This window comes from Aquarana catesbeiana, linkage group LG13, assembly GCF_042186555.1.
Source record: "Aquarana catesbeiana isolate 2022-GZ linkage group LG13, ASM4218655v1, whole genome shotgun sequence".
Taxonomy (NCBI): domain Eukaryota; kingdom Metazoa; phylum Chordata; class Amphibia; order Anura; family Ranidae; genus Aquarana; species Aquarana catesbeiana.
The window spans coordinates 84,148,678-84,209,625 of record NC_133336.1 but is presented as its reverse complement, the minus strand read 5'-3'; the positions used below and the strand labels follow the sequence as shown (position 1 = coordinate 84,209,625).

At 44.9% G+C, this 60,948-nt stretch overlaps 1 protein-coding gene across 1 annotated transcript; it reads right to left on the bottom strand.

Moving 5' to 3' along the window:
* Positions 1-918: 918 nt before the first annotated feature.
* On the bottom strand, positions 919-41,731 carry MED6 (mediator complex subunit 6). The gene is made up of 8 exons (XM_073610431.1): positions 41,580-41,731; positions 41,205-41,364; positions 36,767-36,858; positions 35,182-35,264; positions 33,075-33,183; positions 26,035-26,150; positions 5,590-5,617; positions 919-1,437 (listed from the first exon to the last, which is right to left on the bottom strand). The coding sequence occupies exons 1-8, from the start codon at positions 41,599-41,601 to the stop codon at positions 1,307-1,309; spliced, it is 741 nt and encodes a 246-aa protein (XP_073466532.1). The 5' UTR covers positions 41,602-41,731; the 3' UTR covers positions 919-1,306.
* Positions 41,732-60,948: the final 19,217 nt, after the last annotated feature.

Sequence of the window (60,948 nt, the reverse complement as noted above, 5' to 3'; positions counted from 1 at the left end):
CAGCTCCAGGAAGGGTTCTGGTCGTCCCTAACGTCTTCCATTTAAGGATTATGGAGGCCACTGTGCTCTTAGGAACCTTAAGTGCAGCAGAAATGTAACCTTGGCCAGATCTGCCTTTCCATATATTTGTCTCTGAGCTCTTCAGGCAGTTGCTTTGACCTCATGATTCTTATTTGCTCTGACATGCACTGTGAGCTGTAAGGTCTTTATATAGACAGGTGTATGGCTTTCCTAATCAAGTCCAATCAGTATAATCAAACACATCTGGACTCAGATGAAGGTTTAGAACCATCTCAAGGATGATCAGAAGAAATGGACAGCACCTGAGTTATAATATATGAGTGTCACAGCAAAGGGTCTAAATACTTAGGACCATGTGATATTTCAGTTTTTCTTTTTTAATAAATCTGCAAAAATGTCAACAATTCTGTGTTTTTCTGTCAATATGGTGTGCTATGTGTACATTAATGAGGAAAAAAAAAGAACTTAAATGATTTTAGCATATGGTTGCAATATAACAAAGTGAAAAATTTAAGGGGGTCTGAATACTCTGTCCACACTGTATAGATTACCCTTATCTGAGAATATAAAATAAGGACAATTCTAGATACTGTATATTCCAGGTAACTTAGAAAGCATTTTTAAGACATCTGGTTGGTTTGTTGTTCCCCCTCATCTATCCCTCCCACAGTCCCTGGGTCAGACATCGGGCAGTGTTCACTGTTGGGCATTATGTGTTTTTAACAAATGGTGGCTTTTTACAAATGTTGATCGATGTAAGTACTTGTATCTGTAAAATCACATATAGCTGTATTTGTACTTGCAAGGCTCACAATACTCTGCTTATATAATTGTAGATACAACATACCTCTTTTGTTCTCCCGAAGACGTGGACTAATATCGCGATTCAAAAGAAAATGCCACAAAATAAAATAACTTTACTATGGTATTATTAAGCAACGTATAAAGTTATAAATGACTTATTTATAGTTTGCCACATACAAAAACAAAACTCATTTGATTAACTCTGACCCCCACCCCCTCAAAAAATTATGCATAAGGAACACAGACAATATACAGATCTATTTACATTTTTCAGATTTTCTCGCATTCTGCTGCAGCTGATCCCATAGGATATATAAAAAGGTCTTCCTTGAGAGAATGTGGTCAGTCCATAAGTCACTGATGTGGTTGCTTGTAATATGTCATCAGCCAGTTTCTTCAGAACGCCCTTGTGGCCCTTTAAAATATTCTTGATATGCCCATGAAGACAACCTATATACAAGGGGAGCTCTGAAGTCAGCTTCTATTGTAACCTCATTCTCTTCTCTGGTGGACCTTTGGGGGTTGCTCCTTGAGCAGGCTTAACTGGTTCTTTTTCTTCTTGTTTTACCACAACCTCAGCTGGTGGCTCTTGTTCTTTCTTTATCTGTTCAACTAGAAACAACAAAAATACTAGTATAAAATATCTTTATGTAGAAGTATGTGAAAAACTTACAAAGTACTAGTCTAGTTCACAATAGTACAAGTGTTTTAACTTTATTATGTAAAATATACATCAGTTAGAACATAGAGAGGATGTTTGTGACCAGCAGCATAGTTACATAGTCAGGTTGAAAAAAAAAAAAAAAAAAAGACACAAGTCCATCTAGTTGAACCAATAAAAGAGAAAAAAAAAAAAAAAACCATACAATCCCATATACCCACAGTTGATCCAGAGGAAGTCGAAAAACCCCAGCAAATCATGATCCAATTTGCTCCAGCAGGAGAAAAAAATTCCTTCCTGATCCCCCAAGAGGGGGATTTTCCCTGGCTCAACTTTACTTACAAATGTTAGTACCCAGATATATTATGTACATTTAGGAAAGAATCCAGGCCTTTTTTTTAATCGCTTGCCGACCGCCTGCCGTCGGCAGAATGGCTCCCCTGCGTGAATCACCATAGCTGTACGGCGGCCGCTTTCGCGATCGCTCCTGACAGAGCCAGATCGTGTGTTCCTAGTATATAGGAACACCAATCGCTCTCCTCCCCCAGGCAGTCCCATCCCCCTACAGTTAGAACATGCTGAGGAAACACAGTTAACCCCTGATCGCCCCCCAGTGTTAACCCCTTCCCTGCCAGTGGAGGGGGAAAAAAAAATAAAAAATAAAAAAAAATAAATAAAAATCGCAGATCACCGCCATTACAAGTAAAAATAAATAAATAAAAATGCCATAAATCTATCCCCTATTATGTAGATGCTATAACTTTTGCGCAAACTAATCAATATACACTTATTGTGATTTTTTTATTGTGATGTAGATTATATAATCGGCCTAAACTGAGCAAGAAATGTTTTTTTTTTTTTTTTCAAAATTGTCGCTCTTTTTTTTGTTTATAGTGCAAAAAATAAAAACCGCAGAAGTGATAAAATACCAAAGGAAAGCTCTATTTGTGGGGGAAAAAGAAGGTCAATTTTGTTTGGGTACAGCATCGCATGACTGCGCAATTGTCAGTTAAAGCAACGCAGTGCCGTATCGCAAAAAAATTGCCCGGTCAGGAAGGGGGTAAATCCTTCCGGGCTGAAGTGGTTAAAGCAATCTACTGAGTTGGCCAGAATCAGTTCTGGAGGGAGTCTATTCCACATTTTCACAGCTCTTACTGTGAAGAAACCTTTCCGTATTTGGAGATTAAATCCCCTTTCCTCCAGACGTAAAAAGGAGTGCCCCTTCTCCTCTGTGATGACCTTAAAGAGAATAACTCAACACCAAGTTCACTATATGGACCATTTATTTATACATGTTGATCATATCTTCCCTTAATCTCCTCTTCTCAAGAGAGAATAAATTCAGTTCCTTCAATCTTTCCTCATAACTGAGTTCCTCTATGCCTCTTATCGTTTTGGTTGCCTTTATCTGCACTTTCTCCAGTTCCCCGATTATCCTTTTTGAAAACTGGTGCCCAAAACTGAACTGCATATTCCAGATGAGGTCTTTCTAATGATTTGTATGGGGGCAAAATGATCTCTCTCTCTGGAGTCCATACCTCTCTTACTACAAGAAAGGATTTTGCTTGCTTTGGAAACAGCAGCTTGGCATTAATATTAAGCTTATGATCTACCAAAACCCCCAGATTCTTCTCCACCATTGATTCCCCTAGTTGTACCCCCCCTAGTAAGTATGATGCATGCATATTCTTAGCCCCCCCCCCCCCCAAGTTCATAACTTTTCATTTAGCAATATTAAACCACATTTGCCACCTAGCAGCCCAGCAGAGGACTAGAAGCTTCTCCTGCCACTGTTTCCCTGCAGACAGGCTGGGAAAGAGCTGGGTCATGTGACAGCAGTATATTGATTAGGAAAAAAGGTACTAGATTTTTTTTTCAGAAAGCAAAACTGTACTTCAGCATCCTGCAGAAAATCATAATCCCAGATCTGTCTCCATTAGTACAGACATTATAAAAACATATTAGTGAAGTTTGATGTTGGTGCTATAGATATTTCAGACATTTTTCGGCCTCTTAACAGTCTCATTCTTGGGAGAATTTTATGTTCATTTCTTTGAGATCCCAGAACTGTCACAGATCACATCCTGTCCGAGTAAATACAGTGCCTTGAAAAAGTATTCACACCCCTTGAAAATTTTCCACATTTTGTCATATTAAAACCAAAACCGTAAATGTATTTTATTGGGATTTTATATGATAGACCAACACAAAGTGGCACATAATTGTGAAGTGGAAGGAAAAAGATAAACAGTTTTCAAAATTCTTTACAAATAAATATCTGAAAAAAGTGTGGCGTGCATTTGTATTCAGCCCCCGAGTCAATACTTTGTAGAACCACCTTTCACTGCAATTATCGCTGCAAGTCTTTTGGGTAGGTCTCTACCAGCTTTGCACATCTAGAGAGTGACATTTTTGCAAAATAGCTCGAGCTCTGTGAAATTGGATGGCGAGAATCTGAACAGCAATTCTCAAGTCTTGCCAGAGATTCTCAATTGGATTTAGATCTGCACTTTGACTGGGCCATTCTAACACATGAATATGCTTTGATCTAAACCATTCCATTGTAGCTCTGGCTGTATGTTTAGGGCCGTTGTCCTGCTGGAAGCTGAACCTCCGCCCCAGTCTCAAGTCTTTTGCAGACTCGAACAGGTTTTCTTCTAAGATTGCCCTGTATTTGGCTCCATCCATCTTCCCATCAACACTGACCAGCTTCCCTGTCCCTGCTGAAGAAAAGCATCCCCACAACATGATGCTGCCACCACCATGTTTCACTGTGGGGATGGTGTGTTCAGGGTGGTGTGCAGGGTTAGTTTTCCGTCACACATGGCGTTTTGCTTTGAGCCCTTGCACACTGGGGCGGTTTGCAGGCGCTATTGCGCTAAAAATAGCGCCTGCAAACCGCCCCGAAAGTGCAGCTGCTTTCACTCCAGTGTGCAAGCCCCGAGGGCTTGCACACTGGAGCGATGCGCTGCCAGGACGGTAAAAAAAGTCCTGCCAGCAGCATCTTCGGAGCGGTGAAGGAGCGGTGTGTATACCGCTCCTTTACCGCTCCTGCCCATTGAAATCAATGGGACGGCGCGGCTATACCGCCAGCAAAGCGCCTCTGCAGAGGCGCTTTGCGGTGGTATTTAACCCTTTCTCGGCCGCTAGCAGGGGGTAAAACCGCCCCGCTAGTGGCCGCATACCGACGGTAAAACGCCGCTAATAATAGCGGCGTTTTACCGCCGACACCGCCCCCCCGCCCCAGTGTGCAAGGGCTCTTAGGCCAAAAGTTACATTTTGGTTTCTTTCAACAATATATATCTTTCTTTTTGTCACTCTTCCATAAAGGCCAGATTTGTGGAGTGCATGACTAATAGTTGTCCTGTGGAAAGATTCTCCCACCTCAGCTGTGGATCTCTGCAGCTCTTCCAGAGTTACCATGGGCCTCTTTGGCTGCTTCTCTGATTAATGCTCTCCTTGCCCGACCTGTCAGTTTAAGTGGACGGCCAGGTCTTAGTAGGTTTGCAGTTCTGCCATACTCTTTACATTTTTGGATGCTGGCTTGAACAGTGCTCTGTGAGATGTTCAAAGCTTGGGCTATTTTTTTTTTTTACCCTAACCCTGCTTTAAAACTTCTCCACAACTTTATCCCTGACCTGTCTGGTGTGTTCCTTGACCTTCATAATGCGGTTTGTTCACCAAGGTTCTCTAACAAACCTCTGAGGGCTTCACGGAACAACTATATTTATACTGAGATTAAATTACACACAGGTGGGCTCTATTTACTACAATTACGCAAATGCACACCACACTATTCAGATATTTATTTGTAAAAAAAAATTCAAAATCATTTTCCTTCCACTTCACAATTATGTGCCACTTTGTATTGGTCTATCACATAAAATCCCAATAAAATACATTTACGCTTTTGGTTGTAATATGACAAAATGTGGAACATTTCAAGGGGTATGAATACATTTTCAAGGCACTGTAAACTTTCGCAACAGTGCTGGCACACCTCAACTAATTCTCCTACTTGCAGATCTTAGTACCAATTGGACAGAGTCTATGTACTCAGATTTGAGAAGCCCCATGATCTGCTATGTTATGTTTTCACTTACCTGGGACTGGTTTCTCGCCAGGTTTTTGCTGCAATATGGAAAGAGAAAAATTAATCAGAAAGTTAAGAATAATCAGTACCGTCTAAGTTGTTCCTTGCAATACTCAGATAATAAAACTCCTGTCTTCACTGTTCATCATTCTGCTTTTTTAGGCTTCTTAATCTTCACAAATAGTTATTCAAAACATCATTTAAATAAAGAAGAGCATGAAGTTACCTGCCAGAGTAACTTAAAAAGTAGACAATCGTCATCCTTAAAGGGCAACTCCACTTTCTTTGGGAAAAAATAGCAAGTAAAAAATATAGTGTATACAATTGTGACTCAAGTCCTATTATAACCAAATTTTATTAAAAATGACATTTCCTTTTCAATCTGCAGCACCCTAATCTTCTGTAAAATGCAATGTCTATCCGGAGGCCTTCTGTACACAGATGGTGTACAAAGCTCCTCCCAGAAAAGTTATTTCCTGCTTGTGTGATTGACGTACTGATTCTCCCAGAAGTCTGCACTAAGATACAAATTTGATTTTGAGCATCCCCTGCAACAAAAATGTAATTTTTGGTGAGATACTCCCAAAGGGAAATCACGGCTAAAGGGATGCAGAGCTTGCAGCTTTCCTTATTAGAGCCCTGCAGGTGCAGCGGCTGATTGATAATTATAAAACCACTCCCATACAGATTCACTCCACACAAGGACACAGTGTATCCGGAAAGTATTCACAACACTCCTTTTTTTTCCCACATTTTGTTATGTTACAGCCTTATTCCAAAATTGATTCAATTCATCATTTTCCTCAAAATTCTACAAACAATACCCCACAATGACAACGTGAAAGAAGTTTGTTTGAAATCTTTGCAAATTCATAAAAAAAAAAAAAAATCATCTTTCCCCCAATCCTGGCTAGTCTCCCAGCTCCTGCCGCTGAAAAACATACCCACAGAATGCTTCACTGTAGGGATGGTATTGGCCAGGTGATGAGCGGTGCCTGGTTTACTCCAGACATGACGCTTGCCATTTAGGCCAAAAAGAGTTCAATCTTTGATTCATTAGACCAGAGAATTTGGTTTCTCATGGTCAGAGTCCTTCAGGTGCATTTTGGCAAACTCCAGGCGGGCTGTCATGTGCCTTTTAGGGGTGGCTTTCGTCTGGCCACTCTACCATACAGGCCTGATTGGTGGAGTGCTGCAGAAGTGGTTGTTCTTCTGGAAGGTTCTCCTCTCTCCACAGAGAAACGCTGGAGCTCTGTCAGAGTGATCATTGGGTTCTTTGTCACTTCCCTGACTGAGGCCCTTCTCCCCCGACCGGGCAGCCCGCTCTAGGAAGAGTCCTGGTGATTCAAAACGTCTTCCATTTACAGGTGATGGAGGCCACTGTGCTCATTGGGACCTTCAATGCTGCAGAGATTTTTTTGTACCCTTCCCCATATCTGTGCCTCAATACAATCCTGTCTCGGAGGTCTACAGGCAATTCCTTAGACTTCATGGCTTGGTTTGTGCTCTGACATGCATGGTTAACTGTGGGACCTTATATAGACAGGTGTGTGCCTTTCCAAATCATGTCCAATCAACTGAATTTACCACAGATGGACTCCAATCAAGTTGTAGAAACATCTCAAGGATAATCAATGGAAACAGGATGCACCTGAGCTCAATTTTTGAGTATCATGACGAAGGCTGTGAAATACTTATGTATATGGGATTTTTATTAGTTTTTTTATTTTTAAGAAATTTGCAAAGGTTTCAAACAAACTTCTTTCACGTTGTCATTATGGAGTATTGTTTGTAGAAAATAATGAATTTAATCCATTTTGGAATAAGGCTGCAACATAACAAAATGTGGAAGAGTGAAGCGCTGTGAATACTTTCCGAATGCACTGTAGCTATTTCTTCAGAACAACAATAGGTAGGTCACTGCAACAAAGTTTGTTAAAATCCTTGCAATGTACATAGATCAACCAGAGGGGAAGGCTTTTCTCAACAAAAGTGGAGTTTCTCTTTAAATTATTTTTTATTAAGAAGGGGAAAAGTATTAAGCAGATTTTTTTTTTCTTCATAGAACACATCATGAGGATGCATTTAAAAAATGCATAGCAATTCATCCAGTAAAAGTGGATGTACACTTGTTTTGTGCGAGTACATGCAATTATTCTCTGAGGAAAAAAAAAAACCCTGATTGTAATCATCTGAATATAACCTGGTATCAGCCTCTTGCAGGCCCTGTATATCAGGGCTGGAGTGTGAGAGGAAGAAGCAGTACAAAAAGCCAATCAGTTCATTTGCTGACAAGAAGCATGCTGAAAGGACAGAGCAGAGTGACAGAGATGAGCTCATCATTGTGCTGCTTCTTCCTGCACTGTCCAGTCTCAGGCTTGGCAGGTCCAAGACAACCTGGGCTCAGATTTAGTAGGTTAAATATCAATGGCTGAGGACATCTAGCAGCAGAAAAAAAAAAAAAAAAAAAAAAAAGGTACTGTGAGGAAGATCTCTGGATTGAAGATGCATAGTGCAGAAAAGTTGGATTTTTATAACAGCTTACCTGTAAAATCCTTTTCTTTGAAGTACATCACGAGACACAGAGCCATAGTAGTTACTATGTGGGTTACAGGCCACCTTCAGGTGATGGACACTGTCACACCCTAAGACAGCTAGTCCACTCCCTATATAACCCCTCCCACTACTGGGAGTACCTCAGTTTTTGTAGCAAAGCAATACACATGTATACCAGAAAGAAGGGAGGGACCTCTGTGTCCCATGATGTACTTCAAAGAAAATGATTTTACAGGTAAGCTGTTATAAAAATCCTATTTTCTTATTGTACATCACAGGACACAGAGCCATAGTAGTTACTATGTAGGATATCCCATAGCAATGCCAACTAAAGGGAGGGAGACACAACAAAAGTAGGGCATCATGAGACCAGAGGACTTATACTGCTGCCCGCAGCACACTGCGCCCAAAGGCGATATCCTCATGACCTTTTACATCTACTTGATAGAATCTGGTAAACAAATGGACTGAAGACCGAAGTTGCGGCCTTGCAGATTTGAGCCATGGAGGCTTGGTGATGCACTGCCCAGGAAGTACTAACAGCCCTGGTGGAGTGCGCTTTAATATGAAAAGGTGGAACTTTTCCTCTTTAAACCATAAGCTTGAACAATCACTTGTCCAATCCATTTAGAAATAGTAGATTTTGATGCTGCCTGTCCTCTTTTAGGACCTTCAGGCAACACAAACAAAACATCCGTTTTGAGGCCTTTAAGAAGACCTTGACTGCTCTCACCACACCAAGAGAATGTAGTGACTTTTCTTCCGCAGAACAGGGTTCTGGGAAAAAAAGAAGGTAGAACAATATCCTGGTTTAAATGAAAACCTGACACTACCTTTGGTGGAAAATTAGGACGGGAACGCAATACAACCTTATGCTTGTGAATAATTAAATATGGCTCTTTAGAAGAAAGAGCAGCCAACTCGGATACCCTTCTTGTAGAAGATATGGCTAGAAAAACTAGTTTCCTTGACAAAAAGGACCAAGGGAATATGTTGTATTGGCTCAAAAGGCTGCTTCTGTAATGCCGACAGGACTAAATTCAAGTCCCAAGGGTTCAGGGGTACCACCTAACCGGAGGATTAAGCCGCGTTACCCCCTGAATAAAGCTACGAACCAAAGAGTGTGAAGCAAGTGGTCGCTGAAATAATACTGATAAGGACGAAACCTGGCCCTTGATAGTACTCAAGACCAGTTTTATTTCTAATCCCATCTGTAGAAAGTCAAGGATTCTACCTATGACATATTTCCTGGGGTGCCAACCCGTGGATTCACACCAGAAGACATATGCCTTCCAGACTCTATAATATATGACTCTGGAGGCCGGGTTCCTTGCATTAACCAGAGTAGACACCACTGAACCTGACAGCCCACGCTTCTTCAGAATGTGGGTCTCAATAGCCAACCCGTAAATTTAGTGTTTGTAAAGTAGGGTGGAATGCCGGACCTTGCGAGAGAAGGTCTGGCCCTGGCGGTAGGGTCCATGGGTCCCCTACCGCCATCTTTACGATCTCTGCACACCAAGTTTTCCTGAGCCACAAGAATCACCAACTTCCCTTCCTGCTTGATCCTGCGAATAAGTCATGGACGCAGGCAGAATAGGAGGGATTGCATAAATCGGTGAGAACAGATTCTACGGGAATAGCAAGGCATCTGTTCCGCATGGTAGCGGATCCTTTGTTCTTGACACAAAGTGGTCTATTTCTTTGTTGAACCTGGACGCAAACATATCTACGTCTGGGATCCCCCATCTTTGACATATTGACAGGAAGATATCAGGGTGAAGGAGCATCTCCTGGGAACAACTGCTGGCGACTCAAGTAGTCCACCTGCCAATTCTCTATTCCTAGAATGAAGACTGCCGATAGGCAAAGCACATCATTTTCTGCCCAAGATAGGATATGATTCACCTCTCTCTGGGCCGCACAACTTCTTGTGCCCACTGGGGGATTTATATAGGCCATTGCTGTGGCATTGTCGGATTGAATCCTGGCAGGACAATTCCGTAAACTGAACGTTCAGGCCCTCAGGACCAAGTACTCTGCCTGAATTTCTAGAATGTTAATGGGCAAGGCCATTTCTGATCTGGGCCACTTCTCTTGGACAGTTGCCTCTGCTAGGACTGCTCCCCAACCCAAAAAAGGTTGGCATATGTTGTTACCACTTCCCAGATAACTGAAGGAAGGATTTTTCCCTTTGCAGATTTTTGATTATTAACCATAAACTGAGGCTCCGGCACATCTTTGGAGTCAGACACATTGGGAAATCTAGAGCTTGAACCCTTTTGTTCCAAGCCGATAGGATACTGTTTGCAGCAGTCTCGAATGAAACTGAGCATAAGGAACGGCGTCAAACGAAGCCACCATCTTTCCCAACAACCTCATGCAAAGCTGAATAGAAGAATTCATCTTGCTTCAACCACCTGAATCAGTTCCTTTATGGTGCTGATCTGGGTGTATATTATCAGACCCTAGTATTTTAGCCTTCTTCATGGTTTTAAGGAAGGTTTCTTCTAGGTTGAGAATCCAACCAAGGTATTCCAGATAGTTGAATGTGGTGACCATACATTGGTCTAAGCGGGCTACCGACTGGTCTATCAAGAACAGATCGTCTAGGTAAACTGTAATTGTTATACCTTGGGCCCTTAATCTGGCTAGAGGAGGGGCCAGAACCTTTGTAAACACTCAAGGTGCAGTAGCTAGACCAAAAAGCAGAGCTACACACTGAAAACGAAGATTTTCTACCTTGAAAAAGTAGACATTACTGGTGAGCGAGGAAATAGGCACATGGAGGTATGCATCTTTGATGTCGATTAGAGCCAGAAGTTCTTCTCCTTGTAGGATGGAAACAACTGATTGGATTGACTCCATGCGAAAATAAAACCTTAGTTAGATTTACCGGTAACGGTATTTCTACGAGTCTTTCAGGACAGCACCTGGAGAGAGTGCAGCTCCACCCACTTTCCCAGGAAACACTGCAGTCAGGTTTCTTTAAATACCGGACGCTTCCACCATGGTCTCAGTTGTTCATAGAGTACCTCCAGCCATGCTGAAATTAGATAAGCAGAACACAGCAATAACATCCACATTTTGTAATACCATTAGGGCGGGTCATCGGCGCTGTCCTGAAAGACTCGTAGAAATACCGTTACCGGTAAGTCTAACTAAGGTTTTCTCCCTTCGTCTTTCAGGACAGCACCTGGAGATGAGAGAGTACTTACTCTAGGGTGGGACCACCGCCTGCAGGACTTTCCTGCCGAACTATTGTTCCGATGCTGATATCAAGTCCAACCTGTAGTGGTGGGTGAAGGTGGAGAAACTTGTCCACATGGCCGCTTTACAGATCCGACCTGGAGAAGCCCCTGTTCTTTCCGCCCAGGACGTTGCTACTGCCCTTGTTGAGTGGGCCACTACCCCTGAAGCTCTATAGGCTTCACTGATGGCCATTCTCAGCCATCTACCTATAGTGTTTTTGGAAGCACTATACCCTTTACGTGGTCCAGAGAATAGAACAAAGAGAGAATTTGATTTGTTGAAATCTTTCGTTATTTCTATATAGTGTAGTAAACACCTTCTCACGTCCAGGGTATGGAAAGACTTCTCTTTAGAACTGGATGGTGTAGGGCAAAAGGTAGGGAGAATTATTCTTGTGCCCTATGAAATGCTGTTGGAACTTTTCGCAGAAAATCCGGATCAGTTTTTAGCACTACCCGGTCTGGAAATATATAACAGAAAGGTTCTTTTATAGATAGAGCTTGAAACTCGCTTACCCTTCTAGCTGATGTAACTGCTACTAAAAGAACTAGTTTTAGCGACCATAATTTGATTGTCGCTTCCTCTAGCGGTTCAAAAGGTCTTTTGATCAAACCTTGTAGAACCGATAAGTCCCATTTTGGAAAAAATTTAAAAAGGTATTGGCCTAGCTCTGGCCAATGCCTTAAAAAATCTAATAATAAGCAGCTCCTGAGATAGCTGTCCCTCAAGGAAAACCGATAAAGCGGCTACTTGGACCTTCAGGGTATTAGCTGCCAACCCCAACTACATGCCTTCATGGAGGAACTCTAATGCCCCATACACACGGTCGGATTTTCCGACGGAAAATGTGTGATAGGACCTTGTTGTCGGAAATTCCGAACATGTGTAGGCTCCATCACACATTTTCCATCGGATTTTCCGACACACAAAGTTTGAGAGCAGGATATAAAATTTTCCGACAACAAAATCAGTTGGCGGAAATTTCGATCGTGTGTACACAAATCCGACGGACAAAGTGCCACGTATGCTTAGAGTAAATAAAGAGATGAAAGCTATTGGCCACTGCCCCGTTTAGAGTCCCGACGTACGCATTTTACGTCACTGCGTTCAGAATGATCGGATTTTCCGACAACTTTGTGTGACCGTGTGTATGCAAGACAAGTTTGAGCCAACATCCGTCGGAAAAAATCCTAGGATTTTCTTGTCGGAATGTCCGAACAAAGTCCGACCGTGTGTACGGGGCATAAGACTGAAAGCATTTCCTGAGGTGAGAACTTTTTAGTCGTGCACTAGGAAATAAACCGCTTCCATGTCTTAAAATAAATTGCTCTGGTAACCTTTTTTTCGGCTACGTAAAAGGGTTGAGACCAGTCTATCTGAAAAACCTTTTCTTTTTAGGATCTGCTCCTTAGTAACCACCCTGTCAGTCTGAGGTGCTTGATATTTGGATGATGAAGGGGTCCCTGGGTTAGGAGATCTTTCCACAGTGGAAGAACCCAGTAAGGTTCCACCACCATCCTCTGTACAGTTGCAAACCAAGCCCTTTGGGCCAAAAAGGAGCCACTAGAATCATACTCGTGGCCTATTTTTGTAGTTTCTTTAATACTAAAGGGATCATTTGAAAGGGGGGAAAGGCGTAGCACAAGTGGAAGTTCCATGGTTGTGCCAGCGCATCCAATCCTCTTGCTTGATCTTGCCCGTTTAGTGAAAAATAGGCCTTCACCTTTGTATTTTTATGGGATGCGAATAGATCTATTTGAGGAGCTCCCCATTTTTCTATTAATCTTTGGAATACTTCTGTGTTCAGACTCCACTCTGCTTCTAGTATCCTTTCTCTGCTCAGAAAGTCTGCTACTAGATTCAGATCTCCCTTCAGGTGCACTGCTGTTAGGGACCTCAGGTTGTTTTCTGCCCAGGATAGAATCTGGAGGGCTGAGGATAGTAACACCCTGCTTCTTGTGCCTCCTTGTCTTGTTATATATGCCACTGCTGTGGCGTTGTCTGACAAAACTTGGACATGGTGACCCTGGACTAGTTTTTCGAAGGCCCATAGTCCTTGGAGAATAGCCCCTAGTTCCCTCCAATTGGAGGATCTCCTGGCTTCCCTCTCTGTCCAATTCCCCTGAGCCATCTGTCCTTCCAGGTGGGTGTCCCAACCCCAAGAACTTGCATCCGTTGTTAACCTCCTCTCCAAGGGAAAACACCAAAGCAGGCCCCTGTCCAGGTTTGAGTAGCTCCTCCACCACCAGAGTTTCCTCTGAACTTGAGGGGGCATTTTTATCAATTTTTCTGGGGATTCTCCATAGGACCAATTTCTTAGGTTTGCCTGCTGGAGATCCCTTGCGTGGAAACGTGCCCACTGTAACGCTGGTATTGATGCAGTGAGGAGTCCCAAGACTGACATAGCTGCTCTGATGGAAATTGACAGGTTTGTCTGGGTCTTTTTTACGGCATTCTGAACCTTCTCTATCTTTTCCTCGGGGAGAAAGAGTCTCTCCTGTATGGAATCGATGGTATATCCCAGGAATTTTATTGTCTGAGATGGAATCATATTTGATCTTTCCTTGTTTATTATCCAGCCAAGACCCTCCAAGTGTCTCTCTGTCCTTTCCAGATCCTTCTCTAATAGATCCTTTGTTTTGGCAAAAATTAGAATATCGTCTAAGTATGGAACAATCGATATTCCTTCTACTCTTAGGGGGGCTAAGGCCTCTGCTATGATCTTTGTGAATATCCTCGGAGAGGATGACAGCCCGAAAGGAAGAGCTCTGAATTGAAGATGTAAGATTGAGTCTCCCATCTTGACCGCAAACCTTAGGTGTTTTTGGGATGCTGGTGCTATAGGCACATGGAGATATGCATCCCTCAGATCTATGTATGCCATAAAACAGTTTGGGGTCAGGAGACCCTTTACTGAGAAGATCGTGTCCATTTTGAATTTCTTGTACCTGATAGATCTGTTGATCTATCAGGTTCAGAATTAATCTGAATTTGCCTGAAGGCTTCTTTACCAGGAATGTGAGTGAATAGCACCCCTGTTCTACTTCTTTCGGAGGAACATTTATGATTACCCTCTGTTGAATCAATTCCTGTAGGATTGATGTAATTGCTACAGATTTCTCTGGGTCTCAGGGAGCCTGGGTTGCGTAAAAACGCACAGATGGGGGTTGAGAGAATTCCAGTCTGTAACCCTCCATTATTGTTTTGAGGATAAACGGACTGTCTGCTATCGTCTTCCACTGTGAAAAGAAGGTTTGTAACCTTGCTCCCACAGTCGGAGGACAGTCACTGGCTTTTTGTATTTGTGGTAGGGGGGCGAAATAGTACTCCTGACTTGCCCCTCCCTCTCCGAGACCTCCATGGTTTTTTGTAACCTGTCTCTTTCGTGTCCGGGATTTTCCGAAAAGCACGAAAATTTTTATTGCCTTGAAGGATCACCTTTTTCTTTATAGGGAATGCCTTTTTCTTGACAGCCGTTCTATCAAGTATGGCTTCAAGACCCGGGCCAAATACCAAATCTCCCTCAAAGGGTAGACCGCATAATTTGGTTTTGAGGCTGTATCCCCGGTCCATGTTTTGACCCATAAAGCTCTACGAGTTGAGTTTATTAAAGCTGAGGATCTGGCTGACATTCTAACTGATTCAACCGAAGCATCTGCTATGTACCCCACTGTTTTTAGTAGTACCGGCAGTGTATCCAACAGATCCTTATGGGCTTTCAACTGTTCCAGCCAGTGCTCCAAGTTCCTATAGGGAGTCTGCCCTCTTATCCATGGTATCTTTTAGGATACCCATATCCTCAAACGCAAGGTCAGTGTTGCTTGATACTTGAGAAAAAGCTGCGTCAAGCTTTGGTTTTTTGTTCCGTTTGAGGGATCCGTTTGAGGGATCTTGAAAAGAAAGGGGCTCTCTCCGGGTCCTTCCATTCTCTTTTTATAGTTTCCGATAGAAACTTATGCACTGGGAAATTCCTGTGTTTCACTTCACCCATGCCTTCGAACATCTTATCATGTAATGACAACTGGGTTTTATCCTCTGTGATGTTTAGGGTAGTGTGGATAGTTTTTAGAAGATCATCCACCTCCTCTAGGGATAATTTATATCGAGAAGAAGGAGAAGAAATCTCTCTCTCTTCTTCCACTTCTTCTTCAGAGTTTGGGGAAACACTACGCTCTTCATCCTCCGAGTCACTGCCCCCTCTGGATGCAGAAACAGATGAATGAGAACGGGGTACCGTACTGCCACTTGCAGCTGGGCGTTTATCCAGATAGGACCGGAACAACTCAAAAGGTGTCCACCAGTTCCTTCCGGAAGAAGTTTAGTAATTCTCCTTGTTGAGTCGCAGGTGTAGCAGGAGTGGTTTCCTCCTTAACTATATCTGCAATACAGGACCTGCATAATATCTTGGTCCAGGACTCTCTAAGTACATTTTTACATGACAGGCATTTCCTTTTAGCAGGAGGGGAGGAATGTTTGGTCTTTTCTTTAGCTTTCTGAAATGCACCAAAAAATAATTTTCCTCCATTTAGCTTGTATCTAAATCATAGATAAACATAGATAACCCTAGATAAACATGCTGCAAAAATAGAGGAGTTAACACTTTAACCCCTGTGCCTTGCTACCACAGCAAGTGAATCCTCCCACAGATCCACTTTTAAGAGGATAATCATTCTTCCTGTTTACAATACACAGGAAGAGTGATTTGCAGGCTTCCAAATTCCCCCATAGAATTTTTAGGAAGGGAAGTAATATAAATATATGCCCATAGAATAAAAGGACAGAGACCACTGTCCCCGCTTACCTGGGCCTGGCTGACTGGTGTGGCTCCTGCCACTGCTGTTTGTTCGTCCTCCATTGCTGCAAGGTCTACAGCGGTGTCTGCATTTTTATTTGATTTTCCTGGTCCGCTCGGCGCTGCGAGGGCCGGAAATGACGTCAGCCATGATACCTCCCCCTCCTCCGGCGTTCCAGTGGCTGGAACCGGAAGCCGCGTCGCGCCGCTAGAAGACCCGCCCCTGGCCGGAATGACACGCTTGCCATCGAAACCCGGAAGGCATGAGGCTCTGGGGATGTAGGAGACGCCGTTCGTTTCTCCTTATCCGTGCCGCCGGTCTATAGGAGCGGGGACCTCCAGCAGCCTGGCTCTCGCCGAGCATGAAGAGGAGGGGGTGCCAGAGTATCCAACAACACGTGAGGGAGGATGCTGGGCTGGCCTTGAAAAAAGAAAAACGTATACACCGGTATGCCCCATACTCTCCCCACCTGGAGAAAGCTTAGCACACCCCTGGTTCCCTGCAGTGCTTCCACCATGGCGGAGGAAACACTACAACTGAGGCCATGGTGGAAGCGTCCGGTCTTTAAAGAAAACTGACTGTAGTGTTTCCTGGGAAAGTGGGTGGAGCTGCGCTCTCTCCAGGTGCTGTCCTGAAAGACGAAGAGTGAAAGAGCGATTATATTCAGGAATCAAATTTGATTTTTGAGACCCAGAATGTCCATTCGGTTTTGGCACCGTGAAACCAAGCCCCAACCCCTGCTCTTACATGGGGACCACCATGACCACTTTTTGCCAAAAGATGGTCCAATGCTTGAAAGAAAGACTTTTTTCTCTGGATCCTTAGGAATGTTTGATCTGAGAAAAACAAGGAGACGGGAACTCTTGGAACTCCAGTTTGTACCCTGGAGCTATTGAGGAAGTCCCCCATCTGTCTCGACACTCTTCCTGCCAGATCCTTGAGAACTGCCGAAGTATTTCCCCTACTCGTGCAAGGGGGGGCGCCTCCTCATAAGGAGGCCTTAGTATCTTGTAGGTTTCCTCCCCCAAGACCTCTTTTGTCCCTGGGGTTGACCCCGAGGATTACCTTTTGAACTTGACGGCGGAGGCCGTCGTGACTGCTTGGAGGCTGATGCCCCTGGCACAGGAGAAGGAGCTCGTTAAAATGAAATACGTTTACTCCTTTTCTTAAATGGCAAAGGGGTACTTTCCACTAGAATTTCTTTGGATGTATTACCCAGATCATCCCCAAACAGCCGTTTCACTGCAAAAAGGAAGACTAGCCATTAGCTTCTTGCATGTCGCTTAGCGAAGGGAGCAAGGCCTGAAGGATAAAATCTCTCATAGCAACTATTGCAAACATAAAGCTGTTAGTAGCTTGCCAGATCCTGGGCCTGCTGAACAGGATAACCTTGAGCACCTGTTTAAACTGGTCTCTCAACGATTAACCAATTACTGTCAGCGCAGTGTGAGACACTCAATCTACCAGAGAAAAAAAAAGTGTTTTTTGTTTTTTTAATAGGAATTCCAACTTTTTGTCCTTTGGATCCCTAAGCATTTGAGAACTGTCTGCTGGACAAGTCTAACTTTTATTCACAGAGGATATAGCAGCGTTAATTGCTGGTATACCCCACTTTTAGTGAATTTTTTCCTCAGAATAAAGTGTGAAAAAAACTTTTTAGGAGGGAAAAAATACTTATCTGGGTGAACCACTCAGATACAAAAAGCTTTTCCAGCAATGAATTGACAGGAAAGGCATGGACAGCTTGTGGACGCTTTATTGAACCCAAACACTCAGTTAAGGGTACATAAATGTGGAGCGGACCATTCAGCAAGAAATTGCACCATCAATCTTACAGATTGTGAAGCTGATCCCCCCGCATTTGACACCTCAGAAGAGTCGTCATCAGCCTCACCACAATCCCCTGAGGGAATTCATCTTCTCCCATCCCCAGTTCCTCAGTTTGAGGGTCCTGGGTAATGGAAGAGAACCTGTCGCATTTTGTCCCACACTGGGATGCAATTAAAGCCGCTAACCTTTTTTTTTTTTTTTTCAATCCTATCATGGCTGAGGAAAAAAGACCTTTTTGTAACATAAACAGGGGCTGCAGTGTTGAAAACAGTTGCAAACATTTCATGGCCCAGATGCTCACTCTGACCTCTCAGGGGAGGATGCCATTGTAGAGATGAGTAGGCTTTCCAGAGCTTGAGGGAGACCCTTTTAGCCTTTTTTTGGGGGGGTCTTTCAATCCCCTCTTCTGACCTTAGCCTGATGCACAAAAGCAGAGTTACTATCAGAAGAAATCGCATCCACTGCTTGAGCAATAGTCCAGCCACTGCCGCTGCTATTAACGCTCAGCCTGATGCTTTTAGTAAATGTGTCAGGGAATGCCTGTGTCACCAACCTCTTATATGCCCCTTTTTGCTATTGTGTCCCTCCGACATCTGCAGCCAGCAAAAAATGGAGCTTTTAAACATACTCCCGCGCTGGACGACGCAACGCTGCGCTAAGCCCCACCCCCTTCCACCACACTGCGGGCTCCCCCTATCAAAAGTGGATATTCCCGCGTGAGCGTGGGCCTCCGATCCGACGTGATCGGCGTGTGTGTGTGTGTGTGTGTGTGTGTGTGTGTGAGATGGTGAGGAGGAGACCTGAGACAAGCCGCCGTGCAGGGGCAGTGAAAAAACAGAGAAGTATCGCCAATTGTTTTTGGCTTCTCCCTTGCAGGAAGAGGGGGAGAGCTTTGTCCAGGTGGGGGGTGTTTCGTTAAATCGGCAGACGTCCAGTCCTATCACTCCATCATGGGAGAGCACTGTGCTCACAGTAACACCGCTGTATGGGAAGCCAGCCGCAGTGGAGGAATCTCAAAGCAAAGCTCGGAGTGCAGATGATCAGAAGACAAGGAAGGTAATGCGACGCGTTTCACGAGCATGCGCGCTGCGGATGGAACGTCAGCCATGCTCCTTTGTCAAGCTGACTGGCAGGACCATAGGCATCATTATAAAGTGTATACAAGGGAAGGGGGAGGGGCAAAAAGCAAAGCAAAGACCCAGTCACTGACAGTCACCAGCTCTCTGTACCCTGAAGACCGAGAGCGGAGTAATCAGTGGTGTTTGATCACTCAGTTCTAGGTCTTGGGTCTTAAAGATGTCAGGGGGACATATGCTGCATATATATATAAAATATTAAACATAAGTGGCTATACTGTTTAAAATCAAGTAATAAACAGCCTCTTCCTGCTCTGCACTGTACCGTTAATCAGAGAGTCGTTAAAGGCCAATCATTTGACTGCCGAAAAGTGTAATGCTGCTGCAGTGGGGGGGGGGGGGGGGGGATAGGAATGAAAGACTGTGCTGAAAAAGGAAAGATTAGGGAGAGAGATGAAAAAGGCAGAAGTGACAGGACAAACTCTGCTGCTCCCCTTTGCTATGAGCAAGCACTGTCAGCTATTGGTCAGCCTTCCCGTCTAGCTGAACAAAGACATACACTTAAGGCTGGATATACACACATTTTAACTGCAAAAAGTGACAGCTTTTGAGACTAAGGATAGAAAGAGTTTTTTACAGAAGTGAGTGCTCTGGACTTCAACAAAATGGCAGCCTCCAGCAAGAGGAAACAGTAGCAATGCTGGAGGCAATTTACAGCACACACTAATTTAATAATGGTAGCATAATGATTAAAGTGTAATGTATTTTTTTTTGTTAAAAGAACATTAATTGTTATCAAACTGTTATGGGTAAAGTTCCTGCCTTAAAGTGATTGTAAGGGTTCGTTTAAAAAAAAAAAAAAAAAGAAAAAAAAAAAAACACCACACACACAACAAACATGTAATACTTACATCCACTGTGCAGCTCGTTTTGCACAAAGTGGCCCCGAACCTGCTCTTCTGGGGTCCCCCGGCAGCTCTTGCGGCTCCTCCCTGCATCAGATAACCCCCTGGGAGAAGCGCTCTCCTGGGGGATTACCTTGCGGGCACGCTCCTGAGTTCAGCATTCGGTGTCCATAGAGGCCGAATGCAGGACTCTGCGCCGCGTCATTGGATTTGACTGACAGCAGTGGGAGCCAATGGCTGCGCTGATATCAATCTATCCAATCAAGAGCCAAGAACCCTGGGCAGAGAGACAGCCCAGTGGCTCAAGTTCCAGGGCTCAGGTAAGAAAAATAGGATTTTTTAAAACAGCTTACCTGTAAAATCCTTTTCTTTCGAAGGACATCACGGGACACAGAGCCACAGTAATTACTGATGGGTTATATAGGTATCACTGGTGATTGGACACTGGCACACCCTATCAGGAAGTTCAACCCCCTATATAATCCCTCCCCCTTGCAGGGATACCTCAGTTTTGTAGCCAAGCAATATAGTGTATTAGAAGAGGGGCGGGACCTCTGTGTCCCGTGATGTCCTTCGAAAGAAAAGGATTTTACAGGTAAGCCGTTTTAAAAAATCCTATTTTCTTTCTCGAACATCACGGGACACAGAGCCACAGTAATTACTGATGGGATGTCCCAAAGCAATGCTACCTGAGGGGGGGGAACCACGACCAAGTAGGGTGCAATCAGACCTGAGGACCCTGTACCGCTGCCTGCAGCACACTACGCCCAAAGGCGATATCCTCATGCCTTCTCACATCCACCTGATAGAATCTGGTGAATGTATGAACTGAAGACCAGGTTGCGGCCTTGCAGATTTGAGCCATAGAGGCCCGGTGATGCACTGCCCAAGAAGCACCAATAGCCCTTGTGGAATGTGCCCTGATCTGAAACGGAGGAATCTTCTGTTTCAAACCGTAAGCTTGAATGATCAAGGAATCTGACTTATTGGTTCAAAAGGCCGTTTCTGTAACACAGCCAGGACCAAATTCAAGTCCCAGGGGTTTAGGAGCGCTTTAACCGGAGGATTAAGACGCATCACCCCCTGCATAAAGTTTCGGACCAAAGAATGCGAAGCAAGTGGCCGCTGAAATAATATTGATAAAGCAGAGACCTGGCCCTTGATGGTACTCAAGGCCAGCTTCATCTCTAATCCCATCTGTAGAAAATCAAGGATTCTACCTATGACATATTTCCTGGGATGCCAACCTTTGGATTCACACCAGGTTATATAAGCCTTCCAGACTCTATGATAAATCATCCTGGAAGCTGGCTTCCTTGCATTAATCAAGGTAGATATGACAGGACCTGAGAGCCCACGACTCTTCAGAACGTGGGTCTCAATAGCCAAACCGTCAAATTTAGCGTTTGTAAGGCAGGATGGAACACTGGACCTTGAGATAACAGGTCTGGGCGTTCCGGTAGTGTCCACGGGGAACCTACCGTCATCCTTACTATTTCTGCATACCAAGTCCTTCTGGGCCAAGCGGGGGCCACCAGAAGTACCGACTTCCTTTCCTGCCTGATCCTGCGAAGGAGTCGTGGTATTAGCAGAATAGGCGGGAATGCGTAAATCAGTGAGAACCGATGCCACGGAATCACCAACGCATCCGTCCCGCATGCAAGAGGATCTTTTGTCCTTGCCACAAATCTGTCTATCTTTTGTTGAATCGGGATGCGAAGAGATCTACATCTGGAACCCCCCATCTTTGGCATATGGCCCAAAAGACGTCGGGATGCAGAAACCATTCCCCTGGAAGTAACTGCTGGCGACTTAGATAGTCCGCCTGCCAATTCTCTATTCCCGGGATGAAAACTGCCGATATGCATGGCACATGCATCTCTGCCCAGACTAAGATCTGGTTCACCTCTTTTTGAGCAGCTCGGCTCCGGGTGCCTCCCTGATGATTGACATAAGCCACTGCTGTGGCATTGTCGGACTGGATCCTGACTGGACAACCCCGTTGCCTGATAGTCCAGGCCTTTAGAGCTAGATGTATCGCCCGGATCTCCAGAATGTTGATGGGTAAGGTCCTCTCTGTCTTGGACCATACCCCTTGGACCGCAGCCTGTTCCAGAACTGCTCCCCAACCTGACAGACTGGCATCTGTTGTTACCACCGTCCAGGTAACCGGTAGAAAGGATTTCCCCTTCTGCAGGTTTTCGGGTATGAGCCACCAATTGAGGCTCTGACGCACCGCATGCGACAGGTGCATCGGAAAGTCTAATGCCTGAACCTTCTTGTTCCAGGTCGACAGAATACTGTGTTGCAGCATTCTTGAGTGAAACTGAGCATAGGGAACTGCTTCGAATGAAGACACCATCTTCCCTAGTAGCCTCATACAAAGGCGGACTGAGGGACCCTTCTTGGTCCTTACTGTCAGAATCAGCTCTCTCAAAGCAGTGATCTTTGCCTGGGGTAGAAATATTTTCTCCTGGCTTGTATCTATAATCAGACCTAAATACTCCAGTCTTCTTACTGGTTTTAGGAAAGACTTTTCTAAGTTGAGGATCCAACCCAGGTGTTCTAGATACCTGACTGTGGTCCTCAAGTTTCCATTCCAAGAGGCTACCGACCGGTCTATCAAGAGCAGGTCGTCTGGGTATGCTATGACAGCTATACCCTGAGCCCTTAATCTGGCCAGAGGAGGAGCCAAGATCTTTGTGAACACTCGAGGTGCAGTGGCTATCCCGAAAGGCAGAGCCACAAACTGGAAATGGCGCCCTCCTACCTCAAAGCGCAGAAACTTCTGATGAGCAGGAAAAATGGGCACATGCAGATATGCATCTCTGATGTCTATTGATGCCAGAAATTCTCCTCCCTGCAGGGTGGGAACTACTGTTCGAATTGATTCCATGCGGAAGGATTGAATCCTTAGGAATCGGTTCAGATCCCTTAAGTCCAAAATGGGCCTGACATCCCCATTTGGCTTTTGGACCGTAAAAAGGTTGGAACAGAAGCCCAATCCCTGGTCCTTTGCCGGAACTATCATAATGACCTCCTGCGACAAAAGTCGCTCTAACGCTAGAAGGAGCGACTGCTTCTTCTCTGGGTCTCTGGGAACATTTGATCTGAGGAACCGAGGAGAAGGGAATTCCTGAAACTCCAGCTTGTACCCTAAGGTTACCGTGGAGACTACCCATCTGTCCTGGAAGTCCTCGTGCCAGAGCTCTGAGAACTGTCGCAGTCTTCCCCCCACTCGAGTGAGCGGGGGCGCCCCCTCATGCAGAGGTCTTAGTGTTTTGCCAAGTAGGCTTCTTTCCCCAGGACTTCTTTTGTCCCTGGGGTTGACTCTTGTCTCTGGACCCCGATGGAGGCGGCCATCGAGACTGCCTGGAGGCTGAAGCCCCCCGGCGCTGGGGAAAGAGTCCATTTGAAAGAGGGACGCTTACTCTTCTTCTTGACAGGTAAGAGAGTGCTTTTCCCACAAGAGATTCTCTTGATATAGTTATCCAAGTCCTCTCCAAACAACCTTGCACCACGAAATGGAAACCCAGCCAGTAGCTTCTTACATGGTGCTTCGGCTGACCAATTTTTCAACCATAGGATTCTACGTATATGCACCAACCGCAGTGAAAGACGGGAGGTTTGCACGATAGAATCTCTAATGGCGTCAACCACAAAGCATAAGGCCGCTGGAAGGTTAGCAAACCCCTGGGCCTGCTGTTCAGGTAATACTTTGATGACCTGCTTAACATGGTCTCTTAAGTATTGACAGACTCCAATCGCTGCTACTGCAGGTTGGGCCACTGATCCTGCTAAGGAGAAAACATCCTTCAATAGGGATTCCATCCTCTTATCTACAGGATCCCTGAGCATCTGAGCATTGTCTACAGGACAAGTCAGGCTATTATTTACGGAGGAAATGGCGGCATCAATAGCCGGTATTCCCCACATTTTAATAAACTTTTCTTCCATCGGATAAAGTGTTGAAAACTTTCTCGGTGGAAAAAAACGTTTGTCTGGGTGATCCCACTCAGAATAAATGAGCTTTTCAAGTAAAGTATGAACAGGAAAAGCATGTGCTGCTTGGAAAGGTTTCAGTGACCCCAAAGCAGAAGAGGATTCTTTAGCAGTTTCAGGTATGGGCAACTTAAATGTGGAGCGGACCAATCCAGTGAGGATCTGCACTAAGACTTTCTCCTCTTGGGAAGTCGCAGAGGGTCCCTCTCCACCTGATTCCCCCGAAGAGGAATCATCCGTCCCATCCCGATCCTCTGAAAGGGATTCATCTCCTTTATCCCAGAGCTCCTCTGTCTGAGGGTCTTGGGGAACAGAGGAAAGCCTAGTGCGTTTTCTTCCACTGAGTGAAGACGTAATCACGGCCATTAATCTTTCCTCTAGACCATTAATGGTTGAGGAAAAAACCTCTTGTGTAATATATACAGGGGCTGAAGTGCCAGAGGCAGGTGTAGCCCCTGACCCCGATGGCTCTCCCCGGCTAGCCGTCCCTGGCCCATCTTTAGGGGGGGAGGATGCTGCCGACAGGGGGCCCTCAGAACCTGAACGAGATCCCCTAGTGTCTCTGGCTCCTGGGGTGCTTGAACCTCTTCTACCCATAGTGCAAAGCAACAAGGTGTGAGGTATACAAATGAACACTGCCCGCTGAGCGATGTAGTCTGGCTAAAAGCCTTGCTACCCAATGCTCAGTCTGGTGTTACTTCAGTAAATGCTGCCTAGGAGAATGCCTGTGTCCCACCTTACATGCGACCGTCAGCTCTGTGTCTCTCAGAAGGCTGAGTGCACCTGTACAGAGTGCCTTTAATAGCCTGCAGCTGGCCTGAGTGGGAGTCTAAGCACTCTGGGCTGACGTCCCGCCCCCTCCTCTACCGCCCCCCCCCCCTCCAGTTTTGAAAAAAACGAGCGCTTCCTGCACTGCCGAATCTCCTGTCATGCTTCTGGAGAAAGGCTGGGGGGGGGGGGGGGGATGAGGAGGGAGGCTGGTAACAAGATCTGCCTGAATGGCTATCTTCAGAGATGGTGGCCATTAGGCCGCAGAGCCCGGGTGGTATAACCACTTTCTAGACCCCTGTGGCCCCTCTCTAGCCTGGGGGGGAACATTCAAACATGAGAAATCCCCCCTTCCACCTTACCTGTTTGCAGCCTGCTTGAGACGCTGGGACATAATCAGCGATTACAACACCTGAGACAGAGTCAGCATGTGCAGGTTTGTGCTCTTGGCAGCCCCCGGTGGTCACAATAGGCATAGCATGCATTTACCTTAAAGGAGAAAAGCCACTAGAACTCAAAAATTCTGTGGAATCTCCTCTTACCTTATCCAGCCGCAGGGTGCTGTTTACACAGACCCAATCTTCACCTCTCACGGTGGGCTCCGTTTGAAAAAACCATCAGAGACTGGGGCCCCCATCAGTAGGGGGATCCAACAGTTCTGGGACCGTAAAGCACCTCACCAGAAATTAGGAAGTTTAAAGCCATTTTCTGATCTGCGGGGTCCAGCTCTCTAAAAAGAGAAGCATTACAGGTAAAACCTCGTTTCTTCGGACACGAGGCCCGGGTACCATTCAATTCGGCCATGAAAAGACACTTTGAATGGATCCGGTTCGCCTGGCTTGCCCCAGTATAGGATATAGGATATTCCCTTTGGAGCTCAGCACAGGACATCTTTACACGTCCATCACCTAAGACACTGGCGTAAAAACTGAGGTATCCCTGCAAGGGGGAGGGATTATATAGGGGGTTGAACTTCCTGATAGGGTGTGCCAGTGTCCAATCACCAGTGATACCTATATAACCCATCAGTAATTACTGTGGCTCTGTGTCCCGTGATGTTCGAGAAAGAAAACGGGGGGGCTGGGGGGCCGCTCACTGCCAGGTGTTTTTTCACCTTAATGCATAGGATGCATTAAGGTGAAAAAACACGTAGGTTTACAACCCCTTTAAGTTATATCCAGCACGGTTTCAAAATAACTTACAGAAGGTAAAAGGAGATCCAGTAGGAGTCATGGTAACAAAAAATGTGCACTGCCCAACTATTTTCATTTACCTGGACAACCTTTGGTGGGAACTTTTGCCTGAGGTCAAGTAACAATGCATCTACCCTCTGTCTCTGGAAGAAGGAGCTGGCTTCTTCTTTCTTTTTAGCTTTTGGTTTGGCCTTGTCTGCAAATTCAAGAAAGGAAAATCAGCCATTGATTTAGCACAGACTGCATTCTTCACAGGCAAAAATAAAACGTAGTTCAGAATCCGAAAAAGAACATCTATTAAAAAGGATCAGTCCACACAAAGTTCTTATTTCAATTTTTGGATGATGCTGGAGGGTTGAGTCAGCCTGCATTGTTTTTTTTTTTTTTTGTTTTTTTTATATCTCTTATTTAGTTGAGTGGCAACAATACTTAGGTTTACAGATCCATCCACCTGCGACAAAATCACTAATGTCAATTTTTTTTTTTTTTACACTAGAAAAGTTTGATTTATTGAGCTGCAGAAGGCTGCATAAAGCTACAGAGTATGGGAGCACAGCCGGGAGCTATGGCACAGACATCTCAGCCAGAAGAGGCCAATGCTTGAATCGTCTCACTAGCATCTGTCTAAGTGTTGGTTCACACTAGTGCGGTCTGCGATATCGCATGCGATTAGCTCCACACTGCAGTGCAAATCACGTGCGATGTCCGTGCAATGCGATTTCAACCATACAGATAGTATGGCTGAATTTGCATCCCATTTGGACCAAACTCGCACAGGACCCTTTTTTTGGTACACACCAGAATCGGATCGCATGGGTGTTCACCTCCATGCGATCCAATTCATGTCCAACCTGTCAGTTCGCAGTGCGATATGCGAGCAGAAATGTGGGTGTCGTTAACATTGTATTGACACTCCCCAGCAGTTTGCATATGGCAGTGTGAACTGCCGTGTGAGTCGGGCGCGATGTGGGAACCCGCAGTGGATTCGCAGGGTTCCCGCATCGCACAATGTTGAAAAATTATTTTGCTGCTCACTGGAAAAGAGGTAACAAAACACTAAATCATGCAACTATATACTACCAGAATCAAGTACAGAAAATTACAGTAGTTCCAGCACGTGGGCCTTTTAACAGTTTACATATCCTACCTCAAACACATGGGTAACATTTACTTTTGTAATTTCTGTTGTGGCTGTCAGAGATACAAGGGTCCTGTCTGATTAGATAATGTGGGCTTAGCTTTAAGGATAACTTCACCTTTCTGAACATGTTACCCCTGTATTTAGGGTGTAACATGTTCAACAACCAGAAACCTCCCCTGGCATCTCTTTTTCTGGGGCCCTCCACCAGTGCCCTCAGCTCCTCCTTTTCTCCAAATGCCCCCTCAGCAAGCTTGTGCTGAAGGGGCACCCATGCCGGTGCACTCCAAGCTGGGCTGTGTGCGTCCACAGACACTGCTACCTCCTCACAGGATTTGACTGACAGCAGCAGGAGCCAGTGAGAGCAGGAAGAGGAAAGAGAAGAGCTGCAGCCAGGCACAGTGCTTGATCGATAGAGGGCTCAGGTAAGTGTTTAGAGTGGGGGTTGGTAGAAGAAGAGCTAGGGGAAGTTTTTTTTTTTTTTACCTTAATACAGAGAACATTAGGGTAAAAAAAAAGTGTTCATCTAATAAGACTAAATGCATTTAAACTACAGCAACTTATGGTAACAAATTAGTTTATGTATTGCTATGAATAGGTTAAATTGATGGGGGGTAAAATGTAACAGGCTACTGCGATTACTGCACATCAGTGCTGTTTACACAAATGTATGCATGTTATTGCAAATGAGGTGAAACTGTCAATATGAAAGAGAGACAAATAATTCCACAGTAGTGCACCAATTAATCTACAAATCTCTTAAATATTAACATTGTGACATAATCAACATAAAAAAACAAAAAAAAAACAAAACACACACACACACACACAAACATAAAAGTGTGCATATAGCATATCCAAAAAAACCTTAGTTAGACTTACTCGTCTCGTAGGAGTAACATCCAATGGGGTTCTGTTGCTAGGTTCAGGAGTGTTGAGAACCAAATCCTCTTGGGCCAAAAGAGAGCCACCAGTAATAGATTTGTGTTGAAACTTTTTGAGGACTAACGGTATTAAACGGGAAGGGGGGGGAAGGCATAGCACAAATGGAAGTCCCACGGCTGAGCCAGAGCATCCAAAACTCTTGCCTGAGCCCGTCTGCTCAGGGAAAAGTAAGTTGGAGAGTTTTGCGTTTGAGTGGATCGCAAAAACAGGTCGATCTGAGGACTGCCCCACCTGCTTATCACCGTCTGGAAAACTTCCGAGTTTAGACTCCACTGTGATTCCGAAACTGTTCTCCTACTCAGAAAGTCGGCCATCAGATTTAAGCTTCCTTTCAGGTGTATGGCTGACAGGGACCCCAGATTCTTCTCTGCCCAGATTAAGATCTCCCGAGCCAAGGACAGGAGAACCCTGCTCTTGGTACCTCCCTGCTTTGCTACATAGACGACTGCCGTGGCATTGTCGCACAAGGCCTGAACGTGTTGGCCCCTGATCTCTTCCTGAAACCAGAGAATCCCCATCCAAATTGCTTTCAGCTCCCTCCAATTGGATGATCTTTTTGCATCTGAACATGTCCAGATTCCCCAGGCAAAACGATCTTCCAGATGAGCCCCCACCCCCAGGAGCTTGCATCTGTTAACCTTTTTGTGGTAGGAAATACCCAAAGTAGGCCCTCGCTTAGGTAACCGGTTCCTCCACCACCATAGCTTTGTCCTCACTTGTGTCCGAATCACAAACCCTCTTTTAAGGGTTCTTCGTGCCTCCAATTTTGGAGAATCACTTACTGCAGATCCCTTGGGTGAAGACGGGCCCATTGAACAGCCAGAATGGAGGATGTTAGAAGACCCAAAGTCGACATTGCTGACTGCACTGTTACTGGCGAGCTTTTCTGGATCTGTTTTATTGCCCCCAGGATCCTTTTTCTCTTCCGGCAAGAAGATCCTTTGTTGGACAGAGTCGATGCTGTACCCCAAAAATGTTATCACTTGGGAAGGGACTAAGTTTGACTTCTCCTCGATCCAACCTAGGTCTTGCAAGTGGTATTTTGTTCTGTTCAGATTCGCCAGCAGCTGATCTTTTGAGCTGGCGAATAGAAGCAGATCGTCCAGGTATGGAACTATTGTGATTCCCTGTATCCTCAGAGGCACCAAGGCTTCCGCCGTGACTTTGGGGAAGATCCTCGGAGCCAAGGACAGACCAAAAGGCAGGGCTCTGAACTGATGGGCTATCCTGCCCTCTGAGCCGACTGCCAGACGCAAGAATTTCTGGGATGCTACTGCTATTGGAATGTGCAGGTAAGCATCCCTGAGGTCGATGGAAGCCATAAAACGCCCCTCGTAAGTAGTTTTCTAATGGAGTAGATCGTATCCATGCGGAACCTTTTGTAACGAATGGACCAATTCAGGAGTTTCAAGTTCAAAATTAAGCAAAATTTTCCTGAGAGTTTTTTTTATTAGAAAAATGTGACAATAAAACCCTAGACCTTCCTCCTCCTTGAGGTACTGGAATAATGACTCCCTTATGCCTCAGCTCTTCTAAAAGGGATGTCAGGGCTAGGGCCTTGTCCCGTGCTCTGGGTCACAAAGAAGTGGTTTAGAGATCTCTCTGAAAACTCCAGCCCGTACCCCTGGGAGATGACATTCAGGACAAACGGACTGGAGGTTACTGCCCGCCACTGAGGGAAGAAGGCTAGAAGTCTCCCTCCCACAACAGGACCACCGTCACTGGCTTTTAGCTGGCTGTTCAGGATGTCTGAACAGAACAGCCGCCCTACCTCTTCCCCTCTATGTACCCCAGGGCTTCTTATATTCTGTTTCCTTGGGGGCCTGGGTTTGCTGAAGAGGACGAAAATTCTTTTTGATTAAAGGCGTCTTGTTCTTTGCCGGAAAAGCCCTTTTCTTGTCTGCGGTCCTATCTAAAATGGCCTCTAAGTCAGGGCCAAAAAGTAAATCCCATTAAAGTGGAGTCCACAGAGCTTCACTTTAGAAGCGGAGACCAAGTTTTTAACCAGAGCGCCCTTCGCTGAATTTACTAGGTCTGAAGTCCTAGACATTCTGATTGATTCCACTAAGGCATCCGCTAAATATCCCACTGCCTTCAACAGTACTGGGATGGTATCCAACAGATCCTCTTGAGAGGTACCTCCCTCGATGTGCTGCTTCACCTGCTCTAGCCAGTGCTCCAAGTTTCTGGCAACCACGGTTGAAGCCATCCTTCAGGATGCCCATGTCCTCAAATGCAAAGTCAGTGTTGCGAGAAATCTGGGAAAATGCCACATCTAATTTAGGCCTTTTGTTCCATACATGCGCTTCATCTTCGTCAAAAGAAAACCTAAGCTTAAAGCGGTTGTATACCCACACAGTTTTAAAAAAATAAAAACCTGCAAGGCAAAGGCATAATGAGCTAGTATGCATGGTGTAGGAGGGCTGCCTTAAAAAGGAATTATTCAGTGTTTCCTGGGAAGTTGGGTTGAGCTACTCTCTCTCCAGGCGTTGTCCTGAAAGACGCTCTGAGAAATATATGCTACAACATATGCAACTTAAAGAAGTCCAGCCAAAGCTCTTTTCTCTGCCGACGTCGTGGATATCAGTCCAGGTACCATGTCATCCCGACAATGGAAGTCTGGATCCGCCAGATGCCTGGACTGACACCCGTCTCAGTCTCAGAGCATGCCACTGAGAGCCTGAAATGACCCGCTCCACCCCCTCCACAGCCCAGCGCTCCAATGAGCGAGCAGGGAGAAGAGCAGAGAGCTGTGACTGACAGTCCACAGCCCTCTGCTCACGGAGCTGTGAAAACCGAGTGATCGGCGGTATTCAATCGCTTGGTTTTCAGTGCAGAGGCACTGGGGGACAGACGCAGCATCGGACCCATGCTGCATCAACCCAAGTATAAATAAAAAAATTTAAAAAAAACGAAACCCACATTTTTCTTTTAAAGTGATGATAAAAAAATAGTATGAAACAAAATCTCATTGATCCATCAAAATTCTTCACCAAAGTGATGTCTACCACTTCCTCTCCTTAATAAAGCTCACCAGATGCTGTTGCCATTCACTCTTGTGTCTGGCAAAATATCGCCTTATTACATTTTATTGAAGAGCCACTTAAACACGCCAATCGCCATCTAGATCAATAAAGACACTCTCCACATGTGGGGATAGAAATTGAGACAGAGCCTCCAATAGTGTAAAACACCTTAAGGTAATCGGTTTATTAAAAGTAATGCACTTCCAATATAAAAGATTCAAATTGCCTTGTAAAAATTCCACACATGCCAGGTGACTCAGTGTTGCGATCTCCTCATAGCTTCCTAAGAAAGCTATGAGGAGATTGTAACACTGAGTCACCTGGCATGTTTGGAATTTTTACAAGGCAATTTTAACAAACTTTTAACAAACCGATTACCTTAAATTGGAGCTCCGCCTGGGTAAAAAAAAAAATTAAAAAAGTCAGCAGCTACAAATACTGCAGCTGCTGACCTAATATAAGGACACTTACCTGCCCAGGGAGCCCGCGATGTCGGCACCCGAAGCCGACCCGTCCCTTTGACTCCGGGTGCAGAAATCCTTAATAAGGGAAACAAGAAGTGAAGCCTTATGGCTGTTGCTTACTGCGCAAGTCTCGATGCGCTTTCTGAATGGCCCCGCTGTCTTCTGGGACCTGTGTGTCTCCCAGAAGGCAGCCGGGGGGTTGGGAGTTGGGGCCAGACATTGCGTAGTTCGCCGCAGAAGATTGCGGCAAACTTTCCCCGGAAGTGGGAGCAGATACCCAGATTTGACCGGTATCCGCCCCCCCTGAAAGGTGCCAAAATGTGGCACTGGAGGGGGGGGGGATCCGATCCGCGGAAGGTCCATTTCAGGGTAGAACTCCGCTTTAAGGTGTCTTTACACTATCGGAGGCGCTGTCTCAATTTCTATCCCCACATATGGAGAGTGTCTTTATCGATCTGGATGGAGATTGGCGCGTTTAACTACTTGCCTACTGGGCCATTTCTGACACTTCGCTCCTACATGTAAAAATCATCATTTTTTTTTCTAGAAAATTACTCAGAACCCCCAAACACACACAAATTATATATTTAGCAGAGACCCTAGGGAATAAAATGGTGGTTGTTGCAACTTTTCATCTTGCACGGTATTTGCGCAGCAATTTTTCAAATGCATTTTTTTTTTTTTTTTTTTAAATAAACTGTTTCGTGCATTAAAAAAAAAAAAAAAAAAAAAAAAAAAAACACACACACCAGTAAAGTTAGCCCATTTTTTTTTTATATAATGTGAAAGATGATGCTACGTTGAGTAAATAAGATACCTAACATGTCACACTTTAAAATTGCGTAAACTTGTGAAATGGCACCAAACTTCGATACTTCAAAATCTCCACAGGCTTTAAAATTTTTTTACAGTTTAGAGTTACAGAGGAGGTATTGTGGTAGAATTATTGCCCTCGCTCTAATGCTCATGGAAATACCTTACATGTGTGGTTTGAATGCCGTTTACATGTGGGCGTGTGCACATTGTTTACACTTGTGATATTATATTGCACATGTTATGATTTATTTCATTTTAAACTGTACCAATTATTGCACAATTGCACTTTTATACAATTTTTGGATGTATGCACATCACATGTGTTGTGTGATTCGCATGAATTGCACTTTTTGCCCTAGCACTGCACTTTTATTTAAACATTTTTCTTTGTGCCCGATATCTGGGTTATAGTGCTCAGCTGCTGGCTATTTTATGTACTAAGCGTGGATATCTCTTTACACTTGTTACTATTTAGGAAATTTGTAGATTAATTAGTGCGCTACTGTGGAATTATTTGTCTCTTTTTCACATTGACAGTTGTTTCACCTCCATTACATGTTTATTGAATATTAAGTGGCTGCACAAACAGGCGTTTTTCATTAGCGCAATGCGCACACATATATATGCATGTTATTACTGAAAGGCAAGAAAGTGTTCCTTTTCTACATATTTGTAAGAAACCAGAAAGTTTGTATTACAAGGCAGAAAAATGAATTGGAATAGTAGCGTACCTCGCTCTTCCTGGTCTTTGAAATGCCACCAGTAGCCTTTAGAAGGATGATAGCGGCAGTAAGACATGGCTTCATCAAATGCAGACTGGATCCCGTGAACTGCAGTCAGCTGAAAGATCAACATGGACCTTAGTTTACAGATTAAATACTAAACTTACAATCATAGATTAAATAACATCATATACGACACAACGTTATATTTTTAATCTCAAGACCTTGGGGAGTCATGCTACTAAAATCACTTAAAGCTTGGTTTTGCCTTTGTAACATTTTATGACGAATCTGCTGTACATTTAAAAAAACCTTGCACAGAGACCTAAAGAGTGTGCCATTGCGGGCCTCCTTTAGAAATGCTAGTTGCCTGGCTGTCTCTGGCTACATGTATGTAGATTGGACAGTCAAAATGTATGATGTGTATACTTGTTCAGGCTCAGTGACTCAAAGTATCAAAGCCACTTGTACACCACTTGTCAGATATCACTGACTGCTTTCTGTAGAGAAAGCAGCCCTGACTGTGCCTGGCATTGGTACTAGAATATCCTTTGGGGGAAAAAAAAAAACCGTATGCAGGAAAATCTGAAGATATCAGAATCAGATACAGGATCTGAAAAAAAATTCAGAAAAAAAACAAACAAAAAAAAAAACTTTATTATTATTTAGTTGTAAATTAAATTTACAACTAGCGGGGGTGATCAAGAAGGTTACGTACCGAATTATTTAAGCACATGAAAAGAAGCCATGATGACTCACAATAACTAGAGTCTGAAAGACTTCCAACCTAAGTTTTGAAGCAGTAAAAATCAGATGAACTGATATTAAGATAAATAAATACTAACAGCAATCCTGGCCCATACCCACACTAAATTCCTCCTCTTACTCCCGACCGCCACACTTTGATGATTCTCTATTGTCCATTTGAATATATAGTGGCTTGATGCCTTGGGCCCCTCCCTCGCCTCCCCCCATGTCCTCTCCTTATAGCCTTCCACCCCCCTTCCCTTCCTCTCATCACCTTTTTTTCTTTGTGTCTTTTCATTGTTCTTGTAGCTCCAATGTCCTCTTGTGTTTTGAACTGTGTTTTGCAATCTGTTTTGGGGTGCCATTAATTTAACATGGACACCGGTGGCAGATCGCATGAACGGAGTGCAATTTCAGTGCAGTGCAGGAAACACTTAGGATTCGCAGTAAATCCCACACCGCAGATGTGTGAACCAAGCCTAATTAATCCTTTTTGGTTCTCATATCTATGCCCATTAGCTAAACATGGAAGACTAGCAGGACCTTGGTCTACAGATCCATCCATGTACCTATATGTTTATGCTCTTGAATCTAAAATGGCACCCCTAATTTATATCAGGGTGTACAACTTGGTACTGTTGTTATATTATTGCTACTTCCATGTAAAGGTCACATCCATTTTATATGTCAGTGTTGACAAGGCTACTTTGGTTTATAGCTTAAAAGTAGAAGTCCAGTCTGAGCTTTTTAGGCTGGACTTCTCCTATGGGTTACAGGAGTGCAATTAGTTTTGGATTCCTGTGACCCATTTTCAGCGCAGAGCGGTTTGAAGTACGCTCTCCGCTGACATCACTGGAATCAGTCCCGACACCGCGTCATCCCGACATAGGAAGTCTGGATCCACCAGCTGCCTGGACTGATGACCGTCTCAGCCTCTCAGCAAGCTGCGACAGCCACCCCTCCACAGCTTAGCGCTCCAATGAGTGTGGAGGAGCAGAGCAGAAGAGATGCTGACAGACAGGCAGCATCTCTCCACTCGGGGAGGTGAGAGAACTGAGCCATTGGCAACGTTCGGTGGCTTGGTTCTCTGCGAAGAGACGGCAGGGACAGATGCAGCATCTTTCTGATGCTGCATCCACCTAGGTAAGTATAATAAACTAAAAAAAAAAAAAAAAAAAAAAGGTATAGGCAAACACACACTTGTGTGTGAGAAGCCTGTACAAAGCAGACAGTAGGACAGGAGCTGTGGTTGTCTGCATGTTTCTGCACATCCAGGAGTCACCTGCAGTTAGGGATAGATGTCCAACCCTTTTTATTAACAGTATGAGGAGCATGAGGGCTAAACGATGAAATATAACATAGATCTTACTAATCTGGAATTGATAACTGATCCCAAATCTGGAGCCTGGTAGATTACTCCTGCGATGATGTAATAATCAGCCAGCGGTATAGCTGTAAACAGAATGATAGATTATCTTGATAATACAGGAAACAAAACGAATTCATGTATTAGCACACATGCATAAATCCACTACTGCTGTCATTTTAATAAACTATTAGTGGATAATGCCCTACAGCAAAGACTTCCAGTGTTTGATTAGTAGTGCCATTATTACAACCACCGAACTGTCAGATTAACATCTATATAAATAAAATACTGGCTACACTGCTATATTACTGTGTTAGGGCTGGTTCACACCACAATTTCTGGTTACGAATGCATTTCTGCATATAATTTAATGCATGCCAGGGTGTTTTTTGCCCTGTTTTTTTCTTTATCTCAATTCAGGACATGTGCGTTCCAGTGCATTTTTTATGTATTTTGCAGCGTTCCATACAGAAAAAATGTTCTACTTTTGACTGGAATGCACTGCGTTGGTGTGAACTAAAACCACTGGAATTTTTAATGTAAATGTAATGTAAAACGCACCGGACTGAATCTGGTGTGAACCAGCCCTTAGCTGTAATGGATATCAATTACATCAGGGGTCCCCAACCCCAGGGCCATAGACCGGTGCCAATTCCCAGGCTGCACAGCATAAGATGAGCGACGCACAGGGTTATCACAGACCGTGGTTGTCGCTCACCTCCTGCTGTGCAGCCATGCCTGTTTTGTCCTCTCCTGGCTCCTCCGCCCACCCAGCTGACAATGTCATCCAATCAGTAGGGCAGGGGGGAGGCAGGAGCTGCAGATCAGAATGGAGAGCTCCTCCCGCCCCCTGTCCTGCTGATAGGATGACATCGTAAGGGCGGGCAGGGGAGCTGGGAGACGACGCACGGAATGTTTACAGCCTCTGCCGTGCAAAAAGGGACGAGTCCTGTGCTAGGGAGGCAGACATTAGAATAGGGAAGTCTCATATTAGAGAGGAAAGGGGGGGAGGGGGCTGGCATACTGCAGGGGCACTGTGATGGAAGAGGCTGTAATTGCTAGGGGCACTGTACTATAAAGGGGGCTGCACCATAAAGGGATACTTTAATCATTACACTGCCCCCTGTGCATCATAGCCCCCTTCTTTACACTACAGTGCCCCCTTTATACAGCAGTTCCTGTTACATTAATGTAAAGGGGTACTGGGATGTAAAGGAGAACTGAGGACACTGGTATAAACGAGGGACTGTGTTGTAAAGGGGGGCTGAGGACAGACTCCGTGAATAGCCCCCCCTCCCCCGGAGAACTGGCTGCCACAAAACCGGTTCCTGTTGACAAAAAGGTTAGGGACTGCTGACTTACATGACTTGTATGCCCACAAAATCACACTTTATCCAGCCCAATCAAGTATTCCTCATGTCATGAAAGATGAACCCAGAATTGGGCTGCAACACCTTCACCTTTCTCTCTTCCCGGTTTTACAGATTAGCCATTTAAAAGTATAAATTTGGCCTTCCTAAAATGACGAAGTAACATTAAATGAATGTTGTAAGAAGCCAACCCATGTAGAGCATGCTGTACTCACCCTGTGTGGGAGTCTGCCTCTGTTGTTTTCTGATGATGAACAATATAGGCTCTTGTGCGTGTAACAAAATATATTCCACACCAGTCATCTGACTAAAACACACACAAAAAAAAAGAAAAAAAGAAACAGAAGCAACATGGATCAAAAATATATGCAACTTCATCAGAGGCATCCAACACTCGAAAACTGTATGCTTGCACAATAAGGATTTTGGGGCCCCATTGTGGAAAGCACCCCAACACAAACCCTGCATTGCGATGCGCTAAGGTGAGAAAGAGGGTCCATGTGAATTTTTAGGTCTGTTGCTATGTTTTTACAGACCATACATAATGATTGGACAATGCATGCAAATACAGCAGTAGTCTAAATGGGCCCATCACAACTCAGCAAATGGGATTTGCATTTCTCACTTTGCAACTGTCGACATCATAACATCATCATAAAATAAATTAAAGCCAAACTCTAGACAATATCTCATTTCATCTTGAATAGGGCAGGGAAGGGTTAAAGCGTCTGTCAGGTTTTTATTGCAGGCTGTGTACCTATTGGGGAGGTTTCCTTTCACTCCCCTTCAGGAAAGGAAGAGATAGGAAATCTCCATAATGGGGACAAAGACAAAACATATGTTTAGTAGAGTTAGACCTTCATCCTTTTTTTTTTTTTTTTAACTGCTGTCCTTGCCTTCCTGTGCCAGTGACCCCCACACCTCCAATTTATTGAATGGGCATCATGGTACCAGAAGTGAGGCAAACTTTCTCTAACACGTCACAGAAAAGGATAGGAAACTGACAGAAACAGAAGTTCTTCCCTGTCCCCACCCTATAAAAAAACATTGGCCAAAACAAATTGACTATAACAAGGTATTCAGAAAAGGCAGTGTGTATTCCACTATGCAGTGATTACTATAGTGGTGCTGACTACTACATTGATTCTCTGCTTCCCCAGTGATCACACAGGTATATTTTCATTAGTCCAAGCAGGACCAATGCAACTATGCAATAGAAATCATACCTGGAGTTCAGGTTTAAAGTTGAACTTAATCCATTATAACATCTTATGGCCTTCTGATTCTATCCCCCTTCATCTTACAGAACTGGGAAAAGGTTCTATATTTCTGCATGGTACATCACTCTTTGTGCTGCAAAGCACACCTCCTCCTTCCAACCTTGTGTTTGGGGGGGGGGGTTTATGTACTTGGGTGTAAAGAGACTGTCATCGTGGACCTGGAAGCGATCTCATACACGTCGCTTCAGGGTCAGGAACAAGATGGGGAGGAGAGCGTACTTGTACTCCACAGCCAGCAGCTGGGCAAGCCAAGTGTGGGGTACATAGTGGGGGTAGTGGGGGGCACTTTACCCGCGTGTATGGAAGCAATCGGGCGGTAGCGGAGCCACTCAAATGCTTCCACCTGACAACTACCTTCTTGATGCCTGCAACTGCATGTCACGGGTGTTGGGCTATACAAATTGTGCATTCCTGCAACAAAGAATGGGCTGACAAAAGCCCAGGCACCAGGATGCAATTTCTAGTCACCATGGTAACCTGGGATTTGTTGAGACAAACCATTTACCAGTAATGGGGTGCTTATAATCATCAGCCTTTATGTATGTAAAACATTTATCCAAAAAGGAAAAAAAAAAACAGCTGTAACTGCTTATAAAATCTTAGCTGGAATTTCAATTTGTTACTGTATCTAAATCTGCTAGTTCATCTAACACTCCCCTCCCCCAAGACTGAATGCTGCTGTCTAAAAGGTGCCCCCGTGCTCATTTATCCTAAGTGGGGGCACTCTAAGGCCTCCCTCACATGGCTGTAAAAATGTTACTGTTTTTACACATGTAATGTCTAGGAGAAAAACTCCTGCGCAATGATTGGTAAAATACTTGCATATAGATGCACTTAAATGTGTAAAGACACATATGCATGCATAACTTGTTCTTATGAAAATTTATTTTTCCCCTTTGTTTAGATTTGATTTGCGTGAAATGCATATACATGTGTTTATACGCATAAGCTCATAAAGCACATTTACTTAGACACAGATTTTTGGATTTTGTGTTAGGGATCTGAAGGAGGCTCATGTTTACACACCCGTGTAAATGGCTTTTCTCTCCTACATGTAAAAATCATCATTTTTTTGCAATAAAATTAATCAGAACCTCCAAATATTACATATATTTTTAAGCAGAGGCCCTAGAGAATAAAATGATGGGTGTTGCAATTTTTTTTATGTCGCAACACCCATAAAAAAAAAAAAAAAAAAAAAAAAAAAAAAAACACACTTTAAAGCGGAGTTTCAATAAAAAAATAAAAGTCAGCAGCTACAAATACTGCAGCTGGTAACTTTTAATAATCGGACACTTACCTTTCCCTGGGTCCAGAGATGCAAGGGAACGAAGCCCCCCTCGTCTCCCCCTCCTCTTTGCCTGGCCAGTCACAATGCCCGCGCCGCAATCATCTGGGACCTGTGACGTGTCCCAGATTCCCAGATGATTGCCGAGAGGGAGGGGGGAGAGGTGATCAACCTTCCGGTGCCAGAGCCCTGGGAGGAAGTGGGAGCTGGAACCCTCTAAAAAGAGGGTTTCTGCTCCCCCCCCCCCCAACCAAAAAAAAATTACATGCCAAATGTGGCATGTCAGGAGGTCACCTTCTCTTAAAGCGGAAGTTCCATTTTTGGTTGGAATGCCGCTTTAATTAATTTTAATGCAAAAAAAAACCAAAAAAAAAAACCACAATATAACCAAAATTTTGGTAGAACATAAAAGATGATGTTACGCTGAGTAAATAGATAACCAACATGTCACGCTTTAAAATTGTGTACACTTGTGGAATGGTGCCAAACTACGGTACTTAAATATCTCCATAGGTGACGCTTTAAATTTTTTTACAGGTTATCAGAGTTACACAGGTGGTCTAGCTCTAGAATTATTGCTCTTGCTAGAACATTCACGGCGATACCTCACATGTGTGGTGCGATCACCGTTTACATATGAGAGCGCGACCTACGTATGCGTTCGCTTCTGTGCGCTAGCTAAACAATTTATTATTAGTAATTTTTTCTATCGCTTTTTTTTCCTATCACAAGAAATATAAACATCCCTTGTGATAGAAATAAGGCATAAAAAAAAAAAAAATGGCAGTGTTTATATCTGTCAATGCCGGAGTGATGTCGTTCCGGCCTCCCATGAGCATAGAGATGGCTATGGACGATCTATTTCATGGCCGGCTATATGGTAATCTAGCAGAAGCACTGGATCGCATACTGAGCTCCCCGATCACACAAGAGCCCAGAGAGGTGCTGGCAGGATGTCCCCTCTCGCTGCCTGTAAAAGTCATCCAGCGGCTAATCAGCCACTAGTACGGCTTTTACAAAAAAAAAAAAAAAAAAAAAAAAAAAAAAAAAAAAAAAAAAGGGGAAGAAGGAATTTCTGGCTGAAAGAAAAAAAAAAGAAAAATGATACCAGGATGCCTGTAGCTGCAGGCATCATCCCAGTATACTTACTTCAACCTAAGGACATCCTACGGTCGGGAAGTGTTTAAAAACAATGCAACTCCATAGCAGTCTGTTTGTTGGGACTGGTGGACCCTTTGGCACCCAAAAAGGTGATCTGTATGCTACTTACCCTGCTTCTGTATTATGCATGTAAAATAATCATTCTGCCATTGAAGAAACCGGTGGCCCCTACCATTGTGGCTTGGAAGGTGTTAATAAATAATACCTTCTCGCTGTACAAAGCTACGTAACTTAGTAGAGGGGTACCAACTAAATTTTTTAAAGGTGTGGGGGCGGTTGGATGAATGATAATTCTAACGCTTTGGATTAACTGCTTATTAGTAAAAGTTTGTACTGTAGACAAAATGCTAACTATATGCAGGCCTTGATGAGCACCTGGCCCAATACCTAATGATATCCCAGGGGGTATGCGATTTGACTCTATAAATGTGTGCTTTATTTTACTTAGTTACCTCTATACAAGAAACTGGTCACCGGTATGGACTGGAGCGGCATTGTTCACCGGTGCTGGAGTATTGTAGTGCTGACTGTTGACTCTTTTTTAATGTTTGTAACTTTATCATGAAAGTTTCAATTAAAAAAAAAAAAAAAAAGGGGGGGGGTGATGAAACAATGCAAGCAGATCCGTAATTTGAAAAAACACCTATATGTGTTGTTTTTTTTACAGCCAAGTGAATGAAGCCTTATACAGGAGGTGATTAACTTGCCAGATCACCAGGAGAAAAAGCAAATGAAAAAAACGAATGCAGCCACCAAATCTAATGACTGGAATGCTGCAATATAATGCATTTTTGGATTTAATACCTACCTTTGTATATTTGAAAATAATCCCAGGTAGACATTCATGCTTATAAAGGTGACCAGGTTATAATATAGAGGGCATTGAATACACATCTGACCCCAAATCCTACACAGCCAGCTTACTTCAGATGGTCCAGGGTTAACCTCTGCATCTTCACCACCTCATTGTTACACGTGCGGTCATAGAAGGGGTTGCTTCTTTCGGAGAAGTAGTCCAGGACGGTGACATTGTTCAGTATGGGGATCCAGGCGCTGTCCACCCAGGAGATGCCCAGCAAATTATCTACAAATGGAAATCACAAATATCAGAGTATTTACATCACAGAGAATGTGGAAGTGACAGTCATTACCTGTGTATGTCTTATGGGGGCTTTCCATCTCAGGGGGGGCTCACTGCTCCCAGCACAGGACACACCATGCCTTCCCTAACCTGTACACCGCTAATAATAGAAATATACAATGTATTATCGGCGTTATTACCAGAAACACAATGCCCACCTCTTATGTCCACAGCGGCCATGCTGAAACACACAAATCATACAACTTCCGGATACCGGACTACAACAGAAACCTACAGTAGTCTTTTTCCGGTGAGTATGCGGTCATTTTGTCGGCGATCTTTTGTCACCATTAAGTAAGCGTCAATCTCGTTCCTTATTGGCTGGCTGAGTAACGAGTAGCAGACGGAAACTAGAGCAGTGTTGCACCTCTAGTGCTTGAGTGCACACCAATCACAACAGGCGCCACGAGTTTAGGATAACAAGATAATAGAAGTTGAGCGCCCTCTGCAGTGCGGAGGATGCATGCATGGTGATTATAGAACGCAAATCTTTCCAGCTCGGAGTTATTCCTAGCGATGCTGTGCATGTGGTCTGCTATGTGTTTTAGAACAGGAATAATCTGGACTTTATTTGGAAAACCAAAGCGGTTCTAACATAGTTACACTCTGTTGGACACAAAAAAAAATGTTTTAGATGAAAACGGGCTTTATATTAAAGTGGTTGTAAACCTTAGTTTTTTTTTTTTGTTTTGTTATTTTTTAGTAAAATAACAAACATGTTATACTTACCTCCTCTGTGCAATGGTTTTGCACAGAGCAGCCCCGATCCTCCTCTTCTGGGGTCCCCTGCCGGTGTTCCAGGCCCCACCTCTTTTGGGGGTTCCCCTGCGGGCTCACTCCCGAGTCCTGCTGCTGCGCCCATTGACACAAACAGTGAGACTCGGCCCCACCCCCCACCTCCCGTGTCACAGCAGTTGATTGACAGCAGTGGGAGGCAATGGCTCCCGCTGCTATCAAGCTGCCCAATGAGGAGGTGGACAGCATCGGGAGCCGCTGCTGTCGTGCACATCACTGGATCGGATCATGCTCAGGTAAGAAAAGGGGGGGGGGGGGAACTGCATCACAGAAGGTTTTCACCCTAATGCAGTGGTTCTCAACTCCGGTCCTCAGGACCCACCAACAGGCCAGGTTTGCAAGATAGCTGAAATACAGCACAGGTGATATCACTTGCTGCTCAGTGATTGCAGAATTCTAGTCTGCAACTCCCCAAGGTAATACTTAAAATCTGGCCTGTTGGTGGGTCCCGAGGACTGGAGTTGAGAACCACTGCCCTAATGCATAGAATGCATTAGGTGAAAAACCTTAATTAAGACCACTTTAAACCCTTAGTGTTTTTTTTTTTTTTTTTTTTTTAGTTTTTAACACACTGAGCAAAATAATATAAACACTTCCCAGTAAACTGTTTAAATTCTTACCCCAGCTTGTAGTGACTGCTGTGTCTTTCTTACACAGCTGATCATGGTAAAGGGCCTATCACAGCGGCCCTTTACCATGTGATCAGCTGATTACATGTAAACGGCAGTCCTTTCCTCCATGCTGTGTCTGTGTGAGGAAAGGAGAGGCGTGAACCGGCAAGACTGTCAGTACATAATTTGCACTGATTATCAGTGCCACCTGTCAGTGTTCATCTATGCTGCCATCATTGCTGCAGAGGTTGAAGGGGTGGGGGGGTCAGCCTGTCAATGCTCAGACCATACGCCGCACACTGCATCAAATTGGTCTGCATGGCTGTCGTCCCAGAAGGAAGCCTCTTCTAAAGATGATCCTCAAGAAAGCACGCAAACAGTTTGCTGAAGACAAGCAGACTAAGGACATGGATTACTGGAACCATGTCCTGTGGTCTGTAGAGACCAAGATAAACTTGTTTGGTTCACATGATGTCAAGCGTGTGTGGCGGCAACCAGGTGAGGAGTACAAAGACAAGTTTATCTTGCCTATAGTCAAGCATGGTGGTGGGAGTGTCATGGTCTGGGGCTGCATGAGTGCTGCCAGCACTGGGGAGCTACAGTTCATTAAGGGAACCATGAATGCCAACATGTACTTTGACATACTGAAGCAAAGCACGATTCCCTCCCTTCAGAGACTGGGCCGCAGGGCAGTATTCCAACATAATGGCCCCAAACACACCTCCAAGACGACCACTGCCTTTCTAAAGAAGCTGAGGGTAAAGATGATGGACTGGCCAAGCATGTCTCCAGACCTAAACCCTATTGAGCATCTGTGGGGCATCCTCAAACAGAAGGTGGAGGAGTGCAAGGTCTCTAACATCCACCAGCTTTGTGATGTCATCATGGAGGAGTGGAAGAGGACTCTAGTGGCAACCTGTGAAGCTCTGGTGAACCCCATGCCCAAGAGGGTCAACACATTAAGCAACTTGTTACAACACACACTTGCACATAGGTATGAAAGGGGCCTTGGTTTTATTATTCTTGCTAAGGCCTCATGCAGGCTGGATGTTTAAAAGCCCTGGTGTACGAAATCCTGTCATATAGGTGGGGGAGGAAAGCACATGCGCATCGTCCAGCCCTACTACCCACAACCTACTAAAGGCTGAAAGCTGCTGTGGGTGGCCCGGGCTCAAGGGTGCACCGTGTGGTACTAACATTTAGGGAGTGCCTAGAGTGCAGACTAAAATATGTTTTTATTTTTTACAGGTAAAGGCATCACAGTTTGTCCTTATTTGCTGTGTTTGCCACATGTCAAGTTTGTTCTAAGCAGAGTCACTATTATGCGTCAGTGAAGCTCTCTGATTATATGCTCTCTGACATTCACTGTCACGTTGATAAACATGTCAAATGGGAAGCTGGAGATAAAAAAAAGCGTCAGCAAAATAATCGAGATTACCGGCTGGCAGAATATAAATTTGTCATAGTATGTAACTGAGAAAAACTTTATGAAATGTAACAACGGAAACGGTTACCTCACACCAACAGATGTTATCAGACCAACGCATGATAGAGGAAGATTTCAGACAGATGTTACATTTATGTCTTTTTTACATTATAACAACTCTGTTAGACACTACTATAAAGAAAACATTGTATTCTGAGAAGTGTAGTTATTACCTGTAATTATTGTATTTATTGGTATCCCTGGCCTTTATTTATATATTTCTCCACATTTACATTCAGGCCAAGCTGACAAGGGTGGCAGCAAACTTCATAACACTAAAAAGGAAGTTTGCAATGGTCATTTTATTCATAGGGTTTACTGTAAAAAAAAAAAAAAAAAAAAAAAAGGATTTACTGGCGGGATCAACAGATAACAATACATACTTCATTACCTTCAGGTGATGAAACGCGCTGGGTGGAGTCTATGTGTGGTGACATTATCTCCAGAGGATGTGGAGGTACATGCCAGGGGGAAGCTGTGGAGTAGTCGGTGCGTTCCTACTAAAGTGGTTATAGTGATTTAGCCCTTAGTGCTTATGTTATGTGAGTGCTCACCTTATTTTTATGGCTTTTATATACCAACTCCTCTGCTACTATAACGTAACTTCCTGACGCGCTCCTGAAAACGCTGGCTGTCAGAATACAACAGACACAGCAGGAGATTCATCCAGCCACACTGTATAGCATGGACTGTCATTTAAGCCTGTGTAAGGCCTGCTTGAGTGCTGTCAGCCAGCAACAGGAAATGCTGTTAGTGGCAGAATATCCAAGGAAGAAACTTTGTAACAGATTCATAAAAAACTCTCTTCTCAAAAAAGTGTATATAAAAAGACTTTTTGGGATTTAAGAGGCAAAAGGGATTCACTCCCTTTTTGCCTCCAAACTCCTTGAATGTTTAGTCTACAACCGACTGAGCGACCACCTCATTGAGAATAACCTTTTTGATCCCCTTCAATCTGAATTTCGCCCACAGCACTCCACAGAAACTGCCCTCCTAAAACTCCCAAACGACTTACTAACAGCCAAAACCAACGGTCATTATTCCGTACTCTTACTCTTGGACCTTTCCGCTGCCTTTGATACAGTTGACCACCGCCTCCTCCTCAAAAAACTCAATTTTCTTGGTCTCCATAGCTGCACTCTCCATTGGCTCGAATCTTACCTATCTCATCGCACCTTCAGTGTCACCTACAACTCCACTTCCTCCTCTCAAACACCTCTTACCGTTGGGGTCCCCCAAGGGTCTGTCCTTGGACCTCTACTATTCTCGATCTACACGTCCTTCCTGGGTCAGCTGATAGCCTCCCATGGCTTCCACTACCATTTTTTATGCTGATGACACCCAAATCATTCTCTCTGCCCCTCAGCTCACCCCATCAATCTCCTCACGCATCACTGATTTACTAACAGACATAAAACTGAGCTCTTAATATTTCCTCCCCCACATGCCCCTTCCCCTGATTTCTCTGTAAAGATCAATGGCACATCTATCAGTCCATCCCCACATGCCAGGGTGCTAGGGGTAACCTTAGACTCTGAACTGTCCTTTCAGGCCCACATCCAATCCCTGTCCAAATCATGCCGCCTTAGCCTCCGCAACATTTCCAGAACTCTCCCCTTTTTAACTAATGACACCACCAAGCTTCTATTTCACTACCTGGTTATCTCTCGCCTCGACTACTGAAACTCCCTCCTCATTGGATTACCTTTACATAGATTATCCCCCCTTCAGTCCATAATGAATGCCGCTGCAAGACTCATCCACCTTACCAACCATTCAGTGTCCTCCCCCCCTCTTTGCCAATCCCTCCACTGGCTTCCACTCACCCAACGAATAAAATTCAAAGTACTTACAATAATTTACAAAGCCATCCATAACTCTGCCCCAGCTACATCACTAACCTAGTCCCAAAATACAAACCAAGCCGCTCTCTTCAGTCCTCCCAAGACCTCCTGATCTCTAGCTCCCTTGTCACCTCCTCGCATGCTCGCCTCCAGGATTTCTCCAGAGCTTCTCCCATCCTTTGGAACTCCCTACCCCAATCTGTCTGACTGTCCCCTAATCTATCCATCTTTAGACGATCCCTGAAAACCCTTCTCTTTAAAGAAGCCTATCCTGCTTATAACTAAAACTGTTTTACTTCCTCCGTCAGCTCATCCCCCACATCTATTACCTTTTGTATCAATTGACCCTTCCTTTTTTTTCCTCATGTACCAAATTGTAATGTAACTGTAATATCTGCCTTTATTTTGTTAAGCGCTGCGCAAACTGTTGGCACTAAAACCTATATAATAATAATTATGCCAAACATACTGAAAATAGAATAGGGGTATTAGTGTTAAGGTGGACTTATCCTTTAATTATTGGGCACACAAACGCGTAGGCGCCCCTGACGTGTGCCTTTACGTTTGTGCATGCGTATATGTGGGGGGCCTTAAACATTTGTGTGTGTGGGGGGGGGGGGGGGTTTAATGCACTTGGGTGTAACTTTCATTTTTTACAATTAAAAAATTTTTTTTTTTTACTTAACTTTTTTTTCATCACATAGGGGACAAAAAGTCCTGAAAGACGTCATATGACGTCCAGTCGTGATAACTGAACCACCGTCCGGCCGTCATTTTGCTATAGGCCAGGCAGGAAGTGGTTAAGGTGTAAGGGAACAAAAAAGATTTACATATCTGATCCTCCGCTCCTCCCAGTGTCTATGCGGTCAGCAGCCTCTTCTCCTCCACACTCTATCAGCCTAGGATCCTGAAGTCATCAAGACCAATGCAGGGTCCAAAGCCCAAGGGACATTCCCCATGTGGGAGTGCCACCTGCTTGTGGAGAGGAGAATCAGGTAAATAAAACTGATTTTCTTTTCCCTTGGACAAACCAAGTAAAAAACATTTCAATTAACCCTCGCAGTGTGACTGTTTCCAAACTGCAAGGGTTGATTGAAATTTTTTCCAGAATTAGGCTTTTAAAAAAATATATTAAGGGCCTGTTAACACTTGCAGCAAGGAATACCTGTGAAAAGCAGATCAGTTTTCATTGGCGTTTGAGAGGTGGTGAGGATGCAATATGTCACCTCCCTATTGCCTGTTTTAACCCCCTAGTTGTTGTACTACTGCCCTGAAACTGCACGCGGTTGTGGGGTGGTTGCAGAGCAATCCTATTCACTTGAATGGGTAACATTCGGTGGCCTGTAGTGCCTGTGAAAAACAACAGAGGATAGAATTGTTGCTGCAGTTGCAGCTTAAGGGGGGAGCAGTTGGGGCTGTTAAAATGCAGCTCAGCAGAATTTTTACTGTCTTCCTTATTTACAATGAACCAACACTTCTCATTACACGTAAGCCATGCTAGTGAGGCCAAAGATCAAAGTCATGCTTTTTAAAATAGCCCAAAGATTTATTGACTGCAGCTGAATTGAAATCAATAATTATTTTCTATTGAAATAAATATTTATAAAAACATTAATATTTATAAAAAAAAAAAACACAAAATAAATAGAGAAAGTGTTTATTCACTTTTTTGGGCAAAGTGTTTGTTCCCTTTAAATGTCATGCCTGTAGTAGATGATACCTTCTGTAACACCTCGGTGATTAATCCAATTTCAGCACAATAGAGCAGTGTGAACTCTTCCAGGAATGAATTTATTCAATGTACGTCACCGTCGCTGCATCACAGAGCAGGTGTGGATGAGACAGCTTCCTGAGGACGCAGCTATTCCATTGTTCAACACTGCGAGTGTCAGACTGCTGGAAGAGCTGACAGATCATGGGAGGAGATTTTTGCATTTGGCTCAGATTATAAGGCCTAATGTACTAAGGGGACTAGTACTACTGCCACTTCCTTCAGAATCATGTGTGCTTGCTGGTATGTTCCTCCTGCGTCAGACTCAGCACACTTCATTCACATGCTGGAATATGACCAGGCTCAGGAGATCATTTCTGCCATGTAGCTTACCATGAGCAATCAGTTAAAATAATAATTCAATTTTTCATTTTTTTTTAGGACAAGAATTTTATTCTGTCTTCCTCTTGAACAAAATAAAGACATTATTTAAAAAAAATAATGGATTCCTTGAATCAAAGTTAAAAAAAAAATTACATTTTAAAGATCAGTGGTTGCCTCTATCTGGCTCTTGGGGCACTATTCCATCCATAACTGACACTAATGATGGGGCACCTTTCCTCCCACAAACACCAATGATGGGGCACCTTTCCTCCCACTAACACCAGTGATGGGGAACTATTCCTCCCACTAACACCAATGATGGCGTGCTATTCCTCCCACTGACACCAATGATGGCGCGTATTACTCCCACTAACACTAGAGATGGGGCGCTATTCCTCCCACTGACACCAATGATGGGGCGCTATTCCTCCCACTGACACCAATGATGGGGCACTATTACTCCCACTAACACCAATGATGAAGCACTATGCCTCCCATTGACACCATTGATGAGGCACTATCCTCCCACTAACACCAGTTATGAGGCACTGTTCCCCCCATTAACACCAATGATAGGGCACTATTCCTCCCACTGACACCAATGATGGGGTGCCATTACTCCCACTAACACCAATAATGGAGCACTATGCTTCCCATTGACACCAATGATGGGGCACTATTCCTCCCACTAACACCAGTGATGGGGCGCTATTCCTCCCACTAACATCAATGAGGGGGTACTATTCCTCCCACTAACACCAGTGATGGAGCACTATTCCTCCCACTGACACCAATAATGGGGCGCTATTGATCTTTTATTAAAAGAATCAAGCAACCAATTTTATACAAAAGTAAAAAACAAAACCATAGTACAAAACTTCAACAGAAATCCAAGGAATACACATCCATGTTCAGAATATATACAATATATACATAATCCACTACCAAAATTATTTACATAAAGCAGCAGAGAGGGCCTAAGAGGCACAACCCATCACCTATGTACGCAGCCATTTATCAAAAATTAATCCAAAAAAAAAAAAATAATCTAGGGTGATAAGAGACAGACAGCCACACCCGGGAAAGAGACTCCTGGCAGTCAGGGAGGCCTGAAACCCCTCCACGCCTTCAACCAAGCCCCCTGACTCCGCTTGTCTCTCTCGAGCACCCGAATCTTCTCCACCTCATGCAGAATGTCATACACCACCACCTGAACAGGAAGGATTTTACGCCGAATGCAGACCTGACACCGTGCGTTCCAAGTGAAATAACGGACTACTAGGCTAACTAGAAAAAGTGTATCTAAACAAAAAACCCCACCAGTATTGAATGCTCCGTACACCCACTCAGCATAACCCAGCCTGGAGAGGAAAGGGACACAGAGGGCCCGTCCCACCTGTTTGTACACCTCTATGTTAAAAGGGCAATGAAGCAGAAAATGGTCCATAGTCTCCTCCTCACCTGCACACTCCTCCCGAGGACAGCTACGATCCACCCTACTGCGGAATTTCAAATTGCCCCTAACATAGAGTCTCCCATGGAAGCACAACCAGGCCAGATCCCTGAATTTAGGGGGTACTCTGTCCAAATTAATAAGTCTTAACCCTGCCCTCAAAACTGGGCCTGGGCAATCCCTTAAGGCCAGTGGGTCATGAAAGACTTCGCTCAAGACTCGACTCATAAGGACTTTCCTCGGAACCGATCTGAGATCTTCAGCCGACAATCGCCACTGCCGTAGTAACTTCAGGCACGGAGCGACATAGGCTGGTAGCTGACCACGATGACCCCTGAGATTCTTCACTTGGCCACCTTCTTCCCAAAGTCGTAGAAAAGGCCTAAACCAAGATCTAAATATGCCTGCCCATCCAGGAGGTTCCACTGCAAGCATATTACCAATATTAAACTTGAGAAAAAGCAGTGAAAAGAAAAGAACTGGGTTGACCATACCTAAGCCACCCTCCCTCCTGGATAGATAGGTGACATTCCTCTTGATGGGGTTCAGTCTGTTCCCCCACAACATCTGGAAGAACACACTACTGACCCTAGCATAGAGAGACACTGGCAAGATGCAGACAAAGCTGACATACAAGAAGATCGGAATCAGGTAAGTCTTAATCAGATCAACCCTTTCCCTCATAGATAACTTCCATCTCTTCCAGCTGACCACCTTAGTATTGGCAATTTCCAGTCTGCCTTCCCAGCTTTTTAGGCCATAATCGCCAGGTCCAAATTCAATGCCTAAAATCTTAATTCTTTCCTGGGGCACTGGAAAGGTGTCCGGGAGATCAAACCCCTCACCTTCCTTTCCCATCCAGAAAACTTCACTCTTTTCCTGATTGATCTTGGAGCCTGATGCTTCAGAATACCGTGATGTCAGAGAGACCACCTCCTCTGCTTCATCCGCCCCAGTGACAATCACCGACACATCGTCCGCATAGGCAACAACCCTCAAAGGCGGCTCACCCGGAAGCCCCACTGGCACCCCACACAACATGCCGCTCTCTAGCCTCCTGATGAAGGGGTCAATTGCAAACACATAGAGCAGGGGACTCAGGGGACAACCCTGGCGCACCCCGGAGCCAACCTCAAAGGACTGCCCAACCCAACCATTAACAAGAGGAAAGCTCTCTGCCCCCTCATACAAGACTTTTAACCAATCGACAAAACCACCCGGCAGACCGTACTTACTAAGGAGCAACCACAGGTACTCATGGTTAACACGATCAAAAGCCTTTGCCTGATCCAATGTCAGCAAATACTTTCCCCAGCCTGCAGCCCTGCACCGCTCCAAGGCCTCCCGGACAGCTAAAACTGCTGTGAAGGTGCACCTACCCTGGACCGAACAGTGCTGATGGCGAGAAAGCAAAGACTCTGCTACTGACGATAGGCGCCAGAAAATGATCTTTGCCAGTATCTTTCTATCGACATTAAGAAGGCTGATGGGGCGCCAATTCTCAATCATCGAAGGATCTTTACCCTTTGAAAGAAGAATCACAGCTGAGTGCCTCATGGAAGAGGGAAGTACCCCCTCAGCAAGGCAACTGTTAAAAACCTCTACCAAATGTGGGGCCAAAATAGACTTAAAAGCTTTGTAAAACTCAGCCGTCAAGCCATCCGGTCCAGGTGACTTTTTGATGGCAAGCTGTTCAATTGCCCTTATCACCTCTTCAACTGTGATCTCCTCTGTCAAATTCATCAATGGGACATCTTCATCATTTAGACCTGGAGTAGAGTCCAAAAAGCTTTCCATCTTGTCACGGTCAAGCTCTTTCCTCCCAAGAAGGTCAGCATAAAAGGACCTCACGACCTCCAGAATCCCTGACCTGGACTTTGTCAAGGAACCTGTACTGTCCTTAAGGCCAACGACCGTTTTAACAGCTACACCTTGTTTGCAGTTCTGGTAAGGGTCAGGCGAGTGGTACTTCCCATAGTCCCTCTCCGGAACCAAAGAGGCATGCCGGTCATATTGACACTTCCTGAGAAGGAGTTTCACTTCGGAGATTGCCCCAGGATCTCCTCCTCTCGAGACAAGAATATCCAGCTTCCTCCGTAAACGTTGGTAGGTCATGTATTTATTAAACTGCTTTCTATTGGCTAGGCCCCTGAAGAATCCAGCAATCCTCTTTTTGGTCAGCTCCCACCACTCAGCCTTGCTGCTACAAAAGTCCAGGATGGTCACCTGTGCCTGAAAGAATTCCTCAAAGGATTGTCTAACATGTTCTTCCTTGAGTAGAGTCGAATTCAATCTCCAGATGCCCTTGCCCCTCTGAGGGGCGTCTGAAGCATTCAGGACCACAGATAGCATACAGTGATCAGAGAACTCTACTGCCTGCACCACTGGGGGTGAGAAAGCAGAGGTCTCCTTAAAAAAAAAACTATTTATTCTACTCTGACTATTACCTCGATGAAAGGTGAACCCAGTGTCATCCGGGAGGTGCTTAATGTGCACATCCACAAGACCAGCATCCCTAACCATACTATTTAAAAAAACGCTATCATATCCCAGCCTGTCCTTGAAGTCCTTCCTGTCCTTGGGCCTAGTTACTGTATTAAAGTCACCTCCAAAGACCACTTGCCGGGATGTAAAAAGAAATGGCTTGATCCTTGTAAAAAGGCATTTCCTGTCCCACTTTGTGTGCGGTCCATAAACATTAATTAGGCGCAGGTCCTGCCCTCCCACAAGGACGTCTAAGACCATACATCTCCCAATCTCCACCTCAATAACCCGCCGGACAGTTACCATGCCGGTTTTAAACAACACCGCCACACCGCCGTAAGGCTCGGCCGCAAGAGACCAGTAAGATGGACCATACCTCCACTCTCTCTTGGCCATATGAATATCTGCCAAGGAGGTGAGCCTAGTCTCTTGCAAAAATAAAATTTCAGCATCTAATTGGCTGAACAAAAAGAAGGCCATAGAACGAGCTCTTACTGACTTAATGCTGGCGACATTTATTGTCACCACTTTTAACGGAGGGGGAACCGCCATTTGGGTTATTGGGTGGTTTGCTTCTTAGCTCCCCTCTGCTGCTCATCACCAGAAGCCTCTCTCTTTCTTGAGGCCGCCTCAAACTCCATTTCGGAATCAGAACTTCGCTCCGAAGAAGCTCCAGATGAAGAGATATCCCAATTAGAGGACCTATACCGGTTGGAGACAGGCACTGGAGCCTGTTCCGTCCTCACCACCTGCTTCTTCCGCTTCCCAACCTTCCTTCTCTCCTCCAGGTACTGCAGGTCAGCTTCAGAGATGCCCTCATCTCTTACTTTTTTCTGTGAAGTCTTTACAGAAGACTTCTTTACAGAGGAAGAAGCAACCTTTTTAGTACCCACTACCACTGCTGGTGGGGGGGGTGCTCCCTTTGAATCAGACTTAGGAGGGGTAGACTCCTGGGGGGTAACTGACTCAGGGGGCACAGACTTGGAAGGTTCTGACACAAGAGGAGAGGGTACAGTAGGCTGGGGGGAGACAGATACAGATACAGAAGGAATACTTACAGACACATGAGGGGTGGCCACAGGAACTGGAGAGGGATCCTGAGCAGGACCAGGGGAGTCAGTCACCGCAGAGGAGGATGGTACACCAGGGGCCTCACCCTCCATCCTGTCCAGCCTTGACATGTCATCAATTACCTCCTTCTCCATATTGTGCCAGGCTTCAGGACATCTGCTGTAGGGGTGGCCAAGGCGCAGGCACAGGTTGCACCTGATCATTTCGGTGCAGTCCTTAGCCATATGACCCTGACCTCGACACACTGAACATATCAAGGCTGAACAGGAGGAACTCAAATGCCCCTTTTCTCCACAGCGGTGACACAGCTTCGGCTGACCAGGGTAAAAAACAGTCATCCTATCCCTCCCTATAAAAGCTGAGGAGGGCAGGTGACGGACAACATTCCCATCCCTGGCCAACCTGACTGTAACTGACCAACCCCCAGTCCAGATGTTACGCTCATCAAGGATTTTATTGGGCTTGGTCAAAACCTCCCCATAGTTCCTTAACCAAACCTCTAGATCCCGGGCAGGGACACTCTCATTAGTGAGGATAATTGTGATTTTTTTTACTGTAGACCTCTGAGAAACTGCAACTGGGGCCAGACCTTCCCATTCAGGTCTTGACCTGCAACGAGCCTCATATCTCTCCCAGAACAGGTCAAGACCCTCTGGCCTGGTGAAGCTAACTGTATAATCCCGGCTCCCAGCTACATGTATAAAGGCATACAGATCATTTGCCCCAAAACCCATCTCTAAAATCATGTCCACCACTGCACGCCGTGCTGGAGGGATCGCACCACCTTCCCATTTCAGAATAACAACATTACGTCTGGGACCCCCAGCAGAAGCCAGAGACCCAAGACCAGATCCTGGGGTGCTCAAAGTGGTAGCCTGTAGGGGAAAACCCCGCTTGGGGGCAGAGCTACCAGGAGCAGAGCGTACCACCTGAGCAAAGGTAAGTTTTTCAGGGCCAAGGCCCCACACTGAAGTCATAGCAGTCTGTACATTATTATTATTATTCACTGCTTGAACGGAGTTGGTAGGACTGTCCATCACACTTGAACTGGGACCATTGTTCATCACACTGGTACTGGGATGATTTTTATCAGTCACACAAAACTTCACATTCCCATCAGGAATAATCACAGTTTCTGCTGCAATATCAGCTGTCTCCTGAAGCTGTGCTGTAGAGTCCTCAGCAGCTGTGGGGCAAACAGCTTCAGCCAAAGGGGGGTTAATAGGCTCTGCTGAATCTTGTAGTTCATCTGCAGGAATGTCATTTTTTAAAAGCAAACTTTGCTGTACTGCAGCATCAGCAGGCACAGCATTACTACAGATAGGACTAGCAGCCTGACTCTCACTGGGCACATTGTCTGTATCAGTCAGTGTTGAATGCCACAAAAATTGTTTTATCCACAATATGGGACTTGACAGGCTTTACCTTGTCAGGCACATTGTCTGTAATGTCCTCATCATTAAATGCCAGCTGATCCCCCCGCATAGGAGACTCCATTACCTGGATGGCCCTGAGCATGCCTCCTGAGTCCTGGGAAGGCATGGGGCTGCTTACCTCTCCCTGAGGGGGCAGGGGGTCAGAACTGGGGGTCTCCTCCTCCACCTCCATCTTTGTCATCCTCGCAAATCTTTTATCGTTACAAAACTTTTCTTTAAATGGCCCATCTCTGCCTTCCATCATGGCCACAATGGTCTCCTGGTGTTCCACCCGAACCTTGGCCAGTTGGATCTCCGGATCCATGGATCCACGTTTCTGGCTATGCAAGCCCTCACGTTGCCTTCTCAGGCGCTTCAGCTCCGCTCTGAGCTTGTAGAGCTTGTCTCTTTCCCTATTCAGGACCTTAATCCCGGCCACCACTCGCTCCCGGATGGCCCCGGAACCTTCATCTTCACCAGGGGCAGAGAGATCACCAACCATGGGTTGTATAGGGGCAGGTATGTTACCTGATGGCCCAGGAGATGGCTGTGAGCTTCCAGCAGGAGAGGCCCTGCTGGCCTCCATGGCTTCCCCAGAAAGGGGCCAGGAGAGCTGGGATAGATTTCCTCACCAGTCCCCTCTCACACAGATCTGCAGCAGCTCCAGAGAGACAGCCTCCTCCTGACACACCTGTGCTCCAATGATGGGTGGGGCACTAGTCCTCCCACTGACACCAACAATGGGGCTCTATTCCTCCCACTGACACCAATGATGGAGCACTATTCCTCCCGCTGACACCAATGATGGGGCGCTATTCCTCCCACTGACACCAATGATGGAGCACTATTCCTCCCACTGACACCAATGATGGGGCGCTATTCCTCCCGCTGACACCAATGATGGAGTGCTATTACTCCCACTAACACCAATAATGGGGCACTATTCCTCCAGCTGACACCAATCATGGGGTGCTATTCCTCCCTCTGACACCAATGATGGGGCGCTAGTCCTCCCACTAACACCAATGATGGGGAACTATTCCTCCCACTGACACCAATAGGGCAAGATTCCTTCCACTGATACCAACAATGGGATACTGTTACTCCCCCTAAAACCAATGATGGGGCATTGTTTACTCCCACTGACTATGGGATATTTTCTACTCCCACTGGCCACAGTCCACCCCCCCAAAGTCTGAAGAACACGAAGAACAGTGAAATGGCCATTTGTTTAGAAAGTGTGGAGACCCCTGGTTTAGATAAAGAAAAAGATAGCATGTCTTGGAAGCCTAGGAGGCACTAACACAGGTTACTACAGGTTACATTGCTGAGCTGAGCACATGCAATTCATAATTTGTAATAAAAACACCTTTGCCATTCTGAAGCTTCCCTCCAACCACTTTGCATATTATTTTATATATACTGTGATTCTGTACTTGCCAAATATGCTGCAGAAATCTCCCTCCACTGAGTCTGGCTGCAACCATTTTTACTGTGGGCAGCTGAAGTTGCTGCCTGTTCACTTCCTGGATTTACAGAGACACACAGAGGCACACCTCCAGCTCTGCAGCCCTTATTGGCCCTTTTATGACTCATCCCCTCTCCCTTCCTGGCAAACTCTCATGAGAGTGAGAGAGAGAGCTGTGCATGTCATAAGCCTAGGCTTTTTTCCAGACAAGAAACAGGAAGTGGGCTGTATAAGGTATTTACTGGCAGAAAAAAATGTTTTACTATCCGAAGTTAAAACAATAAGGGCAGAAGATTTAATAGATAGTAAGATGAAAAAATTACTGAAGTTCCGCTTTAAAGTGGATGTAAATCCACTCTCCTCCTTTCTAAACTACTGCCATAGGGGTTATCTATAAGGATATACATGCCTCCTGCATGTATCTTTACCTGTCAAATGTCTCCCCTCTGTCTATTATGAGACCCGAAAAACTGCATATTCTGTGGGTGGATCTGTTGTCTGGAGCTCGGTGGGTGGAGTCATGATGTCAGTAGACTCCCCGCCCACCTCTACACTCCCCTTGTCAATATGCATTTTCTCCTGTGTATTTCTTACACTGAACTTCTGCTATGATCACTAACATCCAGTCAAAACCCAGAAAAGTCACCACATGACTTTAGCATGCCCAATCATGCTGAGGTGTGGAGCAGCCAATCCTGGGAGAGCTGGAGAAGAAAGGAGAAGGGGATCTGAAGTACACAGAATGACTCTCTAGGCTTGTGCATGAGATATGTAAATCACCTGTCTGTCACAGCAAGGGGGAAGAACTGACTCCTATTTCTCTGTGTGTCAGTTTTTATCTCACCGAAAAAAGATAAGAGGATTGCTCAGAGCTGAATTAACTCTTGGTGGCAAGACTGGGCTCAAATGACATGAAATCCTATACTGTACAAGCCTTAATTATTTTTTTTTTCGGGTTTACATCCACTTTAAGGCTTGGTTCACATATGAGCACACAGCAGGCGTCTGGTGCATCCTCGTTCACCATTTTAGCCCGAATTTTTGGCTGAATTCGGACCTGAAATAGACCAAAAGATGCACAGGGCTCCTATGCAAATCACGCTGGTGCCGCTGCGAAGATATGTGCTACGGCTCCATAAAGAGCCGGTCACAATCTCCTGCTGTGCGAATTGGATGCGGGGAAACCCACATCCAATTCGCACTAGTGTGAACCCAGCCTTACGCAAAGACAAAAAAAAAAAAACACTTTGCCCCATTGCATTGCTCTCCCCCCACAATGTACATTATGTAACACTGTGAATTGTTACTGAAAATGCATAACTCTATTTGCCCACAAGATGGCAGTGCTCATCACTTTGTGTTGTCATAGTGCTAGTAAAAGTGCCCAGAGAAATCTGGGAAATGTAGTCTCGAAGGAGGATCTTACATACAGTAAAGCTGGGGACACCCCTACAAAGCCCACAAGGGGAGGGACGATAAAAAACACAAAGCTCGGGAAAGGGTTGGAGAAAGATGCGCCAACAGCAGTGAGTACGACCGTGTTGTGCAGTTGTGGACTGGGTCAGGCTGCATTCTACAGGGCAGAGGAGCAGACTGTTATGCTGAGCTCCTGTGAGATAACCCAAGGGGGATCTGCTATCTTCCAGATTTGCTGCCTGACCTATATTCTTCCAGATCGATGCAGCTGCATTGCCGCATAAGGACTGGGTGAGAGGATCTCTGACCTATGCAGTTGCTATAATCAACCACTAGTTCCTGTTTGCCCCGCAGGCTAAGCAGGGCCTTTACCCTCCAGTGACACTGTTCCCCAATAGAAGCCAAATACGTTTGCTGCCATTTACTTCTGAAAGCTGCAGCTATCAACGCCAAAGACCACCACCAAAGCTGCCTGTATTCCAGAATGCTGACTTTGATTACTCTTTGTGCATCACAGTTTGTTGCAGAATATCCCAACCTTAGCCTGTTCCAATCCTCTCTCCACAGTACACTCCTCTTTCTTCAAACTTGTCTGTTTTTGCCTAGCCACTTTAAAGAGGCACACCCACTAACTGAGTCTAACCTTTCTAACTGTTCCTGAGCTCTATGCCCCAGAAACATCACACAGCTTTAGTGCACCAACATTAAAGGGCCCCAACTGAGCCGGCAGACATTAGCCACTTCAGCCCTGGAAGGATTTGCCCCCTTCCTGACCAGGCCATTTTTTGCAATACGGCACTGAGTCACTTTAACTGACAATTGCGCGGATGTGCGACTTTGTACCCAAACAAAATTGATGTCCTTTTTTCCCCACAAGTACTGCTTTGTTTTGGTGGTATTTGATCACCGGTTTTTATTTTTTGCACTATAAACAAAAAAAAGTGCCACTGATTACTGTATAACAGTCATTGGCAGGGAAGGGGTTAGCACTAGGGGAGCGATCAAGGGGTTAACTGTGTTCCCTAGGTGTGTTCTAACTGTGGATAGGAGGGGACTGACTAGCGGAGTAGACTGATCGGTGTTCCTACTTAGTAGGAGCACACGATCTGTCTCCTCTCCCCTGAGAGAACCAGGATTTGTATGTTTACACACACAGATCCCGGTTCTTGCTCTGTCACGAGCGATCGTGGGGTGCTCGGCGGTCATTGCGCCAGCCGGGCATGCACATCGGCTCTGGGGACACGATGCGGGCGCGCACCTGCTAAAGCGTCTTAAAGAGCAGACCTACAGCTACGACGGCTCGTGCAGGGGAGTCAACCTGCCGCAGTATAACTGTGGCGGCTGGTCGGGAAGGGGTTAATATCAAGGAACTGTTGGATCTTTTGGCCTACCGGGGGGCAGTACTGGGTTGCTGTTAGTTTGTAAAATTCTCAGGCCTAAGCCTAGACCCTCTTGACTGGGAGCCCTCAAGTGAACCGACCTGTCATACTTACTGTTAGATCTCCCCAGTCATGTGGGGCGTAATCTCCCAGTGGAAGAGCTGTTGTTTATGCTCTTTTTTTATATAACCTTTATTTATACAAAACAAAGGAACATGTCACAGTAAACATTGCCATACATGCAGTAGAGATAGAAAATCTCTAGGACATGTATAATATATACAAGCACACAAAATACATCTACAAACTATGAACACATTCTCCGTTAGGAGATAGCAGCAACCTTAGAGGCGTGAACAAGGACCCAAAACATGAGAAATAATTAAACAAGTATGTTCCGGAACCAATCCTAGACTGTCAAAGACAATTCCAGTGCTACGTTTGTTAAAAATGTGGCCCCGCAGGCTCCGCCACTGAGGGAGGGGGGCCAAATGACCTCCAGCATACCTCCCCCAGTAGCCCACCACCACAGGGGCCACACACAAAAATATTTAAGTACTGAAAAGGAAGAGTAGGATCGTCCTTAAATGAGGTGACCTCGTCTACTGTGACAAAACCTTAGGTCCATATGTCAGTTTTGTGCACTTTAAAACAAAAAGAGATAAAACAACACATAAGAAAATAAAGAAAAAAGATGTGCTATAGAGAAGGTGGGTTGTTTATGCTCTTGGTAGTGCAATACACAGTGAATCTATTCTTAAAGGTCCAGACCAGAGAAAGAGCAGAGGACCTAATATTACCAGTGGCTCCTGCAGGAGTAGCACTACATGTAAGGAAAAAAAAGGAAGTTTTTTTCAGCTTTTTACCTTTGTTTTCTTTTACATTCCACCTATCCGCTGCCCCCATTCTCACCCAGGCCAGGAATATGTAGAACCTTGCTCCTGGAGCCTCACTGGGTATGTACTGCATGTTCATTGAGGATAACCCAGCAAAAGCAGTGAGAAGAGACTGAGAGAAAATTAACACATGGGGACAACAGGGGGTGATAAGGTCCCCTCTTTAATCCTTTTGCTGCCAGGCCCCGTGCTCCACTTTTAAACTTAGGTGGCCAGAGCACATTTGCATATCTTAACCGTTTTTTATCATTTTTCTCTTATAGTTTTCAGAGTTTGTAAAATACCCATCTAACCATTTTCTGAAAGCACAGAAGCGCTAGAATAAAAAGATGGTGCTACTGGTTTTGTAGGTCCCTTAGTGCCGGTTCACACTGCTGCGCTGCGAATTTGTTCCGTTTTTTTGTCCTGTGTGAGGTGCGATTTTACCGTAAATTTACTGCGATTTTAACGCGATTTTACCGCGAATTTCAGGAGTTGGTCATAGCTGCGATTGATGTTCTAGCCAATGGAATCATAATGGAAAAAAAAAAAGGGTGTTAACTTCCTGTGTATTTCCTGGATTTGTGGAGAGCAGTGTGGTGGAATTCGCACATATCTGAACCAACAATGCGATTCCAGATTGATTTACATTGATGTCTATGGAGGCTAAATTCGCAACGCAACGCTGTAAACTCGCACAAGACCCTTTTTTTTATCGCATCGCATTCATAGAGGAATTGCAACGCATGTATGTGAATGACGGTCATAGAAAACAATGACTTTAGGGATGACATGCGAATTTAGAATGTTTTTGACGCATCAAATTCGCCATGAACTCGCATCAGTGTGAACCGGCACTTATAGCTGCACAAATGCTTATCAAACGATCAAGAAACTATTACATTTTTAGTGAATAGCTGAGATCAGTGGCTTGTCAGCTGTGGACCACAGCTATTAATTTAATCAGGAGAGTCTAGAGGACACTTCTTTTAAAAGTTCAAATTTGCTGAAGTGACCATGAGCTCATAGCAGAAGGTAGATACAGAGGACGTAAGTGTAGCACCCTTTACGTAGTGTAGGTGCCAGAGTGAAGTTTTTGTAGTGCAGGTACTTTTAAGCAGGCCTAGCCAGAAGC

Coding starts and splice junctions, on each gene's coding strand:
- MED6 (XM_073610431.1), bottom strand. CDS start 41,601: ATGGCCGCTGTGGACATAAGAG. Junction 36,859..41,204: donor TTAACCCTGGACCATCTGAA/GTAAGCTGGCTG, acceptor TGTGTGTTTTAG/TCAGATGACTGGTGTGGAAT. Junction 33,184..35,181: donor CAGTTATCAATTCCAGATTA/GTAAGATCTATG, acceptor TTGATCTTTCAG/CTGACTGCAGTTCACGGGAT.